General features: G+C 40.7%; 1 protein-coding gene and 1 long non-coding RNA gene across 2 annotated transcripts in view; one reads left to right on the top strand and one right to left on the bottom strand.

The window, feature by feature from the left end:
- LOC137174927 (uncharacterized) overlaps positions 1-880 on the bottom strand; it is a 6,835-nt gene extending 5,955 nt beyond the window's left edge. Inside the window, exon 1 of the long non-coding RNA XR_010925503.1 lies at positions 1-880. This exon is cut by the window's left edge and continues 518 nt beyond it. This is a non-coding gene — a long non-coding RNA (uncharacterized lncRNA).
- A 14,887-nt stretch (positions 881-15,767) lies between these two features.
- cyp26b1 (cytochrome P450, family 26, subfamily b, polypeptide 1) lies at positions 15,768-54,638 on the top strand. The gene is made up of 7 exons (XM_067579185.1): positions 15,768-17,102; positions 35,104-35,328; positions 47,019-47,137; positions 47,378-47,534; positions 47,762-47,917; positions 49,807-50,091; positions 50,743-54,638. Exons 1-7 carry the CDS (start codon positions 16,899-16,901, stop codon positions 51,133-51,135), a joined length of 1,539 nt encoding a protein of 512 aa, XP_067435286.1. The 5' UTR covers positions 15,768-16,898; the 3' UTR covers positions 51,136-54,638.
- Positions 54,639-72,089: the final 17,451 nt, after the last annotated feature.

Here is a 72,089-nt window from a genome sequence, read left to right on the forward strand (position 1 = left end):
GTGGTTATCTGGTTGATGTGCAGTAGCTGTTTGGCTGTTTTTTTTTGCCATTTAGGTATGCAAAATCATGACCAAAATTTTCCACTGAACTTAACCAAAATTCTTTATTCAAGGCTAAATAAACACTAGATTGGGTTCTGTTGGAATATCTCCACGTATTATATAACGTCCGATCTGTGACAATTCATTTGATTGATCGCACAATCAGAATGTGCTGGCGAAAGTGAGAGAAGAATAATAATAAAAATTTAAAAAAAAGTTAACATGCTAACATTTGCTAACAAGCAGCGAATACAAAGTACAGCTGAGGCTGATGTGAAGGGATGCTGGAAGGTTTGGGAGTCGTGGGCAAATTTCAAACTGATGTTGGCGCTAGATTAAAAGTTAAGGGATCAGCAAAGTTATTGCAGTTCATCCTGAGACATGGATGTCTGTACCAAATTTCACGGCAATCCATTCGATAATAGTTGAGATATTTCTCTCTGGATCAAAGCGGTCGACTGAGCGAGTGGCGGTGCCATCTCTAGAGCCGTGCCACCAGCGTGGCTAAAATCAAAACTTGATACTGTAGCACCAATTTAAGAGAGGCTAAACATTAAAAGAAGAAAAGAAAAAAAAAAGACAAATAGGAGGAAGAAAGGAAGACAGATGAGCAAAAGAGACAGAAGAAGAAATAAACCAGAGATGAAAGGAATGAGAACGAAAGAAACGGAGAGAAAGAAAGAAACCAAAAGAGATGAGTTAAGGAGAAAATAACATGTTGGGGAAAAAGGATTAAGTGCTAATTTGAAGGAATAAGAGACAAAACCATCAGTCTTCTGTTTCTCAACATGTCTCTGCCACTTATTTTTTGTCTTATTCATTTTCGTTCCTTGTTATTTGTCTGTGCCGTACAAGAGAAACCTACAGTACACGTTGAGTTTCTTCCCTTTCTCGCGTTTGGCGTCAATGTCGTCACATTTTCCCCTCCACGCCTCGTTTGTTCTCGTCGTATATCATGTTATTTTTGTCAGTAAAATATGCTCCTCTGTCTTTCCAGCATCACTTTTCTTTTTTCTCTCTCCTCGTGCATCTTCTTCATCAGAGGATTATTTGTCACAACAAAGGAGCTACGTTCATCCCGGTTTTGTTGCGTCATTGCACGTCCCCGTGACAGCTTATGAGAGTGGATTAAGGCCTGTCTGTGCCTCTCACACAAAGAGATATTCTCTTAATTTAAACCATTCTTCATTCCCACCAGTAGCGTAATGGTTCCCTGTGGAGTCTCTGACAGCCAAATGTCAAAGACTCTTGAAAGGAGGAGCAAGTTTTTGGTTAAATGACTGAGAAATCGCAACAAATGGAGCCAGTGGCTCTTCATAAATAATAATTACTTCATTTCATGTCTGTTTTCTTTCTGCATCAAGTTAGAGTTTTTATCAAAACATCCCTGTCTCCTCATCTTAAATCACAAAGTGGTGAAGCGAAAGATTCCCACGAGCTGAGACACAGATTTGCTGTGTAACACAAATTAAAGTCAGTTGTCGGGTCATGTCCTACAAACACGAAATTTTCATTTTGTCATCTGGAAACTGTGTAAGCAAATATGGGTGTGTTCACCTATGAGAGGACACTGTTTGTAAATAATCTGATGGTGACAGGTGGAGCTGAACATAAACCAGGGCTTACAGTTTTGCTGTGAATAGTAAATTTAGTCACCAAACCTGCTTCTTTTTCTGAGCTACAGCAGTAAATGTTAGGTCTGAATGTAGCACACTTTAAGATGTAAATTGCCATTTTTCACTTGGTTTAGTCATTTTGCCAGTGTGAACACACCACAGACTCACAACATAACTTCCATCAGGCTATATTATGAAGTTTTGACTTTTTAGAAAGCTTTTTTTCTTAACAGACTCATGAAAACTGTCAAGCAATCACAGCTCGAAAGTGAACAGAAAACTATAAGACTACGAAAACAACTCACACCAAAAACCTTGAAATGATTAAAAACTGAAAAAAAGGAAACTCTGAAAACACATATGGTATAAAAACAACAACAAAAAAACCTGTAAAACATAAAAAACCCACTTCAGGAACTACAGACATTTAATCTACAGACCTCCGTCCCTCCAGTGGACGTCATCAATTGTACTCTAGTGAAATCAGTTTCATCTTGCAAATTTTCTTGTGAACAAAAAGCAAAAAATGAGCGCACATGCAATACTATTCATACTGTCATCTGACTGTTGTTAAGTGTAATATAATTTCAGTCACCTTCCACAGATCTGTGCATAAAACTACACGTTTAAAATTAAAATACTGAGTTGCTACATGGCACACATTGTAAAGTAAGCTTCACCTGCACTAAGTATAAATGACAGCACAGAACAGTGCAGGTGACATTAAAATCCAACTGAAATCACATTTAATCATCCTTCTTTGCAGTCAGAAATAATGTCAACTAGTTTTTTGAATGGATTGTTAATAGTTTTATAATAGAATGAAGAAAAAAAGGTCTTTGGGGAAATCACATCAGAAACGCTCCTTTTTGTCTCATCCGGCTGCGGGCGTGTCAGTGTCTGTGTTTGATTGACGTTAGCTGGCAGGCTGCTGGTGTTACACCATACCGAACAGTGACAAAGTAAACAAACCGCTGTAGCTACAAGTCAGGAACAGTCAAAGTGTCGCTAACAGGGATTTTGAAGAGCAACAATCAAACCAGCACCGAAATGACCTTTTCAGGTATGTTTACATGCTGTTTAATGTGCTGCAGCTGAGCAGCTAATTAGCTATTTAGCCATCTAACCAACGTTAGTGATGCACTTTTCTCCAATGAATGTTTGTTTGGTGGCTCGTTCAATGAGCTAAAGTGCAGGACTTGTGTTCATGTTTATATTGTTCAGAGTCTTGAGTAGCAGGATGCAATCAGGCTCAGTGTGACCATCTGCTCTGCCGATGACAGAACGCCACTTTATCGCTCCATTCAAGATTTAATTTGCTGTATATGAATAAGGCCTACTACTTAAACAGAGTATTATATCAACATTTAACCTAGGGGGCACAGTCATGAAATTACAGAATATAAAATATAAATTTCTCCCCTTTGGCGTCTGATTTTCTTCTCAAAGGAGAACACTGGACGAGTGATTTACAGAGCAGATATGTAAGCAGTAGTAGACTCAGTTGGACACTTTAAAAAGTGTTGGGTTTTTATTGCGAATGGACAGCTGACTGACAGAACAGCAGCCTTTCCAGTGTGCTATGAGAGCAGCCAGAGAGTCTGGGCAGGGAAGTCAAAAAAAAAAAAAAAAGAGAAAAAACAAGAAGATGATGTATAAAACCTGAGTACTACAGCCTTGCTCAAGGGCATATCTGATGTTTCTCATTCACTTCCTTCCGTCAAATTCCGCGGGTTCAAACCCACAACCTTGCGGTCGACAGAAACAGCTTTTTGTTAAAAAAAAAAAAAATCCGGGCGGAGACATCTCCTCTGTCTTCCCCCTGCAGACATGCAGCCACGGCTGGAAACACACAGTTCTGATCAAGTGAAGCCTTAATTAAGTTGTCGCACACCAACCTTGAGGAGCAGCATAAAAAAACCACATCCTACTTTTACTCAGAAGTCTTCCCACAAGCCTCGATCCAGAAAATTTGTCAAGGAGGGGGGACGGCCACTTTGTACTTAATTAGTCCAAGGAATCTGTATGAAATCCTGGACCGTTTAACCACACTTAGTCACTGACCCCATATCCTTTGGGCATCAAATCCAGCACAGATAGTTCTCTTCTTCCTACTAAAATCACATCTAGAATTCGTAATCTGTTCAGTTTCAGCCTTTATCATGTTTTTTAAAGAAGTTGTTGTGCCCAAAAGTTAAAAAGCCACAGGTTTTCAATCCATAGACATTGGAAAAAAGTGGACTGCACACTGTTATTATTATTTTGTAGGATAAAAACCAGAGTGTTGACCTCCTCTGAACTCTGGAGTCTGGATCTGCCACTGTTGGCACAAAACCAGCTACGGCCTTGATTAATCTGACATTCACAAAGTGTTTATTAACACTGAGAAAAGCACATGGGGATATAGTTCGTTAGCAGCATAGTTAATTCACATTCTGGTGATCCAAAACAAAGACTGCCATGTGCAAAACTTTCCTGGTAAAATGAATCATTAGCCACATCTGTAACAACTGAGTGGCTTCAAGGTTTCAGTTCATTCAGCTAATGTTTCTGTTTCTGTTCGTTTTCTCGTCACGGTGGCTTTCCTGTTGTTCTGTTGTTGTTCTCCTCCTCAGCTCTGCCAGGTCATTGTAGTGTTTGTATGGATATTCATTACCATATGGGTCTGCAGCTGCCCAGCTGTGCTGCAGACAGCTTTTATTTTTGTTAATAAAGGTTACAAATGATGACAAAATGTGCAAAGCTAATTGATGCAGCCTGTGATTACAGGGCAAAAATGTTCACTGACCCATTTCAAATTAATATAATAAAAGCCTCTCTGATGATCGTCTTTTTCCATAGCCAGACGTCGTTCTGTGAAGCAAATCCAAATCGACGTCAATTCCAATTATTTATCTGCCTATTTAACCTTTTAAATCCTGATTTTCTCTTAGGTTCTTACTAAGTAACTAGTAGCTATAACGGTAAAATCTTATAAATGTAGTGAAGCAAAAAGTAAAATATTTCCACATGTGTACTTAATCCCTGTTTTATTGCATTTTCTGTGGATGTTCTTATAATTTTTGTTTTATTTCTCTGTTCGCTATCTCTATCATATTGCTCTATGTTGAAATTGCACCTATATTTTATGTAACTCTGGTTTTAAAAGGCGCCATAGAAATAAAGTTTAATATTATTATTATTGGCAGACATCTCTGAGATGTTATGGAGTAAATGCATAATGGCATAAAATGGAAATAATCATGTAAAGTATCTCAAAATTGTACTTAAGTATAGTGCTTAAGTGGATCCACCATTTCAAACACATGTTGCGGAGAGCCCAAACATTCCCAAGATACCAGTATGTCAGGCTGCTGGATACTGGGAAAACTGTGTAAAAAGATGCAGCAAACATGTAGAATATTTCAATTTGTAAGTTTGGAAAGGCCATTTAAACATGGCACAAAAAATAAATAAACATATATTTATATATATATATATACATATATATAGATAGATAGATAGATAGATATAGATATTGCTTAAATTTATAACATCAGGATAAACCTCTTGATATGCACCATGTGTTACACTCATAAGAATACTATGACAATATCATGCACGTGTGTTATCTGTAAATGCTTGTGTAACATTGAACCTGCAGGACAAACACTCAAATGTAGAAACAATATTTTAGTATTTAACCCAGATAACACACGGAAACGGGCAATCATGCGGCACTGCCGGTCTTCTTCTGGCCTGGACAAAATGAACATGAGCCTGAAATGGCCCACATGTAAAATAGCAAATATGGGCCAAATATCCCAAATCAAATGCGGGCTTTTTTTTGGTAAAGATGCGGTGCTCTCAGGTATGTGTATTCTGGATGTGGGCCAGTTCTGTTTTATCCGGTTTGTTCTTGGTTGACATACGGCTTGCTTGTGGCCTAGATCTGGGAAACAGGAGCGGATCGCCCAAGTGCCATCATTCCACACGGTATGTGGGCCGGATGAAAGTGCCGAAAGAGTAGGGTGTGAACCGGATCTGCGCCATGGGAATTTTGCTATCTGGGAATGGTACATTTTTCAAAGACATACCAGAACAGAAACAGAAAACAGAAAAATACGGGTATACTTATTTCACTTGAGGTACGTTATTGTACTTTTTAAGGTTCAAATGCTCTGGGTACAATAATTGTTTTGCACGAAAGGGTGCTGAGTTGCATCTGTGTGATAGGTAACTGCCAGTGCAAGTTTTTGTATCCAACGGTAGATTTCTGCTTGTGCTTCTGAGTGGTCCATGTTTTTTTCATTTCTGCAGCCTCACATTAAATGGAAATATACTCAAGATGTTTGATGCATCATTTTATATAATTCCCTTGAAAAATTCAGAAGGCTGACATACAAGTATCTTTGGACAGTTTGCACAACATATATGCATGTTGATGATGACAAATCCACTGGTCCATCTAGAGAGTAAGTACATTTAATCAAGAACAGTACTTAAGTATAATTTTGAGGTGTTTTACTTGAGTATTTACATTTTTTGCCACTTTACACCATAATATTTCTGAGACTTTTTACACCGCTAAATTCACTGTATTTTACATTTATACTATGAAAGATTTTACATACAAAACAAATTATCAGTTTATAAATATGATGTTTTGTTATAGATTAATCTACCCAACAGTATATAAATTAGTTAAAGTTAGCTCCACCTCAACCAGTTTTAACATTAAAATGCTACTTACGTGTAAAAATCAGTAAGGGATCAATTAACTTTTGCTTTTTAAAACATTTTGCAGATAATACTTTTATTTAAATAGAATTTTCAATGCAATGGAGTATCTTAAAGGATCTGAATACTTCTACCATCTCTTGTCTCTCAATTTTTAAGGGGTTACAGAGTTAGTTTAGGCTATTATCCAACATATTTTGGCAATGCATCCACCAAACTACATGCCAAACTTGTCTAAATTTCTTCTAATTCATAAATCATTTGTGGTCCTTCAATGGATAATAGCGACCCTCTGGCGTTGACCGATCGCACTGGCTGTTTCGGTAAACCTCCCCCTCCACCGCCCCCCTTAAGTTTTACCACAAATGCAAAAAAAGGGGGGCAAACAACAGGCTCATAAGACCAACTCCTCATGTTCAACAGAATAGAGATTTGTTTTCGGCTGTTTGACTCATCGGTAACCCTCAGAAGTCATCAATATGACTGCTAATCAGTGCGCTACTGTGATTCGTATGTGTGACAGATGATTCAGAAGGTCATGATGTCATAGCTCGATGACCTCATAGAACGATGAGTGCTCTAATATAATCCAGGCTGTTGGGTCACCAGGGTGCCACTAATGTGTATGTGTGTGTGCTAATGAGGTCATTATTGACTAGAAAAAGCTGTGTAATGCATTTTTGTGAGTTACTTTAATTCATATACTGTTATAATGTCGGATATCTGTGTTAAACATGGTCAGTCTTCCAAAACTTGAGGTGAATGTGTGTAAAAATGCTGCCTGCAAGTCAAAAGCCAGGGCGTCAACCCCGCTCTTAACGCTCAGTTTGCAGTGTTACCTCTACTTCCTCCTCGTGATGACATCAGATTGTTCGAGCATACCGACAAACGGCCGTCTGTTCCGTGTCCTTTGTTGCTAAAGTTTTTCCATGTGTTGTTCACGTTGTCCACTCGCATATTTGAAAAGTTTATGGTTTTTAGTAAAGAACGAGAAAAAGAAACGAAATCAAACTACTATTGTTTGTTTAAGTTTCCAGGAACCAACCAATCAGAACGGAGTGGGCTCATCAGGAGGCGGGCCTTAAAGAGACAGGAGCTAAAACGGCCTGTTTTAGACAGAGGCTGAACTGAGGGGCTGCATAAAGAGCCACTATAAGATAAATAAGGAGTTTTTTGAACTGAAAATCATGCAAACATATTCCAGTAGGGCCCCAGAATATAAATATAGACCTGGAAATATACATATGCTCCCTTTAAGCACCTGTCTGTACACAAGTGTGCAAAAATCTGTTTTTCTTGTACACTTTGTGAATATATAAAACGTCTTTGTTTGGCTTGTGTTTTGTGTATATTTTTGTAAATAAGTTATGTACATATCTTGTTTTTATGACGTTTTCATGGGAATAAAACCAATCTAACTTCTTGCTTCCTCTTTCCCTTTTTACCTCAATTTCTCTTTCGTCTCTCTCCTCTTGTGGGTGTGTTTGTGTGTGTGTGTGTGCTCGTGTTCGCTTCCTGTGTCCCACTAAGCTCTCTAAAGCCTAAGCTAAACACCTCGGCTGTGAAAGGTCGTTCCAGGGTCAGAGGAAATTGAAAATACGTTTGCTAGCAAAACTCACACGCATCATCATATGCACTCTCTCTCTCTCTCTGTCTCTCTCTCTCTCTCTCTCACACACACACACACTCTTTTCTTCCCCTGGCTGACTGTCTCCACTTGGGCTAACTGAGGTAAGCGAGTGTGTGTGTGTGTTTAGGTAAAGTGTTAAAAGCTTAAATGGACATAGCTGTGGAATGTAAAGATAAGGTGTCTTTGCTTATACAAAGGAACACACACACACACACACACACACACACACACACACACTTTCGCCGCAGCCACACGAAAGCGGTAATTATCTAACTTACACACATAACGGCGTTAACGGGCTAAGCACCCGCCAAATCTTCCCGTCTCCCATCTGGAACAGAAACACTGGAAGTCGGACACATTACACAAGAGGTCGCGACCTTGTAATGGAGTGGATGAGGTCACTTAAGAGCTCCAGTAGAGGAATTTCAAACAGCATGGTTGTGTGTTTATGTACGGGCAGGAACTATTTGAATCAGTGTTGGTTTGAACTTCTGCTGAACTCTGAAAAAAAAAAAAAAAACAAAACAAAACAGGAATTACCTCAATCTGTTCAATCAGAGTTACACCAGAATTTGTGAATCAGCTTCGAATGAAAGCTGTGTTTATCTAAATCAGCAAATCTCCAACTTTGACGTCGGTTTCCTGAACAAACTCAGACATTGACTTCTGGACATAACTCAATCAAACTAGAGCTCATTGGATTTCAACAGAATTTTATCCTTTTTTGGGGATTGTTTACAAAAAAGGGACTTTTTGACCATTTTTACTTCCCCAAAGAATGATGACTCTAATTTCTCTGCAGCAGGATGGCAGAGCTGTTTATATATCAGTAAATCATAAATCATCATAAATAGATAAATACTATAATATTTACAAACATTTATGCAGTATTTGCATTGTCTTACGGAATATACTACATTATATATTTGCAATATATTACAGGAAATACCAATTATTGGTGCATTTTATACATTGCAAGTTATATATCAGAATAAACCCTTTGAATAAACCCATCTTGTTTTCGACATGCACAAAAAAAATTAAAAATAGAACAATACAAAATACAAGACACAATAATACATAACAAAACAATGAAGAAAACAAAAACCAACTTCCTTAGAGACAAAGGGAAGTAAAAGAGGATCTGATCAGAGCGTCTGTCTGAGTAATTTGAAATATAAGGAACAAAAAAAAGTGTTTTAAGCAGTGGGGATATTTAGAATGAATGTTTGCCAATGAAACTGACGTCATGTATGTATGTAGGGAGCTTTCTGGTTGCGTCAATGCTGCATAAAAAAGGAACATCTTAGTATGAATCTGCAGAGCCTGTTATACATGACAATAATCGGGTTTTTAGAAGCATTTTCATAAACAATGTCAAGTCTCTTTCTAACATTAAATGTGAAACAACTTTTTGCTGTTTTTAAGGTATATTCTGGAATAAAAATGACAGCATTTTGGATATGTATTGTAAAATATATATGTGTGTGTGTGTGACTTCTACCATTTATTGGTGTTATCCATGACGAAGCATTTTGATGAACAATGTCAGCAAAGTCCACTGTCAGTAATGTAAGTTATGAAACAGGTCTCTTTATAACATTGAATGTAAAACAATGTCTGGAACGATACAGAACATTAAAATTGACTTTTTATTGAAACGGGATCAATGTGTGGTTTAAAAGTAAGTTCAGAGCCATTTATATGCATATATTGAGGTATATTCTGGTATAAAAGTGACAACTTTTGGATATGTATTGTAAAATATATGTGTGTGTGTGTGTGTGTGTGACTTCTACCATTTATTGAACCTTTTATGTAATTTGAATACTTCTTCTAATGCTGGTAAAGTCCTTTGTCTTGATTTTCTCCCTTGCGGGTCCATGTAGCGCTAAAGATGCAGGATAAAAAAACCAAAACTGTCCAATTAATGAGTTACCTGCTAGTTTTATCCTCTTGGTTTTTCTTATAATAAGTTGTGTGAACACAAAACACCAATAAACTTAGTGACCTGTAAGAGTAAGGAGGCCTGGAGGGGCCACAAGCTGCTCCTCAGGAGGTTGAGAACAAGCTGCTCTGCAGTAATCTTCCATTCAGCGCACATAGATTGGTAGCTGTTGTTAAAAAAGCCATGAAATATTTCAGGGGCATTTTTCTCAGTGATTATGGTTTCTTAAGTGCTGCCAACGGGCCCCTATTACATCACTTTTGTACCCATAATCACAGTAAAGAATGGCTGCGTGGGTATTAGTGATATAACGCACAATCTTAACTGCAACAAACATAAAATACAAGATAACCATGGATGGCATGTGGTCAAGTGTTGGCTTGGAGGCTCAAACAACTGATGATGATGGCAAGAAGCAAAACCTGATCTGTATTAAACCTCTCATATATTGATTTATGTGGGTTTTTTTAAGATTTAGTGTGAGTCTGTGGAGTGTTGGCTAAAGATGCCACATGACAATGAACTTAAACTGACCCTAAGGACATGGTTCAACCACTAAAATAAAACTACAGTGTCAACTAGAGGTAAAAACCCTCAAAGGAGTTACTGAGAAAACACAGAATCTGTTTATGTTGAGACGAGTTTCTCTTCTCCTTCTACGTGTCTTTATTTAGTCCTCATAAGAAGAGATAGAAATAACTCGATTCTGTGTATCTTCAGTGTTTCTGTGTGACGCTATCCATGGTGCTGACACTCCCGCCACCTCACCTCAACAGCAGCTTTATTTTAGCTCTGATTCAACGGTTTTACAGGCTGAACTGTAAAGTTAAACATGAGGCCAAATCAGGCTTTTTAGATGATGTATTTTCTTCACTTTATTGATGATTTCAACATTTATAAACATGTAAAAGCAGCAGATAAACATGCAAACAAACAAACAAACAAAACAATACAAAAAAAGGTTTTTTGTTCAGTCACATTTTTAGTCGTTTAGTCATCTATTCTCACAGTTTCATCAGCTAAATCAGTTTTCATTCATTCAACATTTAACAAGAAAATCATAATAATAATGATAAACGATTAAACAACCCAACAACACAAAACAATCAACATAGTAACATCAGCAGGAACACATCAGGGCTCTTGCACCATCATAAACCACACCCACCACATCTGTTACAAGTGTCATCTGTAAAAAACTCACTTACTCACTTAGTACTGAGTCTACTAAGTGAGTAACTTTATTTATGTAGCACTTTTCAAGAGCAGAGACGTCACAAAGTGCTTCACAGGGGAGCAAAATCATACAAACACATATAAAACACTTAAAAAGCAGAATAAACAGGAATTAGAAAAAATTACACAAAGGCAAGTCTGACTAAACAGGTCTTGTTTGGTCTCCTCTGTCTCACTTTTCCACTGAAACTTAAAATGTCAGAAATAACCGACTCAAGTGATTCAGACAACCAGTCACGCCTGATTCTTTAGAAAACCCCTCGGATCAATCGGACATCCGGGTCAGTTGAAGGCTATTTCGCCAGGTCTTGGTTTCGCTTTTAAAGGCGTCCACGGATCTTAAAACAGTTCCAAAGTTTAGGAGCTACAACCTCCAAAGCGAAGTCTCCTTTAGCTTTAGATCGAGGAGCAACCAGTAAACCCTGATCAGAAGACCTCCAGAGACCTGATGGTGCCATAAACCTGCAGTAGATCTCTAATGTATGAAGGTGTCTGACCATGCAGAGCTCTACAGGTGACCACAAGAACTTTGAATTGGATTCTGCAGTCACATGAGACCTTTTGGAGGACCTGGTTTAGCAAGCAGCAACAATTTGGACCACTTGTAAATGATCCAGGTTTTGCTGAGGCAGGTGAAAAAACAGGGGCGACATATATATAAAAGCATGAATTAACATTTCCATCTCCTCTTGAGACAATCAAAAAAACAAGAAGATTTAAAGTAAACAAGCGAAGAAGTCTCCTGGAAAGAAGTCGTCAATCTGAGTGATTTAGGCCAATTATTCCAGTCTGATGGAGCTTTAAACTTAAAAGCTCCCAAATTTCTTTAAAGGTTCTAGGCACAATAAAAAAAAGGTTATTGAGTGTGTCTGAGTGAATATGATGATCTGAATGGAACTAAAAGCTGAGGATAGTTAAAGTAAATGCATTTAAAAACAAGGGAGGAGGGAAAAAATGTCTTAAGACAGCAGCATCATGAGAAGCTTTTGACCTTTTGAGTTTTATAAACATGGATTTAAATTCAGAGTTCAGAGATTTCCCAGGCTGAACAGTTTCTATACCTTCTTTTGCGAGATTTAAATAATCTTTTGCACAGTCAGTGAAAAACAGGCTCTTCTGTGTGTGTGTGTTTGAATGTGTTGTATTGTAGCTTAAGGTTGTTTTTCTGGAGGATTTACATACATTACATACAGTGTTTTCTCTGCAGTAATCCACGGGTCACTGTACTTTTATGTATATACATAAATTATCTGCATCTTTTATTCACATTTTTGTTTTATTTTAAAAGGTATTTTGCTTTAAAGTGTAGTTTTTTTATTAGTTTTATACTTTTTATATATGTATGATTTATTTATTTATTTATTTTTTGAATTTCAGAGCTTTTTAATTATTTTTTATATCATTTTTTTGTTTGTTTTTTTCACTTTGGCTATACATACAGCTCATTAATGACTAGACAGGACATACTGTAGCGCATAAAAGTACTTAAAATTAAAAAGCGCCATAAAAAGAATTTTTAATCCGCCTCACATACTAAAAAATATACTTTCAGCATGCAAATAAATGTACGTACAAAAGTAGTGTAGTATTAAAATATTAAAACTCTAACCTTTTGTTCTTCCTGCTGCTGTTTTAAGGTCAAGAATGAACGTTCGCTCTCAACTTTTAGGTGAAAAATAAACTAGAAATCCTTAAAATTTGAACATTTGCAATTCTATGAAGTCTGGGGAACTCCATCCGGTGAAGATGATCTGATCTTCTCCAATAGTAAGGTAGTTTTTCTTCTATTAACACATGGCGTCAGATTCACCAGACAATCTCAGCTCACATCTTTTAAGGTTTGAACTCTCCGAGCTGCACATTAACGCTACGAGCTTCAACGGAGTGATGAAGCCGACGTAAAAACCTTTTAAAACCTAACCTATGTGTTCTTATCAGTTCAGAGCTTTGGGTGTCTTAAGTATCACCTCAATCATCAGGCGAAACACATGTGTGCTTAAAGGTGTCAAGTCTCAAGTAAAGCAGACAGAATTAGTGACAGATGAGACAGAAAAACAAACTTCGTGGGTCTCCGACATAAAAGCAAGTCCTCCCACACACAGAAAACCGCAAAGTTCTGACTAAGTCGGCCTAAGAAAGTGGCCAGTAAGCAGATTTTTAAGTATTGATTGACTCATTTCATCCTCTCAGATCTGTTTAAACTTTTTTTTTCTCATGTCAGCAGATCAGCGTGTGTCCAGAAAACTGTAAGTCTCTGATGTCTGATGTGTGTGTGTGAAACATATGCACCAAAAAAAAAAAAAACTTCTAATACTTTCACAAAGCTAAAGATAAAGACATATGCATGGACACGTGCATGTAGGTATAAGTATGCAGGAACAGATGTGTGAATGTTCACTATATATGAGGTCTGTATATGTATTGTGTACATGCAGGGGTGTTATTTTACTTATTTACATCCTTGTTCTTATCAGGAAGTTGCACTGTTTTGTTGTACTGCCATGCAATGACAATAAAGGCACTCTGTTTTATTCTATAGAGCCATTAACTCAAACATAAGAGAACATTTTTTTCTTTCTTTCCTATAAATCCACCTTCATCTCTCTCCTCCTTTCCTCCTCCTCCTCCTCCTCCTCTCGTCTTCCTTCTGGCCGGCTGCCATGTGATTCCTCTCCGCTAGGCGGCAGCATTGAGCCGCTGTCAAGAGAACAAGTGAAGAGAAGAGAGGGAAACAGTATGAGAGAGAGAGCAAGAACCCAAAAAAGAAGCAGTGAAATCCCTGTGAAAGTCATTGTTTCTTTGGCCTCGCGGTGAACGAGGGGAATTAAACGAGAGATGAGAGAGAGGATGGGAGAGAGATGAGATGAGGTATGAGAGGGAGATGAAGAGGAGGGAGATGGACACTTTAGATAGTGAGGAGAAGGGAAAGTTTTTGCATACCTGGAAGAGAGACACAGAAATGTAGATCGAAACAGGGGAAAGGAGGGAAACAGTGAGATGAAGAGAGAAGTAGAGGAAGAAAGAGCAGAGGAGGTTAAAGATACGTTGAAGAATGAGGAAGAATGATTTTGTTTCAGTCACACTCAGTCTGTGTGTGTTCATCCGTTACTGTATGGATGACATCTTGCCTATATTTGTGTTTGTGTGTCTGTTATGTAACAGACGGTAATATCCCTAATTACAGAGAAAGCACGTGATTGAAGCCAGTCATCTACTGTGGAAACCTTCATCTGCTCCGGATGTCCGATTGATCCGAGGGGTTTTCTAAAGAATCAGGCAGGACTGGTTGTCTGAATCACTTGAGTCGGTTATTTCTGACATTTTTTAGTTTCAGTGGAAAAGTGAGACAGAGGAGAGCGAGGAAAATGATGCGCGAAGAGTCGGAATCGAACCTGTGACTCAACCTGCTCATCAGGTAACGTAAACAAGTGAGTTATACTTCTGAAGAACATGATGCAGATGCAGGAGTTGCAAAACTAAAGATGAGCAGAGCAGAAAACAATCTGGTCTTAAACCCTCTTGCATGTGTAAAGAAAGAAAAGAGATGAAACTCTGCTGAAGTGCCCTTGAGCAAGAACCTTAATCCCTAAAGGAAAATGACCTCTGGAACACATGAGTTGTCATGACAACATTTTCACTCCTGCAGAACAGATTTGAGTCATTTAGGCACGAGGTCATTATTGGCCAGTTTCGGTCCGAGGTCAGCGGTTCGTGTCCCGTGATGCAGCGGGAGCATAAACGGGAGAGAAAGCATGAGCATATAGAACAAGTATGAACACAAATACGCATGAAACTCCGTGCGTAACGGCGCGTCTTAGTGCTTTGCCAAGCTTGTAATGAACCCGGATGAGTTCTTACAGCGGTAACTTGCTTTTTTTAGAATAATTTTGATGAAATTTGTTGTTGATTTGGAGTCTAAATACTCCCATTAGCCGGTAAAATGAGGTTATATCGGTCCCGGTGTGTGCGCAGTGCAGTTTTAGTCTGCAGGTGATTAGTTCAAGAGTGCGCACGTCCTGCACGGAGACAGAAGTCATAAAAGTAACTGCAATCCCTGTTTCTCTCTCTCGCTCTCTCCCTCTCACTGGAAGTCTGCCAGCTCCAGCACGCTCCAAGCCTCCTCTCCTCTTGCGCCGCTTGCCGCTCACTTTACACCACCCCTCCTCTTGAGAGGAGAGAGGAGGAAGAGGAGGGAGGGGGGGAAAGGAGGGGGGGAGGGGGAGGGGGAGGAGGAGGAGGAGGAGAAGGAGGAGAGGGGAAAGGGGGGGTCCTCCAGGAGCTGAAAGAGGTGGAGCAGAGGGGAGGGATGGAGGGAGGAAGGGGAGAGGAGGAGGGAAGGGGAGGGGAGTCTCTCTCTCTCTCTCTCTCCCTCTCTAGCCGACGCTGGAGTGAGGTGGGGTGGGGTTGGAGGGGGGCGACGGGAGCCCTTGGCCGACTATTCGCCTTCCAGTTGCCTCCGCACTATATAAACACTCATTGGTGCCTCTGGCTTGACATACACACACTCATTACGCACGCATCCACACACACGTACACACACACACGCACTGAGGGTGACTTGTATAGGCAGCCAGCAGGGAGAGAGAGAGAGAGAGAGAGAGAGAGAGTGAGTGAGTGAGAGAGAGAGAGAGAGAGAGAGAGAGAGGAGCGCTCTCAGAAACAGAAAGGTACACAGAGAAGAGAGTGGACGACAGAAAGTAAGAGAAGCAGTAGGAGGACGGTGGCTCCTGAGCATCTCCTGCGCACCTTTTCGTTTCTGCACTCTGCACGGATCTTAAAAAGTCTACACTTTACTTTATCTTCCTCGAGTTTGCTCCAGACAGAGATTAAAACTTTTGCAAAGAGATCTTTTACAAAAAAAAAAAAAAATCTTCTTTTTTTTTTCTTTTTTGGATTTGAGAGAGACGCGATTCCTGGAAGAGTTTTCGTTCATTTTTTCCCCCAAAACCAAGTCTTTCCATCCCTCGAGAAGTTTTAAAAAGTAAAGCCCTTGTTAGTTCCAAGGCTCGGCTCACTTTTTCCACGTGTCCCACGCGTCCCAGCTTTTGACATAAACGTGTCACCTTGAGATTTTTGGTTACCTTCAAGTTTCAGACTTTTTTTTTTTTTTGGTAAAAACAAACTTAATTTTAAGTCACTGAGCCTCAAACGAGACCAAAAATGAGATTTCAAACAGCAGGACAGTCCCCAGTCTTGTGTGATTCTTGTCCCAAATTCTTAAATCATTAAAGCTAAGTGGGTTTTAATGCTTTGATTTTTTTTTTCTCACTTTACAAGCTGAGGTGTGATACGGAAGATACGGGGAGCCTGGTTGCACAGCTCACCTGTAGCATCTCCTCCGCTCAGCCGACACTTTGATTTGCACTTTTTTAAAAAAAACAAAAAACGCACAGACACGCCACTTTGTGACTATTTTAAGATAGAGATCCAGTCTATCTGAAAGAAAAATCGCACTCCACACAGTTCATTCATTCTGAAAACACAGCCGCCTCTTGTCACCTCCAGAGGGCTTTTGGAGTGCGTAAAGGACTGCTGCGCTTTTACGCAAAAAAAACTTTAAAATCCAACTAATTCACCCTCCCGGGGATCCAATCTACCCAATTTTTTGTCACTGATACAAAGTTTGGCGACACTTCAGCGCAACTTTCACTCGTTTTTGAAAGTCTTCCAGAGCTCCAGAGAGACCGCCGGGCTCTCCATCATCATGCTGTTCGACAGTTTCGACCTCGTCTCGGCGCTGGCCACCCTGGCCGCCTGCCTGGTGTCCATGGCGCTGCTCCTCGCCGTCTCCCAGCAGCTGTGGCAGCTCAGATGGACGGCCACGCGGGATAAAAACTGCAAGCTGCCCATGCCTAAAGGATCCATGGGCTTCCCCTTCATCGGCGAGACCTGCCACTGGCTTCTGCAGGTAAGCGCGTCCTCGGGGCGGGAAAGGGGGGCTTGGTTGGAGCGCGACACGGAGTCTGGGTCAGCGCGGGTCCCGGTGACAGACTGGGACTTTATCCATGTAGGATGAAATCAGCCTTATCTGTTTTTTTAACACGATTCTTTCAGACTTTTCAACCATTTTTCATTTTTTTCAGTCTGTGTTCATTCATCATTCTTTCACACTTTTCCACTACTGTGTGCGCTCTTTCTCTGTCTGCAAGTAACTAATGAGTTAGTCTGTTAACGGGACACTGAAATCATTTTGATATGAACTAGAAGAAACCAGTCTCGCCACCAATATTGCATTTTATTCACAGATTTTGTCATATGTATCCACGTCGTTTGAGATGCTCACAAAGCAAACATCCACTAATACAAGCAACTAGAAAAACGCTCATTTGTGCCTTTTTTTCTCCTCACAAAACACTCATCTGTTTATAACTTTAATCAATTTGGCTCAACATCCCTTCATACGCAGTGTTAAATGTGGTCATTAAGTCTCATCTCATCCTGTGTAACCTCTATTTTCCGTTAAATATGTGTCTTTCTTTAGTTTAAACCGGTTCATCCTCATCCAGCGCGTCTGTGATGCACACACAGAAGGACACCAGTCCGCGCGCAGCCGCCGGCACTGTCATCAAAGACTTTCACTTCACTTTTGATTAGTTTATAACCCCTGCAATCTCTCTCCGACTCTCTTTACTGTGGCTCCATCAGGCGATCAGATCATTTTTTTTGTGTGTGTGTGTGTTTTGTTTTATTATCTCAGACAGGAGCGCGTCAGGTCAGCCAACCGCGGCGCGACTTTCTCTGCGCGGCGGGGTCGAGCTGCAGTCAGGCTGATAAGTTATCGGTCATATCTGATACAGTGGCAATTAATGTCGGCTGGTGTCTCTGTGTATATAGCGGTAAATATACTGTAGAATCGAGTACATTACCTTGACATTTCAAATCAAACTGTTTGATGAGCGAAACGAGGCGCTCTTGATGTGTTACTGAGGTTTACGTAAAGAGGAGAGAAGTTGTTGAGGTAAAAGGGTAAAGGGTTAAGGTGAGGGTAAAGTGCACAACTCGGACTCTTTCTCCCCCCCCCTCTCCTCCTCCTCCTCTTCTTCTTCCTCCTCCTCCTCCTCCTCCTCCTCCTCCTCTTCTTCTTTTCTCTCCTCCTTGCTGGTGAATCCAGACGCTGCAGCTCCGCTCCCTGCGGGCTCATCTTGGCTGGAGACGCATCCAAAAAAAGTTCCCAGCATGCTGCATGTTTCAGATATCATTCACTTAAGAGTCCTTGTCTCGCAATTTGATTGACAGACTTGTGTAAAGTTGCAGAAACACGTGACATATATGTGTCGATCAGTCTCGACTGCATCCAGAGTAACTTTTTGAAGGGATATCGATCATTTATTGGTGGATGTTTGCTTCCAAACTTGAGCAAATCATCTTCTATTCGCTCCTAATCAATCAAGAAAGTAAAGTTACAGCTTGTGTCTGTGCTTAACCTTTATGTTTAGACAGAAAGAAAGAGAAATGTGGACGAAAAAGGGACTTTTGTGAAGTGACAGAAGGAAGCTCAGGCTCCTAGTGTGACCCCACCGGACTGCACACGAGTCCCGCTAAGCAGCGGTTGTCAGCGCGAACTGATGGCTCCCAGGAGCACGCTGAGGGAAAGTGGTGGGGGGTGGAGGGAGAAAAAAACAAAGAAAGCAACAGAGAGGGAGAGAGAGAGAGAGAGGGGGGGGGGGGGGGACCTCAAAAAGAGAAGCAAACCGGAGGAGGGGGGGGGGGGGGGGGGGGGGGGGAGAAAGAAGCAAAGCGGGGGCTCGACGAGCGGAGGCACGTTGGCCGCGTGCGGGGCTTGAACTCGCGGTGCTCCTCTCCGTTACATCTGACACCGAGCAAGACGCGTTCCCGGAATGCAACTGAGGACCGCGGCCAAGTTTATGGGGGGGTGGAGAGGAGAGGGGAGGGGGGCGGGGGGGGGGGGGGGGGGGGGGTTTAGTCAGATGGAGGAATAAAAGGCTGTGTGTGTCTATACTTATGAGGACCAAATGTCCCCACAAACACAGCAAAACCTGGAAGAATCTGAAAGTTTTTGCTTCTTTCAGGACTGAATCAGCCTTCAGCTAATCTTAAAGTTAAAGAGTCAATGTTCTTGTATGTTTGGAGGGGAAATAAAGGCTGCAGACCGATCATCTCCTGCTCTGTAGGAGAGTTTGACAGACAGAGATGGAGATCTGATGGGACCTTCTTGCCCAGATGCTGTTTTTGTGTCTCAGCTACTAGTCTGCTGCTTGATGGCTCGTGTAGAGACGAGACAAGTCGTCAGGAAAAAGACACACAGCGTTTGATTCAGTCTCAAGATATTAAGTGACAGATGTCGGGTCAAGAGGGTCAGAGCAGAAGAAGCAGCATTTCGTAAAGAGATGAGAAGTTCTTGATTTGGTGTCACAGAGAACAGCAGCAAACACTGAAGAACATAACAGGATGAGATGCTACTGCAAGTCCTCCGAACACTATTTCTGAGACAAGCAATATCCCCATTATGAAAGGTTAAAGGCGGTTTTAGTTCCAGATTCAGTACATGGAAGGAAACCTTTCTTCACCAAAGAAAAAGGACAGTATTGGTTGTTGAAATCACTTCAAACAACACATGTTTACATTTTCCTGCAAGCGACCTTTTGCGGTTAAGCAAATGATGACCGTCCTCTCCAAGAAATATAACAGCATTGGTTGTCTCTGTGTCTGTGTAATACTGTAGCGGGATGTTCTTATACCTCCGCGAAAGGTCTTACAAAGCATCTGATACGTTGTTTGTTTCTTCTATTTTAGTAACTCTTGGTGACATTTAAATAGTGTTTTCGTAGCCTAAACTTGAAAGTTGTGCTGTTGCATCTTGGTCTCACCAACAGGGGCGCCATATCAGCTAAACAGATCAACATATGGGTGATTTTAGTAACACTAAACGTCAAGTATCCTCTTGGTTTTTGATATTTGATGAAAGGTAACGATCTTTATAAAGTATCAGAAGGGGATTTTTGTGTTGCAGAATGTGTGTGAACAGATTTATATGTACTAAAGCTACAGCAGGTGCTTCAAATCTCTCAAAAAAACCCACTTTTTTCTTGTATCTTGAACATGTTTCATTATTTTCTTTTTCTTTACTAACATTCTCGTTTGTTCTCTCACTCCCTCTCCTCTTCTGCCTTAACGTCTCCTCCAGACTTCCTACATAAACACACTTTTTGGCCCAAATATGTGTATATATACATACGGTATATTTTTACCTCCACACACACGGAGCAGTGGCGGCAGCGGCACATTTTTGTGACGGATCCGTTTTAAAGCGATCTGCAGTTAGAAATAGTTTTTACGGTCACTCTGCCAAAGACCTGTCTGCTCTCATTAGGAGCTGGAGTTTTCTGAAGGGACGGTGCCAAGCAGGAGCGCTACCGAGCAGGGAAACACACACACGTGCATTGAAACAGTACCTACATGGTGCAGATTGATGTATTTACAGAGATAAACACACATTAGATATATATCTTCAGATACACGCTTTTTATACAGGTGTACACACACATATAAACACAAAATATGGATGTTATCAAGACTCCGATTTGGACGTGTCCTATGAGGATTGTTGGTGCTATTTTTGTTTAATTTTAAGAAATATAACCACAAAATTGTAACTGCACTGTTTTTTATCTTCTTTTCTCTGTTTTTGGGAGCTAAATTTTGTGTAAAGTTAAGGTTACAGGTACTTTTTTGTTTGTTTGTTTTAAAAACAACTCTGGTCCACAAAGTTTGGAGTTGTTCAGATACACAGTGACAATAATATATAACATTAAAGGTGATATATACACATTTCCAGGCTTTTATTTTCAATCTTGGGACTCTACTGGAATATCTTTGCATGATTTACAGTTCAACTATTTATTTATCTTATAGTGATCCGTTATGCAGTCCCTCAGTTCAGCCTCTGTCTGAAACAGGCCGTTTTAGCTCCTGTCTCTTTAAGGCCAGCCTCCTGATGGGTCCACTCTGTTCTGATTGGCCAGCTTCCAGCTGACTTACTTCTGCTACTTGCTCTCGTTCTTTACTCGAAATGTCAACTTCTCAAATCTATCCGTAACATGTTTGAGCTGAAATCCGATCAAAAATATGAAAGTGGACAAAGCGAACGACAAATGGAAAAACCTTAGCAACAACATTAGCAACTAAGGCTAAAGAACAGGCAACCATTTATGGGCGTGCGCAACGAGTTGACGTCAGCTTGTCTGTGAGGTAGAAAAAAATGGTGCAAACGAAGCGTTCAGACTAGGTTGAAGCCCTCGTTTTTGACTTGCAGGCAGCATTTTAACATACGTTAACCTCATATTTTGGAAGTTTAACCATGTTTATCATAGATAACCGACATCTTAACAGTATAAAAATAACAGAAAACCAGAAAAAGCATTTTATGTCCCCTTTAAGATCAAAATAAACATAATACATGCTTACGATTCCTCCGATTTGAGAAATAAAACTGATACAGAAGCTTCTTCGCTCAGAGAAATGTATGAATAAAAAGGTAGAAGTGAAAGATCAAAGTGGTTTCTAAGCAACAACATGTAAATTTCATGTCAAATATATCTCTAAAATAATGTAACATTATTTCTACGTAACAAACTTTTGAAAACATATCTTACGCTGCCACTTGGGGTCGCCAAAGTGCAAAGATGTGGTTTTGAGTCTTTTTTTTTTTATAGTTAAGATGTAAGTTTTTTCTTTTTTGTTAACGAGGAGTTAACGAGTTATTAACATCATCAATAATGAAGTTCATCACGTTCACTTATCTGTCCGTCAGAATCGCCGCAGCGCTGCGTTTTCTCATTTGACAGAACCGATGTCAGACGTCCGCTGGTGCTGTTCCCAGTCAGTGAGGGAAACCTATCTAACTGTCCTCTGGATACAGTTTCTCCTGGTCGGGTCCTGATACCTCACACACATAAATACACAATACACACACACATACACACACACACACACACACTCACATGCTGCGCAGATAGGCTTGACTGAATCTGGGTCAGACCAGAGGAAATGAACACATGGCACAGAGACTCAGACTGTACAGTGTGTTTGTGTGTGATTGAAGTTTGTGAATGAGACGGAGACTGAGAACGATACACACACAAACACACACACACACACACACACAAACACACACATACTGTAGATTTCTACGCAGGAGGTGTGAGTGTTATCAGTGATCATTTCTTGCTATTATAATCAGTCAAATTTGACCTTAAGCAGTTTGGACAAACTTTGGCACCAGCTCACGTACTGTACACACACACACACACACACACACACACACACACACACACACACACATGCACACGCACACACACACTAATAGGTCGTCCTTCTGTCTGCCAGCCTGTCATCTTGTCTCTGTCTGTTTTGCAGTGTAAATGACGGTGGGCAGAGTAATAACAGTCCTGCAGACCAAACACTCTCTCATCACATACAGTGATGACAGCTCTCTCTCTCTCTTACTCCCCCCCCACCCCCCCTCCACTCTCTTCTTCTTCTTCTTCTTCTTTCTTCTTCTACACCTGCACAGTCTCCTGCACTTTCTGGTAAAACTTTTACAAACAGACTTCTTCAATACTCAGGTAACGATTTGTATTTTAGGGTCAATTTGTCATTTAATCGCTCTTCAAGTTTAGTTGTATTTATGAGAATTTGAACACCCCCCTCCTTCAAATGTGGCGTTCAAAGCTTCACAAATGGAAAGTTTCTGAAAGGTTTGTGACGTGTACATTGACGTTTTTAAAAAAAAGAGCCACAGAAAGTTACTTTTCTGTTTTTTTAAACAGTTTTTTTGTTCTTTTCTCCTTTCTACACACAGTATTTAAATGTAAAACACACAAAGTAATTCATCATTTTTGAAAAAGTAACAATGCAACATGTATTTTTGTCATCAGTCACGTAGCAACAATGTTCTCTAATCACTTAAACGCTGACCAACTAGTGTATTCGGCTTTCCACGTCAAAATAATTGAGTCACGAGTTGCGTTTGATTCCTGATCACTTAAGGAACAAATACCCACGATGCACATTGTTAATAATGTTTCGATGTTTGTTGGCAACGTCATGCAGACTCACAGCTGGTTAAACTTTTTCAACCAGTCATTTGGCACCATGCAACACATGTCCTTGCATGCTTTAACATTTATTTCTCTTTCACAACTTTGCAAACACAAACGTTACAGTGTCAAACTTAGTAAGATGTTAAACGAAAAACATGGACGTGAGTGTAAACACTGGTATCGTCTTGGAAAGGCTGAAAAACCCCCTCGAGGATTTTTAATATCTTACACGAAAGGGTGAGAATATTCAGAATTGAACGTTTTGGCAACATCACGTCTCTATGTAACCACTGCGAAAAAGTGTTTGATTCAACAGTGACAGCTTCAAATTATCCTAAACCCCCTCCTCGTTTATGGTGAGCTGCTCTGTTTCTCTACGTCTCATCACGGGTTAAAAAAAAATCAGGATTTATATCGTGCTGAAGACCGCCGAGTACTTCGGAGCTTCTCTTGGTTTACAGCGCGTGTGGGATCTTTGTTTTTTGGGGCGGACTGCGCCTTTACACGGCTCAGACAGAGCGGGGATTGTGAGACCTGGTGGCTTCATCTATATGAGGTTCCATTACTGCGGTCCAGCCCGCTGTGTGCTGCATAGCTGCGGTTACACAGTCCTGAGGCTCTCTCTCTCTCTCTCTCTCTCTTTACACACACACACACAGAGGATGGAAAGACTACAAATATACACACACAAAGTCACATATGTAGGTGTATAGCGAGCGTGCACACACACACACAAACTTAGCACACGTGCACGGAAGTGTGTGAGCTCAGAGATCATATTACAATGCTGATTGATTAACTCTTTTCTTTCTTTCTTTCTTTCTTTCTTCTGTTTGATGCTACGAGATTGGCAGCGCGCTGGCAAGCACAAGTGTGTTCGTTGGGTGAGAGATACATAGTTCATTGAGCGGGCACAAGGATGTGTGTGTGTGTGTGTGTGCGGTTTTACTGTGTTAACATTCAAGGCAGGACCCTTGAACCTCCGAGGACTCTTCTTCTCACACCCCTATAACCTTTCGTCAAGCTTCTCTCCATCTTTTCTGCTCATCTCGCTTTCAAAAATCGAACCCGGGATGAGTTTACCGCTCTTCAACCGTTGTGATGCAGATGTCGCTATGGTTACAGACACATATTCAACCTTTATCTATACTTGTACTCTTTCTCCTGGATCGCTCAGTTCCTCCTCTTTGTCATTTTGTTCTCTTTCACTTGCTTTTTCTTTCATTCCCTGATTGCGTTTTCGTGTTATCGTTTTGGCCACCCGTCCACACCCGACTTTTCCCAAAATTTCCTGTAATCTCACCTCTTCCTTCTTCATTTTTCTCCTAATTTCGCCATCTTATTCTGTCTTTCATCGCTTTTAACTGCACTCCTTTCTCTTCTTCCATCCCTTTATTCTGCCTCCAGTCTCACAACATTCATACTACTCGTAGTCGCTTGGACTGTAGCGTCATTTGCAAATGAATCCAGCGACGACAACTAAATCAAAAATATTTATTTCAATTTCGCTATTGTTTGCGCTTCATGCCCGCCTCTTCTTCTCCTCTGTTCTCCCTCCATCCATCCGTGCCCTCCTCCCCCCCCTCTTGTAGAGATTAGCAGGAGGTACTGGCAGTGGTCTCCCTTGCCCCTTCTTTCACCCCGAGAACACACTGCTCCCTCCTCTAACACTCTTGTCTCAGGCCGAGTATAGAGGCCAACGTTAGGCTTTCTCTGTCAATGAGTGTGTGCATGTGTGTGAAAGAGAGCGCGTTTCACTAATTTGTATATATGTGTACATGCAGATGAGGATGAGGCTGGCTTTTTTCTCATGAAGTCTCATAAAGAAAAAGACAAAAACTAAGTGTGTATCTCGCTGCTTTTCAAGTTCTGTACTCTGTCTATGGCGCTCAGTTGGTTCCATTGGTCACATTGGTTCCTCGTGAAGAAGAAAATCATGAACCTGTAATGTAATATTTTTAAAAAATTGACTGTGTATAATATATAAATATGGACGATGCAAAAGTGAAGGTAAAATATCTTTCCAGGAGCTGCCATCTTGCTTGTGTGACGTCATTTGGAGGCAGAGTCTGCGCGGCTGAGTCAGGCGGTGGGATGGCGGACACGTCCCCGTTTTAGAGCGGTTATCACTGCTGTCAATCACAACACCCCCATTTTATATTGTCAAACAACTAACTAAAAACAGACTTATCAGAAAAATGAGACATTAGCGTGATAAGAGCGACCTAAAATGACAGAAACCGTCTTTGTGAAGAGTTTATTTATACTTTTTAGTTTGGTTCATGTCCCATCCGCTAACATAGAGGGAGCTATGCTACAGTTAGCCACCAGGGGGCGATCGAGATATTTTGGCTTCACTGTCATGACATCCATATTTATATGCAGTCAATGTCTAAAAAAAGGCTCAGTAAGCTCCTCAAACAAGTGGTCGATGTAGTTTTTAGCAAATGTTTCTAAAACAGGACTACTTTTGACAGCGGATTAATACAGATTTGGTGCTCTTGTGAGTATAGAGCGGACACACAGACAATATTTGGTTGGTTCTGGTCAATAATAAAATATCTCCAGAAGTATGGATGTATTTTGTTGACTTAGCGTTTCACACTGGCAGTCTGTATTCACTTGTAGTTGAGTGTGTGTGTGTGAGTGTGTGTGTGTGTGTGTCAGGGTATTAGCTAGGGTCCCGGGGTGAGTGCTTAGAGAGTTTTGAACAACCATAATCTCCCTTTCTATAATGTCCCCGGGTCAGGGGCCAACCCTCTCTCTCTCCTGCTCCCTCTCTCTCTCTCTCTCTCTATTCTACTTGTTTTTTGGCTGAACTATCTGTAGCCCTTTTTCGTTAATCCGTCTTTTTTTGAAAAAACCAGCACCCTTCCCCATCTCTCTCCGCCTCCTCTGCCACGCTCTGCGCTCGCTTTCTCTCGCTCCGTTTCTGGCGTCTCTTCCCCTTCTTCACACACTCTCTCTCTTTCTTCATTCTCTTTTTTCCTTTTCTCTACCTCTTTTTTCTCTCCTCTTTCTCCCTCCTTTCCTTTCCTTCCTCTCGTCAGACTCTCTTATTCCTCCTCTTTTCTCCTTCTCTCTCTCTCTCTCTCTCTCTCTGTCTCTCTGATGCGGTGGCGTGACCGCAAAGGGACGGGGTTCATTGTCAAGTCGAGGACCTATCGCACCATTCAAACACACAATCACACACACACACACACACATAAAATCTCACACACTGGTTCCTTGGTATCTCTGGCACCGGCTGAATGATTGACAGCAGAAAAGAAAGAAGGAATTCCCTCACAGCCTTTGACCTCGTTTCCTCTCTCTCGCCTTCGCCGCCTTCGTCTCTGCTGCTGCTGCTTTTTCACTTTTCATTTTTAACCTTCATTTCAGTTGAAAAAGATTCACTTTTTCGATGAATTTCGGTGCCTTAATTCCCGCTTTGGCACCGCATTACCCACAAATCACCTGTCAGTCAAGCATAAGTTGTTCTTCCTCTGTTTATTTGACTCCAGTTATAAATTTATTTACACTATTTTCCCAAAATGAGTGCGATAACCATCTTATATAACAACATTTGACTCACCTGTTCCCTCAGAGTCGCCACACCGAGCCTGATGTGTGACCTAACGTCGCACTCGAACGAACCGCAAAGACTTCGAGCGGACGGCCGCCACGCGTTAGAAAGAAATAACCATCTGTTAATGCAGTTTTTGCACTTTTTTCACGTGTGTATTCGGGTCAAAATATGTGTGAAGGCCATCAAAGAGAAACAGTATCCCACTGCGAGAGGATTATCGGCGTGTAAAGTGTTCGTGCACAGTTATAAAGTTAAATACATAAAGAACGCTGACTCATGAAGTTTTCATGTATATGTAGAATAAATCCCGTCTATGTTAAATTCATTTAGCCGATGCTTTTGTCCAAATCAACTAACAATAAGTGCTTCAACCTCTGTATCATCCCTCCCAAACAAAGACGCGTTTGATAAATTATGTTTAAGGTGGCAAACTTTCATTCTCACATCATCACTTACTGTATCTTTCATTTTCCCTCCTGGTGGCTCTTCCTCTTTCATGCAAACTATGACAAACATGAGAAAATTGTTGTTTGTTGAGTTCCTAAGTGCTATCATTCATTTCCTGCTGCTGTTAATCCCCCTATCAGTCTCTGCTTCTTCCTCTTTTCTAGAAAAGCATTGCCTTCTCACCTTCATATTTCTGTTTTAAAATGGCTTTAAATGTATAGTTTCTCTCTCTCTCTCCACACACACACACACACACACTCTCTCGCTGTCCCCCCAGCTAGCCGGTGTGTGTGTGTGAGCCGCTGCGTTGATCTAAGTAAACATAATTAGCTGTGTTTTTTTGTCTTGCCCTAATAAAAGAGTCATTTGTTGGACATTTCCACTGCGTTACAAAGAAGACATTTATAAGCCCGAGCCCAGGTTCGCCCCCAGGCCAACCCCAACAGAACAGACGGGGGTATTTTTAGCATGGACGGCGCACTAGCTAGCTCTGCTCGGACAGTGTGTGTGTGTGTGTGAGAGTGTGAGAGTGTGTGTGAGTGTGTTTAGGGCGAGAGAGAGAGAGAGAACAAGAGAGACGGGGAGATTTTATGAGATTTTCTGTGATCGTGGTGGCATTTGTCAGAAATTTCGAGCGTTTGCGAGCGTGTAATGAAAGGTTTTGTGTGTATGTGTGTGTGTGAGAGTGTTTGGATGGCGTGTGTGGAAAATCCTCACATCGACCCCCCCCACCACCACCACCACCCTTCCCCTCCCCCCTCCTTCTCTCTCTCTCTCCCTCCTTTATTGAGGTTCTTGTAAAATATCTGATAAATCTCCGTTCAAAAAAATATAAAAGGGACTCTGTAGAAGCTGACATCGCTGGTTACAAGAACAACCCTGTCCAGACTGTAGAGCGCTGGCACACACACACACAAAGTTGAAAGAACTATACTTTAGGGACATTCGTTATTAAACGCTACTCCTAACCCTCCAGCAGTGTGTGCATAACCTTACATCTGACATAACCTTCATTATACCCTTTTTATAACCTTAACTCCTGATCTTAAACATTCACCATTACATTACCTGCAGCTCCGTTCGGTCTTTTATACCTAATAATGACGCATAGGGGTCCGGTATGAAGCCGCGTTCGCCGTTCCGTCGTCGACCGCTCGGCGCTTGTATTATTTTCACTTTAATGCGAATAGGGAATTCGGGGGGGGCGACACGGATGGAAAGTAGTCGAAAAGCAGAGAGAAACGGACAAAAGAGGAGGTGTCGTTGTGTACGTTTATAACGGGATGCAAAGGAACAAGAAATTAAAAGATTCTGTGGTAAAAAATGTAAGAAATTTGTGGCATGTCTCTTCCTCTACTGTGAAATTTCTCTAAAAGCAAACAAGCAAGAAAAAAAAAAGCATAAAAATACAAGTTAAATGGAGGAGGCAGCAGCTGTATGGAGCAAAATGTGTTTCAAAAGTTGCAGGAATTTTAAAAATTAGGATGTTTAACTACACTTGTTGAGCTGCAAAAGGTAAATAACATGTTTTAATAGAGCAGTGGTTACTTTTTGCAAAGAAAAATCATAATTTCCCATCTGTCACGTTCACCTAATGACCTCTGACGATTATTTAGGTCGATAATTTCAGCATTTTGAAGCAGCTATGTTGCAGGCATCCTTGCATCTTTAATTAACGACGAGGAAATTCCAGTTTAATACGTATTAAGCTGTGAAAGTTAAACGCTGGCTTTATATTTCCAGTAAATCCTGCATCTAAATGAATCACACCACCTGCATAATCAAGTAACAAGTGCAAAATTCATGTGTGGCTGCATTTTAACAACAACCAAAAAAAAAAAAAAAAAAAAAATGCAAAAAACAGTGAGTGCGCCTTAAACTGTTACAACTACTGACTGCGCTGTGCTGGAAAAAACTGAGTGGTGTTCCCCTTTACTCACACACACACACACACATAATGTTTTGTGCCTCCGCAGCCAGCTTGTACTTCTCTTAGTTGCTAGGTAACACGTCCACAAGAGAAGAAAAAAGCTTTAAAACTTTATGCCCGCCATCATTAAGAGAAACCTCTTTATGGTTTTCAGCTCACATCAGAGTTTGTTGCCTGTGACCTCCGCGGTAAAATCAGCCGTAATGTTGTGGTAGCAATTTTGGTTTCTGGGTTTTTTTTTGTTTTTTTTTTTTGCGAAAACTCCGAGCGAGTGTTTACAGTGACGGTTCCTTCGCTTCACTGACGTTTGGAGGGAAAGCGTTTCAGCCTGCGTAATCAGTGTGAAGCTGTGACGCCTGCGTCTCCGCGGCGACGTCTAGGACTGCTGTGTATGTATGTCTGTGTGTGTGTGTGTGTGTGTGTTGTGATCCTGTGTGCGGTTATGTACGTGTTCTCCTGCAAGAGAAGTGTGGCGTCATTACATCACGACTTTTCCATGCTTGCTCTCTCTCTCTCTCTCTGTGTGTGTGTGCGTGTGTGTGTGTTTTGCCAGATTTGGGATGGAGAGGGGGGGTGTACACTTCTCACCTTTTAAGCTAAATGTCATCCAGACCACACCCCTGGCACACACACACACACACACACACACACACACACACACACACAGTATTTTAGTGTAACTTTTTATTTTACGCACATTTTTTTTCCATTTTCTTGCAGGGACTAAGACATATGAAAACCTTCAGTATCCTGCCAAAATGTGTGTGTGTGTATGTGTGTGTGAAAAGAAAATAAAGAGAAATGGAAAGAGAAAACGTACGAGGAGATACACACACGGTGCACGAAGCTGCGCACACACACACAGTCAAAAAAAAAAAGTACACAATCGACCCAATCTGATGCTGTATCTTGGAGTGTGAAAGGGAGCCTTGTCTGGCTGCCTGAGGAACTCCCTTCAAATTGGACTGTGTGTGTGTGTGTGTGTGTGTGTGTGTGTGTGCGTGTGTGTCAGCAGGCCTGCCAGGCAGACATACTAAACCACTCTACATCCATGTGGCAGCAAAATGTAGCTTGGAAAACAACCCCACTCTAACACACACACACACCCTGAGGGCTCCAGAGGCCAGTCGGCGACCTGGTGTGGTGTGTGTGTGTGTGTGTCTTTTAATGTGTGTGTGTGTGTGTGTGTGTGTGTGTGTGTGTGTGTGTGTGCATGCCACAGTAAAAAGAGGAAGTGTACAGGAGCTGTGAAAACAGTTCAGGTCAACAGTTTGTACCCAGACACATCGACAGAGAGAGAAAAAAGAAACCAAAATCTTAAAAAGATGAAGGAATAAGGGATGAAAAGAATCAACGTTTCTTTAAAAATACACCTTTAAAAGAGAAAACTGTCCATATGTAGGTGGATATTTTGGAAGTTGGAAGTTTAATTCCCTCGAAAATCACACAGCGTTTGCTTTCTGAACTCACCGTTTTGCAACTGGAAGAAATGTATTGCAGAAGTGGTCACGTCTGCTTTCTCCGACCACAGAGAGCGGCACGTAGACCAGAACGCGACGCGGGCTATAAGACAGGATGTGTTTTATAGAAACGCTCAGAAAGAAATCTCCAACACACACACACACACACACACACACACACACGGTGTAGATAAACTAACACGTCATGAAAAAGGTCTTAACATCTGAAGTAGCTTAAGTGCAATTACAAACACAGCTACAAAGGTGGGGCGTGTTGGGCTGAATGCTAATTAATGGCATTTTTCATCTATAAAAGCAGTCTGGCAATCAGAGTTTTCAAAGCAACATGAAACAGCGAATGGAGCTGCAAAGAGGCCGAGGCATCTGTGCTCAATTTGGGTCGAGTTCACACAAGAAAAACGTTGAGATGTGAGGTGCGTCGCAATAAGGGAAGAAAGAGATGAGCTGCAAGGAATGAAACGAAAAAAGTAGGCGAGACTGCAGACTGGTTTTCTTGGACCTCTTGGACAGTATGTGTGTGTGTTTTTTTTATGCTGCATCATCTGAAAAGTTAAGAAGTATTTTTCCAACTTTTTTTTTGACTCGAGAGAAAAAACAAATCGCAAAAGCAGGGAGAAAGAAAGTGAAGAAATAAGTGTTTGTGTGGATAAAGCCTGTAAAACAAAAGGCAAGAAAATTATTTAACATGTCAAGATGTAAAATTTCTGTTGAGTCATGATACCAAACGTGGCAAAGAGGAAGAGCTGGGGAAATAAGGGGATATAATTATTTAGTCGTGCGGCTCAGACTGAATGGATCAAGTCCTGATAGTGATTCATGGGGGTTTGTGTGACGCTCAAAACAATTTATCCACCGTTTTACAGCCGCAGCATGATGTCAGCATGTCCACAGTGTTTTTGTAGTTACTCTCACCGCCAGAAGGGGGCGACAAAAGTCCCGCACTGCAGCTTTAAGTGCGTGATCGTCCAGTATGCGTGTCACTCCTGGGGGATACTGGGCCGAATGGGGATTTGACAGCTTATGACTTACATTTGCAGCAAAGTCTAGAGGAGATGCAGGAATTGGGGCTCTCCACCAATCAGTTTAATTGTCACGAGCTGAACTACTCTGACTATAAAAGTCTTCTGTGGTTTGCTTTTTGATGATGTCACAGTGAAACTTGGAGCGTTTTGTAGGCAGTTGCATAATGGGAAATGTAGGAGTTGAGTGTTTTCAGAGCTTCAACCAAACTAGGGAATAAAAGTCAGAGTATCTCGGCCTCTGCGGCTTCGATTTTGACCCTTTTCTTTTCTTAATGTGTCTCTCGTGAGTCTCTCAACTTTATTGAAGGGTTACAAACACGCTGAATGCATTTCAGATGAAGAGAATTGTAGATAATCTTCCTATTATACTTAGCTGACACTTTCATCCAGAGTGGCTTGCAGTGACTGAGCAGGTAGCAGGTTTAGTGTGTTGTTTAAACACTTACCGTCTTGGCAACTGAGGCCTTTTTTTTTTGATTTGATTGTATTAAATGTATCAAGACTTCGCTGCAGGACTCTGAGCCACAAATTACACTGTACACCAGAATCACTGTGAGGATAAATTTGTAGCTTCTAGTCAGCGGAGCGGAGAAAAATCTGAAGCTGAAGTGTTTGTGCACGTGCACACACACACACACACACACACATGCACACATGCACTGCTAACCACTGCTGTGTGAGGTGTGTCTCAAACAGGAAACAAACTACCTGCTAAAATTAGTTGCATTCACACACGTACACACGACTAAACACTAAAATTATGGTTCATACACCCAGAAGCTCGCTCTCTTTCTCTGTCACACGTATAGTTTGAGGGTTACAGTAGATCTTTACGTTAATATCACCAAAATTAGAGAGAAAATGGAAGAGAAAAGGTCTTTTTTATCTACATAATAATAAAAAAACATGAAAATGCTTAAATGAGAACAAGAAACTCGTCTCTCTTTTATTTAAATGTGAGACCAAACTGATTTACAGCACCTCATAGTACTGCTTCTTTGGTGCGTATGTTTATATATGTTACCAGTGTGTGTGTGTGTGTGTGTGTGTGTGTGTGTGTGTGTGCCTCACAGTTGTACATATCTCTTTCCCCAGGAGTACACTGGGGTCAAACCAGTTAGTGTTGTCACGGCAATTTGCAGTTAGGCCTCTGCGTGTTTGTTTGCTTTGCACGTTTTTTTTTTTTTTTTTGTGAATTTTATGAATTTGGTGTGTGTGTGTGTGTGAGAGAGAGAGTGTGTGTGTGTGTGTATCTTAACATGCATGACCACATGTATGTACTGTATCTGTTTCTCTGCACATGTGTGTGTTCACTGTATGTGTGTGTGTGTGTGTGTGCTTGCGTGTGAATGATATGTTTGTCTGTAAGAGGTGTGTATGCCCTATATGTGTGTGTGTGTGTGTGTGAGAGCGATAGAGTGTGTGTGTGTGTAACACAGTAAGCTGCCCTCGGGCTGATATATATTCTTTTCACTCAAACAGCCCATTTACAGTTCTGGGGTCGGCTCCCTCTCGCTCTGCCGTGACCCGGACCGTTTAGAGGTCAGCGTCAAAGCTGAACCCAGGTCAGCTCGCTAACTGACTCCAGCTCGGGTCCTCTGGGGGTTTACTGACAGCCGGGCTGCTCAAACTGTGGGGCAGGGGCCCCGAAATGGGCTGCGTGGCTTCTTCTGGTGGGTCACAATGTGAAAAAGGGACGTGAGATGGTTTTTTTTGGTATCCTCTGTGGCTCAGACGTTTGGGAAACTTTTTTTTATCAATGAGCATTTCTGTGGTCCAGTTCTTCTAGTTCAGCTGTAAATTTTGGCGTCTTCTTTCTTGGATTTTCTGTTTCGTTTTCTCTTCTATTCAGCCAAAGAAATGATGGCTATCACTGCATCACTTGCTAACCACCCATCTGCCTCTTTTTCTTCGGTTTTCCCCTATCAAACTGGAATTGAAAGTAGTAAAGCTTTCATGAACTGGAAATAGGTTGGATAATGGTCATATCTGGGAATATTAAAGCCAAATTTACCAATAATCTAAGGTCCTGAAAGTGTCTTTTATAGTCATTGTTGTATCTATTTGATACAACAAGTGGTTACAAGATAAACCTTGGTGGTCGCTGTATAGTTAACAGGACAGTAAATGGATAATTTGACTTCTTCAGGCCTCAAAACAAGCTGTAGACGTATGAAACAGGCGACAAAGGGGTCACAAGAAGTTACATTTGTAAGGCTCTTCAGACTCAAAAATGACTCTTACATGTTTAAAATATACCACAGCATCAGTAGTGGACACACACACATCAAAATTATTCTATTTGAAAGGATGAGCTGAGGCTGAAATTGATGAAACCCTCAAAGTCTCTTTGCATTCTGGTCCTTCTGGATGAAAATTTTCATTTACTGCATTTGGAGCTTGAGCTGAAAAATGTTTTGAGAACCTTTGACCTCAACTATTCAGAGGCTGATTGTCCTAAAGGCAATTTAAATCAGTTTTCATTGAGTTAACCTGATGTATACGGACTCCTTAAACATCTGCAGTCTGCTACCTTCAAGTTTACTTTTGCTCTGGGAGCAGAGATGATGGAAACATCAGTAACTTTTCGCATGTGGGGACTCTCCAGAAATGGTCCGTTTGGGCCCCAAAACCACAGAGAGAAAAAAAAATACTTACTCAGAGCTTTTAGAGGTGAAGATCAAAGCCGGAGTGAAGGTCAGAATCTAAAGGCTGGTTTAAATTAATAGCAAATGCAAAAATCAGTCGTAAGAAATGCTGCAGAGCTCAAAACTATCAGACTGGGAGAAGGACGTGAAGGTTTTGGTCGGTTTTCTTTTGTTAACGGTGATAGTGAGGGTGAGGAGAACGATGCGGACGTTGGGGATAATGGTGATGATGATGGGGAGAAAGATAAAGATATGGATTGAGTTGTCCACGACACGTCCGTTACGGTTTTTCTCTGAGAACTGAGCATTAAAAAAGTGGCGAACGTGACCGAGTAGCATGAAATATAATATAAAATTAGAAGTGGGAGAGGTGCGGAGATGAGGGGGATCTCCGTTTCGTTGTGAAAGGGACGGGGAAAAGCGTTTCTCTAACGTCAGTGAAGCAGGGTGGAGTGTTTGGGGATTTCCTCGACAGAAATCTCCTCTCACACCTCTACTGGTAAAGGGAAATTCCACCTTTCAGCAAGTTCACAACATTTTTGGCGACAGTCGCTCCACCTACAAATCCGTCCAATCCTCATTCTTCATCGTTTTGAGTTTTCCTACCTTCTTAAACAAACAGAAATTTGCCGTATACGTCACGGTAGACTGTTGCAGACGGATTAGCCTCTTTATGTTCAGTGGGAAAGTGAGGATTGTGTAGAGCTCTAACATTGATCTATATGTCTCCTCTCTCTCTCTCTCTCTGTAGGGTTCGGGCTTCCACGCGTCGAGGAGGCAGAAGTACGGCAACGTGTTCAAGACCCACCTGCTGGGTCGACCTCTAATCCGGGTGACGGGCGCCGAGAATGTGCGCAAGGTGCTGATGGGCGAGCACACGCTGGTGACGGTGGACTGGCCTCAGAGCACCGCCACACTGCTGGGACCCAACTCGCTGGCCAACAGCATCGGAGACATCCACCGCAAGAGGAGGAAGGTCAGTACACACATATATACATACATGCACTTGTTGGAGACCTCTTGACATGCACTTCACTCCGTAAATGTGCAGCAAACTTCTCATGTAAGCATCATGTCAAGGGTTCAAGGAGTATGCCATTGATCTCTTGATGCTCGAATACTCAAAAAATTACACTAGATGTAGCCTGCTTGGAGTCAAAGTGCTTAAAATAGATTTAAACTAAGATGCAGAGTAAAAGCGAAACATTAAACATTGAATTTTGGTGGAATATTCCTTTTATGAAAGGCTTCAGCACAAGTTAATAACATATAATATGGAAAGATATGAAACACCTGTTTTGTTTGGGCTAATTTTTTGATTAATTTTTTGCATTTAAAGGAGGCATAAGAGAAAAAAATCCAACTGTCATTGAGGTAACGATGCCTGCAATGTGCATACTTTTACATGCTGTCATAATCTTTTTTTTCTGCTAATTGCACAAATAGATTACTGTAATATTTATGTACAATTGAATTGAATGAAGTTACTTAAATGGAAAAGCTAAAGCACACCAAAGGTTAAATACACCTATAGACAGAGATGTAAATACTCTTCTTGTTTCATATTTTAAGATAATAGATCTATCCGAGGTATAAGAGAAAAAAAAAGGTATAATAATCGTCAGACAATCAGTCAAATCAGCTTAAATGTTCAAATCGCCAAGTATTTATAGAATGAAACTCAAGCAAAATGTTTTACTGTACTCGCAACACGTGCATAAATATAAGAATTAAATATTTTGGAATTTTCTTAACTGTACGAGGTGCTACAGATTGTAAATACTATGCTGCAGAATCATGTATTTCATATGTTAAATAAATGGTTAAATAAATAGGTTTGAGAATCAGAGACGAGTCTCCCTGCAAGCTGTTCACAGAGACAAACTCTTGTTCATCTGCAAAATAAGTGTTGAAATCCATCAGTGATGCAATCCCTGAGAAAACTGAGACTCTTCTTCCTTCATATCAGTATTTTCCGATTCACTGCAACTCTACAGCAGCGCTGCTGCAGTCAGAACATAAAAGGCCTTTATAGAGCTTCTTTACTGCGTACCAGATACAAAATATCTCGCTGGAGTCACGGCTCTATCGTAACAAAGCTGCCGTATTCGCTCGCCAAAAAAACAGATGCCAGAAGTGTTACGTCCACACATCCACATCCAGTTTAAGACAAACACATTCTATTAAAACACACATTCAGGTGCAAATAAATGCATGAAGTCATCAATATTTATGCCTGGAAGTGGGATAAGTAGCGGAGACAACACACACACACATTTGTCATCAGAAAGGTGGGACACACTCGTCCGTGCAAACAGACGGAGAGAGAGAGTATCTGTGTAAAGTTATCCAGTCCTCACAGTCTTATCAGCAGCGTTCTGGCTGCTGAAGCGTGAGAACGACTCCTCCGTCGCTCTCCTCCGCTCATCTACATGGAAAGAGAGAGAGAGAGAGAGAGAGAGAGAGAGAGAGGGGGGAAAAAAGAGAGACAGTGGGTAATTCCGGGTAATCCCGCCCGCCCTGGATTACTTCTTTTTTTTTGTCTTATCTTGTCTGCTTAATTTCTCTCTGACTCTGCTTAGCATCACTCTCTCTCTCTTTTCTCTCAGTCTCTTTTTTTCCACCTCTCTCTCTCTCTCTCTCTAATTTCTATGCCAGGACCATTTCAGGTAATCAGCCACTTACCTCCGCCTCTATTATCCCCTTATCCCAGGGGTGCATACCTTCCTCTCTCTCTCTCTCTCTCATACACGCACACACACACATTTGATGAACACAAAGTCATTGATAATCACACACACACACACACACACACACACACACAGGACGAGAATGAGAAGAACAAGAAGCAGAATCTGGTGTGTTTTCCTGTAAATCAGTCTCTCGTTTTACTCTCACCGGATCCTCCGTGCAGCAGGAAGGGAGGGTGATTTTTTTTTTTTTTTTTTTTTTTTCTCCTGGAGGCGGGGTCAGGTTTCGTTGCCGCGGTGCCCGGGGACGGCAAGGGGTCGGCTGGGTCTAATCTGGGCTCTGATCCCCTCTCCGCTCCCTGGAGACCCCCGCACTAACCTCATGTAATGACCCCTGATTAGGAAGGCTGCCTCCGACACAGCACAAAGAGGGGCTTTCTGTGGGGGCCCGACACACACACACACACACACACACACACACACACACACACATAACAGTACACGAAAGCATATGTGCACACACACCTGAACATTCTCAACCCTAATAGCCAGATACAGAGATGGATATAAGGTCGGTAAAGCTGATTATGGTTATAGGTTGAAGCCCGGTGTTGCTAAGCAACCACGCTGCTTAAGTGCCTTTGAGCAAGTCAAGGAAACCCACTACCTGCCTGCTGCTCTGTACATGACCTCTGACCTCCCTGAGGAGGCAAGAGGAAGGCGGGTTTCCCTACTGAGATCAAGTGATGAAGCATCATGTTACAAAGTCGCTGCTATGAATGAAATCTGAAATCTAAAAGTGATTAAACATCTTTTATTTTTAAAAAGAAAAAGTCCACGTTGCATCTAAAAGATGATTAGTGCACAAAAGAAGCTTTTCTGCTCATACGGTAGCTCTGTCAGGAGAAAAAATCAGATGTCAGACAGGAAATGATGCATTCATTTGGATAAAACAGAAGAAGAAGAAAGAAGAAGAAAATTAGCGTGATCATCATCACTGAGCATAAAACAAACGAAGAAGAAAATGCCACCCACAGAGGAGAAAAACCTCAAAAAAAAAAAAAAAAAGGAGGAGGAGGTATGATCCTGCCCACATTTATTGATCGACAAAACCTTGACGAATAATTAACTTCACTTAACGTATTGACCCGCTGCGAGTATTGATCTCACCGTCTCGTTCAAGGGCGCTACTCCAGCAGGACATGTGATCGCTTGTTTGACCTTCTGGCTGTTATGGGAAACAAATTAACATCCTTTTGATTACAGAAAGATAAAGAGACAGATAGAAGGACAGACAGTGAAGGAAATTAGAAAGCGGGCAGAGAGGTCAGCTGGCTGGGTTTCAAAGCTTATGTAGGCGTGTGTGTGTGTGTGTTTGGGGAGGTGGGGGGGGCGAGATTGGCAGCACTTCCTCCTGTTTTCTGGGTAATAAAACTAAGTCAATAGACAGAAGTGAAACAACATCAACTGCGAGGAAGAATGAACGACTGGCTTACCGTCTGACCCACTGGACCAGAACTGCTCTGTGCGTTTATATGTGTGTGTGTGTGTGTGTGTGTGTGTCTACCCCTCCTTGTGGTTTTCATACGGAAAAACAATCTTCACACAGCACATTAGCCTTCGGTGGATCAACAGAGCCAGCCAGTTTCCATATAACCCCGTGTTAAGCTAGGAAACTAACTCCCTCAAAGAGCCACAGCGGCCTGGTTTTCCACTACAGGCCAACCAGGGCCAAACGAGGCCAGCCAGGGCTTTACACATCATCCTGGTCCGAAAACAACATCAAACATACTTATTTCTGCTGTGAACAAACAGATTTTTATCGCTTTGGTTTGGTTTGTTTATGAGGTCCTTGCACAGTCTGGAGCTGGAGACCGCTGTCGCTGTTTTCGCACTTTCGCCTGAAGTTTCTATGCACAAGTTCAAAAGCTACACGTCAGCCGTCAAGTCTTATATTTGTAAAGGCAGATTGGTGCACCAGTATCAAGGAAATAACAGAGGCAGTGCAAACATCACACACCACAGGGCGTCATACAGTTTCCTAACGAACTATTCTGCATGTGAGAAATACATTTAAGTGCATTTGAGTTTAACAAATCTCTTATCAAAGCTTTATCTCCTCTCTTTCAGTTCTTATCTTTTAGCTTGAGGTTTAATTACTGAATGCAAAATGTTTTAACCTGCACACCATAAAGTCTTAATAAAAGGTGTGTAGCACAAACGTTTCTGCACCAACACAGGTGATTTTAAAGTCCTCCTACACTTAAAAATGTCTCTAGATTATTCTTACTTCACTGCCGCCTTCACATTCACCTGCCGAAAGAGGAAAGTTTCCTGAAATGTGAGTTTAAGGTGTGTACTTGTGAGCATGATTTATGACATCACAACCAGTTTGGAGCCAATCGTGGTCCAGTGTGCGACTTACACATGTATGATGCAGAAACTTGGAACCTTTTGACATGAACAATATTTGCATTTTTCGTAGATTCTGGGATTTTTAAAGGATTTTAACGAGATAATTGAACGTTTTTTGTGTTGGGACCCTGACTAAAAGCTGGGTTAATTACACCTTTATCATCCCAATTAGTACATGGAGTCTGGTGCCATCATGTTATAACAGCAAAGCTTCACACTCCTTTAACCTGACCAGAAGAAGTAGTCAGAATAACTTAAAACACCTGCACAGGACCTTTAAAATGGGATAAATCTATTTAGATTGTTTTAGATTCAGTTTTTTAGTTTTCAGCATGCAAATAAAACAAAACCAAAAGGTCAAAGCTGTAATGTTTCAAAACAAATTCAACCTTTCTGAGCTAACTATGCAATTAAGGACCTGCAACAGTATAAACTGATAAAAATAACAGTCATTGTGCAGTAATAAATGTGCTGAGATGGTCTTCAGAAAGCCCCACCTGACCTTCAGGGGAAAAACGCCCCTTTATACTGAAATAACACCAGGAGAATCCCATATACACACACATGCAACTACACACTATTGACAGTGGCAGCCAGTTCTCTATTTTCACCCCTCTGACATACCTCTGCCTTTTCTATTCCTTCACAGCTCAAATTCCCTTTTCTCTCTCTCTCTCTCTCTCTCTCTTTTCTTTCCTTCTCCTGTCGGCTCCACATTTTCCTTTCCCCCTTGTTTTTTCTCTTCTTTTTTTTTTTGGAACCATCCTTCAATCCCTAAAAATTTAGGAGTGGGAGAAATAGAGGGAAGGAAAAGAGAGGAGTGAGACAGAGAGAGAGGGGAGGTGGGGGGAGAGATTGGGAAAAAAAGACGTGGAGAGATTGAAATTGACCTCTATCTCAATTTATGTGTCACATTTAACTTGACATCTTCTTGACAAGCTGCTTGTCTTACACTGAATCCAACTTTTCTTTCTGTTTTTTTCTTGCTCTGATACTCAGAAAAATAAATGATAGGTATTATCAAAGTTGCACTTAAGTAGTTTAGAGGTGAAATCAGCATCACCTCCTTCTAACTAACAGTCTCTCACTCTCTTTTTTTGGAAGATGATGGTGGAAGATGCACTCTTATATGTGTGCTGTATATGAGGTTCGTTGTCTGTCTCCTGTGCTTCTGCTCATCACCAGTAGAGGGCACTGCCAATTCTAACTGAGTCGAGGGCCCCTGTTCTGTCTCTCTCATCTTTGCTTTTTTTTTTTTTTCTCATTTTGATGAGTGTCAGTGGTCAGTTTTTTATTGTTAATAGAAAAAGATGAACGCATTGTGAGTCACAGTAGAGATTCAACACACACACACACAACCACAAACCATGCATGATGCATCACTGTTGCCTTAAGAAAAACCGACTAGATTTTGGCCATTGATGAAAATATTAAGTGCAAAGTCAAGGTATTATACTGCATAAAGAGAAAAGTCAAGTTTTCCTTCAGTAGACAGTCAGAAAGTGTAAGATGTACAGTGTTTTTAAGAGTACTGTAGGGTAGATTAAACTACAGTAATGCCTCATATTCTGTGAGCTCATAAAACTTTATTCTGCAGAGTAACTGCAGATGTTTTTAGCTGAGTAAAAAGTTGAATATTTCTATATAAAAGTCTCACAAAATGGAAATTCTCAAATTAAGTGCCAGTACCTGAGAGCTGCACTCCAGTTATTATACTTTGTACCTCTGGGATCTTATTCAATTAAATAAAAACTGCATGTTCTTCGAGCTAAAATTTGAAGAACAGATTGAAATAGTTACAACAAATAAGTTACACTATTTCTCTGTTTCCGGTTTTGATTATTTAAACATGGTTTAGGGTTAAACAAAAGCTGATGTAATGTGATTTATCCTCCTAACTTCACCTGACTGCTCAAAACCTTCGCATCTAAAAGCGCTTCGGCTTCGCCATCCTTTCTCAGATCCAAAGTGACGACAGACGCGGGGGGAAAGACATATGGCGCGCTTGTCTCCTGCTTGACTAAAAGAGAAGAGAGAAAATTTTTAAAAAAGGATGTGATGAAGGGGCAGGGAGAGACGGGAAGAGGTGGGAGTAAAGAGAGAGAGAGAGAGAGAGAGAGAGAGAGAGAGGGAAGGAGGGGAAAGGGGAAAGGAGGGCAGAGAGAAGAATAAAGGAGTCTTTACATGTCTGTGGAACCAGCAGCTCGCAGCACTTTCACATAATTTAAGACATATGGACGTTATTAGGACGACCGTGTCTGTGTGTGTGTTGGTGACTATATCACTGTGTGTAAGAGTCTGGGAGTGTGTGTGTGTGTGTGTGTGACAGTGTGTGTGTGTGTGTGTGTCTTTAAGCCTGTGTCTTTGCGCTGCAGGCTACAGAAGACAGTCACGTTTTTGTGGTGCAGCAAAATGACTGTTGTACTGAACAATCCCTCCCCCCCCGCCGCCGCCTCCTTCACCACCCCCGTCCTGTGTGGAACTTGGAACGTCCCAGAGTGACACTGCATAAAAAACTGTGTTTGATTGGCAGCCAGGCTGTGTAGGGAGATACCATGTGTGTGTGTGTGTGTGTGTGTGTCTGACCTGTAGTTACCTTTTTGGAGACTTGGCCTCCCGTCGGCCTGCACACACACATCGACTGACTGACTCACTGGCCCTAAAGTAGCTCAACCCTGCAGCTCCGTGTCTATGTATGAGTGTGTAAGTCAAACCTGCCAACACTCCCATTTTTCCCTGGGTTTCTCCTGTATTTCGAGACCATCTCTCGCAGCGGCGCCCACCCGTTCTGTCGTTTCTCACGGGAAATTCCCGTAATTTGCACGGCTCTCAAACTTCATTATGAATAATCGTCATGCACGGATCCATAAGTTTTGTGTGTGTGTATGTTTGACGTTACCCGAGTTGCCAGATCATCTATGAAACACAATCTACACACACACACACACACAAATAGTCTACGCTCTACATACAATTTCAACCCATTTGTCACCGCAACCTGGCAACCCACAACCCCCGATTCAAAGGGTGTGTGTGCGCAGACAGGCGGGCCAGCTAACTTAGCTGTTGTCAAGATGTCAAGACAGGATGGAGGTCCACCTAAAAAATCCAAATCCAAATTTGAGATATGCAAAGGTAGCAAGCGTGTGTGTGTGTGTGTGTGTATGAACAGGCAAAGTAATCACCTAAATTGACCAATTATGCGTAATCCAGCATAGACAGGTTAAATAGCTAAATTCACAACGTTACACAACCTCTTTTAGCTTAACAAATATTTTTGCCCAATCACTTTTCAGTCTCTCTTCAGCGTGGGTTGTGGGTTGCTCTTTTAGATCCACTGAAGATTTCCTGGTGATTCTCAAACATATTTGTGTAATTCATAAATTTTGTGGCGAGTGATTAACAAATTGGCAAACAAAATCGGCTCGGTGACAGATTTAATAAATGGTTTCGGGTTAGAGTTATGCAGAAACCATCAAAGTGAACAACTGATTGATTGGTAACTGATTATATAATCAAGGAACTGAGTGACCCAGCCAATTGACCGACTGATTTACTGATAAGAAAAACCCATAAAAACGAATGAATGACTGCAGTATGTAACCAGCTAAATTTGTAACAGACTTTAAAACAACTGCGTAAAACATATTCACACGTGTAATTGACTAAATAACTAAATAAATGAGTAGTTAACCAAGTAATCAATCAAATGACAAAGGAATGACTTGGCGTAATCAACTTGACTAAATACCCTACTTAAACAAATAAGGCATAGGCATCCTTTTCTGGGCCAATCTGCAACCTTGCTTTATCCTGTTACCATAGCAACCCCCGTGGGACAATCAATATAACTTTGACAGCACTGGAAGACTTTGTGAAGTTGAATCATTCTCCCAAGTTTCATCCAAATCCGATAAACGGTCTTGGATAGCAGATGAACGGATGATGATTGATCGATCGTACGTCGACAGTTCACTAACTAACCGACTTCCTAACTAACAGAAGAAGTCGTGACAGCCTTGTGTTCCTTCTCAGACTGTTTTGAGGTCAGATAGTGTGCGTAATCCCCTGTGGTCAGGGTTGGAGAGCAGGTCATGTAAGCTGATCCGTGACCAGCGGCCCCAGGGTGCGGCAGCAGAGGAAATGTAGCGCTGCTAACGTCTTAGAGCGCTCTGTGATCTGCACTAACCACTCCCTAACACACACACACACACACACACACACACACATATATATACCCATACAGTGCATACACGTAATTCACACATGCACACTTTCATGCACACAGCACCAGCTCAGTAGACTATTGTTCATTCATTCTGAGGGCGACAGAGGGAGGGAAGCAGGGTTTGGAGGAATGAGGAGAGAAAGAGAGAGAGAGAGAGAGAGAGAGAGGGAAGAGGGCAATGGAGGAGAAAGAAAATGAAAGGAAAACGAGGTAGAGGACAAAATAAGAGCATGAGTGCCCGACTGATGGTTTGGTGGCTGAAACATGGACCTCAGGAACCACATGTACTGGCCTGGGCACAAGTCCCACTAGAAGCGCCTTTCTTCCCTCTCAGCCTCCATTCTGTCTCAATGAAAAGAAGCAGGAACACTTTGTTTTTATAACGCTGTTACTTCTGTGTGTTAACATATGGAAAATGTATTCCAAATACACATATATATGTATCGATCCAGTACCAAGTCCATTAAGTACCAATATACTATGATATATATATTGTGTGGTTGTGTTTTTTGAGGGTTCATTGTGGACAGATGCTACAAAGTGGTACCATTTTGAAACATCCTGTGATAGTGACTATAATCGTTGATTGTATAGTTTCTGCGGTGCTAAAAAGTAGAAGGAAAGTCATGAAAAGAACCCACGACCATGAAATATGTTGAGACAAACCACAGATTATATGCAATTACCAATTTGTGCAGGTTAGATAATAAAAAAGGAGTATATAAAAACATAAAAATAACTTCAAAACAAACCAAAAAAAGGAAATAGTGAATGGACTCCACTTATATAGCGTCCTTCTAGTCTTCCGACCACTCAAAGCGCTCTACACTACATGCACTTTGAGTGGCAGAGGCTGCCATGCAAGGTGCCAACCTGCTCATCAGGAGGAGTTTCTAATGTTTATTCACACACACATCAATGGCAAAGCCTTTCGGGAAGAATTTGGGGTTCAGTACGTTCCCAAGGACACGTTGCCTTGCGGCCTGGAGAAGCTGGAGATCGAACCGCTGATCTTCCGATTAGTGGACGACCTGCTCTACCTCTGAGCCACGGCCACCGCACAGTACAAAGAAACTATTGTATAGGCAAAACAAATCTGGATGCGTTTGTTCAACCCACATCTTAATTGGCATTTCCAACACAATTGCAAGGCTCTTAAAGTCAACTGAATTAGAGTATTGACCGTCCGCTGACAGAAGTATTCATCTCTAATATAAAATTTGCCTGTTCAAATGTTCCATTCCCATTTCATTGAGCAGAAAATGCAAACCACGTGTACCAGTCGCCCCAACTTGCTCGACAATGTGCTGCATTGGCTTCCTGCGATTACTGGGGACAACATTTCAGATAAAATAAAACCTGAATTTAATAAGCTGAAGGATTTCACAGCTTTTTATGGCTTGAGAAACTCTCGTGAACATTGAACTCTCGCAAACTTTTCTAAAAAAAAAACACAATTGTTCCTGTTTGTCTGTTAAAGTCGACATTTCTAAGAGTTTTAAACCCATTTAGCAGCAATATGCTTCACTCTCTTCTGGTCTCTTGTACATTTAAACCAATACATTACTGTTTTGGGAAAAGCTCTAAAGGTTAAACACACCAGAATGTTATTTATCCAAATAAACCTAAGTGTTAGTGACTGATTCATATTAATATAAAAGCCCTATTCTTAGTCCGGTCCGCTCTCTTTTCTCCTCTCCTCTCCAGTGTTCTCTACTTCTAAATCATTTCCAAAACTGTTTTAAGGGCAGTTTTGGAGGTTAAATCAGATGGAATGTTATTTGTCCAAACAACACTGACGACTGGTGACTGATTCATACTAAGAAATACTACAAGCAGCCAGGAAAGACTTAACTCTCGCCCCCCCTCCTCCTCCTCTCTTGCTCTTTCTGTCTGTCATTCTAGTTCTGCTGACTACAGGGGAAAACCTCCACAATGTATAAGTCTCTGCTGTTAAAAAGTAAAGAAGGAGAGAGTGGGGGAGAGGGAAAGAAAGAGAGAGAGAAATTGGGGATGAATAAGGAATGAGTATCGCAGAAAATGAATAAGAATGAACACATGATGGAAAGTCTTGTCTGGGTATATTTCAAGAGAGAGAGAAGGGGATTAATGGATAGAAAATTTCTAGAGATATTACTGATTGAGAAAGAGAGCAGTAGCATATAGAATAAACACAATGTTATGTTTTTAAAGTACAAAAACTACAGCAATATAAGTGTTTTTAGTGCCATCCATAGATGAAATGCCATTTTGGAGGGTTATTCATCATTGATATGTGCATTTATCATATAAATTTGGTTGCAGTTGCTCTCTAAGAGTTTGTCAAATGGACCATGCTTACAAAAATTTAGATACCAGTTGCAGGAAAATGGTATGACATCAAAAGACGTCTCTGTTTTTCAGTGTTACCCAAATATTTGTTGCACCAAATATGTGAGTGGTGAAAAAAATGAGGTTTTATGCAAACAAATCGAATTTGTGTAGCCAGGAATGTGTGCGACTTATATGGATATGCATTTATCATATAAATTTGGTTGCAATTGCTCTATTTGTCATATAAATGTGGTTGCAATTGCTCTCAGAGTTTGTTAAATGGACCATACCTACAAAAATTTAGATCCAGTTGCAGGAAAATGGTATGACATCAAAAGACGTCTCTGTTTTTCAGTGTTACCCAAATATTTGTTGCACCAAATATGTGAGTGATGAGATGAAATGAGGTTTTATGCAAACAAATCGAATGTGTGTAGGCAGGAATGTGTGCAAAAAGGTTAGATGCTTTGTAAATGGCTATATAATGGCGTTATCCAAACCAAAAACTCATCAATTCCTCCTTGGCCAATGGCTGAACTTTCCACCAAATTCCACAGAGAGTTTTGAGATGTTCTGCAAACTAACAGATACAGAAGACGAACAAACAAGACAAATAATAACCCTCCCGGGTGAAGATAATAAATGTAAATATTAAAGCAGAATAAACTTGCTCTTCCTGTCATCTACTCACACACCCTGTCAGTGAGGATTTACCACGCTCAGAGGTTTCCTAAAGACATTCTGCTTGTGTGCGTGTTTGTACTACTGTAAGACGGGTGGGGATTATAGTATACTGTATGTGTGCCTAATCAGTGCTTTTGTCCTCTGCTTTGACTTGTATCGGTTCAAACAAATGTCTCAATGCTTCCTGTCTGTGTTCCAAGTCTGATAATTTATGAGCATTTAATGAAAATCCTGGCTGATCTTTATCTGTGTCTCAATGGTTTTGTGTCATGTGTAGACAGGTGCATTCACATTCTGCATTTTTAATACAACTATGTGCTATTTCTGTCTACCCAGGTGTTTGCCAAAGTGTTCAGCCACGAGGCCTTGGAGTCCTACCTCCCCAAAATCCAGCAGGTCATCCAGGAGAGCCTCCGAGTGTGGAGCTCCAACCCTGAGCCCATCAATGTCTACAGGTACATTGGGGGTCCTAATGTAGAAATTGATTCTGAACAGGTAGAAACTTTTGATTAAAGAAGTAAAGTCATTGATTTGGGCACAAAAGGTATCATGTGCAAAATCATTGTCGGAACTGCTGGACAAGAACACAAAGAAAGGGTGTAAATGCAAGTGAAGACTCATCTTTAGTCAGGTATCACATTGCATTTTTAGACGAGGCGTGACTGATCGGATGCTGATTGGTTGTCTTTCCACAGGGAGAGCCAGAGATTGTCATTCACCATGGCGGTGAGGGTGCTGCTGGGCTTCAGGGTGTCAGAAGAGGAGATGAGGCATCTGTTCTCAACCTTCCAGGACTTTGTTAACAACCTCTTCAGCCTGCCCATAGACCTGCCATTTAGCGGCTACAGGAAGGTATGTATTGATCCTCTGTTCTGCTTTCCCGACAAACTTTCTCTCATTACTGTACAAAAGTAAACTTAACTTCTGTGTTGTCTTCTCACGGCAGGAAACACAACACATTTTGTATGTGCAGAGACATTAACCTGATTAAGAAATCTAAGCAAAGCGAGCAAAGCAAACACGAGCAACAGTTGTTGGCTACAATTGGTTAACTTTCTTCTTTCGTGTGTGTTTTGCAGGGTATCCGTGCACGAGACACACTGCAGAAAAGCATAGAGAAAGCCATCAGGGAAAAGCCGCTGTGTACCCACGGGAAGGATTACAGCGACGCACTTGATGTCCTGATGGAGAGCGCCAAAGAGAACGGCACTGAGCTCACCATGCAAGAACTGAAGGTAACACATCTATGCACAAAAGTCACCTGAGTAGGGAGGAGAAGATGTGCAAACATATGCTGGAGAGGAGCCAGACGCACACAAGAACACACACAAACACATGTTAGAGCATTAACACGGTACAGATACACACCAACTCTGGTGCACACCGTATATGTGCAAACATACTCACAGTCCGACACACATAAATAAGAACACACTCGCTGTTTACTTAGTAAAGTGCTGCCAGAGGGAACCTGCCTGGCCTGAGTGAACACACACACACACACATATCAACAATCATCATAATTAGTCTCACAAATCATCTTCATCAGAAACAACACGTGTGACCCATGATACACATCTTTATCTAGAATGTGACGACAGGGATGCTAAGCTGATGCCTGTAGACAGATTGTATCAGTGAAATTCACACACTCATACACACGCTCATGGACGGGCACACCCTCTATTTACCTATTAAAGTAATTCTGAGGAATTCTGTGGAAACTCAACTCTCTCTGCTTCGCTCTCGTTCCTGTGGTTTCTGGGTTAAGTCCAGGGCCAAAAATAAGTCAACACCCCCCCTGCTAGGGGTCTGAAAGAGGCCTCCTGTACACACACACTCACACACATATATAAATACACACACAAAGTGAACTGGGGAGCCCCTGTCGCAGAGGCCCAGGCCAAAGCACTCTCCTGCAGTTTTCTGACGCACGCATATATAACACATACACACACGTAGGTGGAGGCAGAGATGTGTTTTGACACAGATGATGGCAGATGAGGGGTTTATAATGAGTGTCGTGCAGCCCAGCCTCTGTGTTATTTATTCCACTACCTTAATAATGAACCTGGTACGGCAGGCTAAATGTTGTTATTGGATACGAACTTCATATTTCCAAACACACTACTTTTCAGGAACTAAAAACAACATACTTTTATTATGTATTGGCTTTAGACTTTTTTTTTGGCCGTACGTCGTTACGAAACAAATGGCAAGCTTGAGGTGCTGGTAGTGGATTCGTGCCCAAAGTATGGTTGAAGTCCCAGGTTGAGAGTTTTCTCACAATTTGGCTTAAAATCGTTAACCAAAAATATTTTGTATTTTAAAAAGAATAAATCAAAATACCGCTGCGGAGTTTATAACATGCAGGGTGAGAAAATATGCTTTCTACAGTAATAATTCTTGTATTTTGTATTGCCGCCACCTCAAAAACAGTAATCATGGCTTTGATTCGGCATTTGGATAATATCCACCTTCACCCTTCAGTTCACAACACTACCATCTATATTTCCACTTTCTGGACCCTTCATTCAAGTGACAAGCAATTAGCCCATCAGGAGCTGACGGAGAATCCAGTTGGCTTGCCCACAAAGTAAAGGCAAATCAACTCGTATGCCCTCACTATAGTCCTGCAGTCAGTTTGTGCTTGTGCTCATACTAGAATTATGCTTTATTTTCCGTATCAGTGACTGGCTCTCCCCTCAGCTCTGGCCTACGTAGTAAGTAGTAATAGTGATGGGTGCGGAGTCTGTGTTTGGATGTTTTTTCTTTTATCTTTGAGGAAAAGACTTTAAAAACATTCTTGCATCAGAGACGTATTGGGTTCACTGATAAAATGGTTCTCAACTTGGGACTTGGGAGCCCCCAACAGGTTGCACAACAACTCTGAGGGTTGAATCCAAAAAAACTTGTGTTACACAAACTTTTACTTATTTTTCTGTCTTTTATCATATCTTTTTATTTTGAAATATTGGAGGGTTTTACCTCTTTGGGAGTCTAGAGAATCACTCAGTTGAACTGGTCACAACCCTTAGACAAAGACATTTGTGACAAGAGGTCATAGGTAGACATTGCTCACCAGTGCACTGATATACCACTACATCTCTCTATCATCCCACAGGAGTCGACCATCGAGCTGATCTTTGCCGCCTTCGCCACCACTGCCAGCGCCAGCACCTCCCTCATCATGCAGCTCCTCCGCCACCCTGCTGTCCTGGAGCGCCTCAGGGAGGAGCTGAGAGCCAGGGGCCTCCTCCATAACGGCTGCCTCTGCCCTGAAGGAGAGTTGAGGCTGGACACCATCGTCAGCCTCAAGTACCTGGACTGTGTCATCAAGGAGGTGCTGAGACTCTTTACGCCTGTCTCAGGGGCCTACCGGACCGCCATGCAGACCTTTGAGCTTGATGTGAGTGACCTAGTAATACTTTCTTAGACACCGTAGGGATGATAATGGTTTTTATGTCTTTGTGTCTCTTGTCATGTGTAAAACAATGCTTTCCAAAGGGCACATTTAGCATCTTTGCAATTTTTGTGCTCTGATTTGAGTTTTTAGTTTGGGCAAGAAAGAGCAATGCCAGTCGAACTCAGGTTTCAACAAAAATCTGCCATTTCTGTTCTTTTCTAAAGAATGATAGTTCGGTTCATTAAGATAAAACACAATCCTATCAAACAACAGGAGGATCTGACATCTCATGTTTAAAGAATAGGTGATCAGAAGTCAGAACATAGTCTGCAAGAATTTTCTAAGAACTTACACAGAAGAAGAGCCTAGACAGTCTGATCAAACTACAGGAAACTACTTCAAGACAAGGTTTTATGGACATATTTACAACGGACGAACTGCCATCCCAACTGATAGATAGATAGATTATGCCTGAAAGTGAAGAAAAGTCCACCATGTGCAGTCAGAGATACAAGAAATGGATGTTTTGCAACTTCCAAAATCTCTGGCCTTACAAGCTGATGTGTCAAAATGCGACAATTTTCTACTTGCAGTCATGATTTTACCCTTACAAACATGCTCACTGGTTGCATTTCTCTGTCTTTCTGTCTCCAGGGAGTCCAGATTCCAAAGGGCTGGAGTGTGATGTACAGCATTCGGGACACTCACGACACCTCAGCTGTCTTCAAGGATGTGGACGCCTTCGACCCTGACCGCTTCAGCCAAGAGCGAGGTGAAGACAAAGAGGGACGCTTCCACTACCTGCCCTTTGGCGGTGGGGTCCGGTCTTGCCTGGGGAAGCAGCTCGCCACCCTCTTCCTCCGCATCCTGGCTATCGAGCTGGCAAGCACCAGCCGCTTCGAGCTGGCCACCCGGCAGTTCCCCCGTGTGGTCACAGTACCTGTGGTCCACCCGGTTGACGGGCTGAAGGTCAAGTTCTACGGCCTGGACTCCAACCAGAATGAGATCATGGCCAAGTCTGAAGAGCTGCTTGGAGCGACGGTTTGAAGGGCGGAAAGTTAACGAGTAGGGGGGGTGAGTGATTGAAGAAGATTGAAGGAAGGAAAGAAGGAATTTCAGAGTTATTTTTTCTTCTCCACCTTTGCTCTGCCAAGTTGAAGGTTCCTTTTCAGACTAAAAGAAAAGTAGAAGTCTTCGCCTCTTGTTACAACTGATGATGTTTGGGACTTTCCTCCAAGAAAGGAAGAAGCTGCCAAAAAAAAAAGTTCTTAATTATGCTCTATTCTCTGTATTTTTTTAAAGAAATATACAAACAAAATGTATGTACAAAAAAGCTATGTAATATAATTTGAAAGAGAATGTGGGTAGTGCACAATGGGAGAAAGAGAAGTATGGTGGTACTTTTGGTGAAATGAAGTGTTGACATTAGAAAAGTAAAAGTAAAGACGGTTGTGGAGGGAAGGCGAGATGGATGAAACAGGGTATAGGATGAAAGAATATGATATTTTAGCATTTTGCTTGTGCTTAATCAAAATCAATGAACCATTTCAGTTGTCTACCAGGGTAAAAGAGATGGATATATAGTTGTAAGACTGCAAGTTTTAGATTTACTGGTCCAAGCTGGTAAATCTGGGGCTAGCATTCTTCACAGTGCCACCCAGATGCAACTCATGTTTTCTGCTTATTTGAAAAAGATTTGAAAGAATGACAGAAATCAGTGGTGGCTTTTTTTTTTCAGGTGTTTTTCGTCAAAGGTTCATCAAAATTCAAATTGTTTACTAGCTTACAGATGTAGTCAAAAGGATCATAGCACAATGGGTAGCAGGTTGTGACACGAATAGATAATGCTGCTGAGCTTGTCAGATTGGCTCCGCACCATATCTTCAAGCTATCATGATGCAGTAAATACTTTGACCAGTTTAAATTTGTACTGCTAATTATGGTCAAGTATCAATTCAGGCAGTGAAGGAAAGGGCTGAAAATGAGGGATGTAGCTCTGATGGGGAAGATGTACTGGCTTGATATTTTAAAGGGAAGAACACATAACATTTTGAAGTGATGTAAATGGGCAATTTGTTTTATTTCCTACTTGACCTGCTGTTTTTTTTTTGTTTTTTTTTTCTCGTGAAGAGGCCTCTACACTTGATGATCCTCACTGATTTTCAACACAACAGTAGAATAAGCTTCAGCTCTCAAATTACCAACATTATAAGAAAACAATATAAAGGACATAACAGGTGAGAGTCACAGAGTTTTTATTCTAGCAATCTTAGTGCTTGAGTGAAAGAAGAGTGCAGTTTACATCCAGTAACTCTTCAAGATACTTCTTTAGGAGGTAAATCCTTGATGGAAGATCAGTACCATCATTATAGCTTTTTCATTATTCAAAATGACAGTCTATTCTTTTTTTTGGGTTCCAGTTTATAAACGAACTGGAAGCAATCAACAGAAACTGCACTCACAAGACAAAGAAACTGCAAAAAAACTTATTCCTAGCTTTCCTTATGATCTGTATGTCCGCTGAAAACTTTGCATCACTCTCCTCTTCGTCGAAGTTGCCCACTTGCATTGACTCAAAATGTTGCCCATATACAGCATAGCATATCCCAGTAAACTTGATGGTATGTGTAAACTCAGGTGCAGAGTAGACATTGTGGTGAATAACAAATAAGCCTTTTGCTTTTTGATATTTAACTTTGAACATAAAAAAGCTGCACATAAAAAAGACTATCACTTAACTCACTGTTGAAGTTTCAGAGCTGGACCGATTACTCTTTGAAAAGCTGTCGATTGCTCTGCTTTCTGTTCACATTAACAAAATGATATCAGGGGTTTCCAGTAGCTCTCACTTGACGTATTACCTTCTGCAACCATTTTGTATCCCCCACCCCCCCAAGGAAGCAATTTCGGTGAAATTAAACAATAAGAATTCCCAATTGGCTTCACACAAGATTAAAGAAATTAAATCCAGGTCAAACAGTAATGAGGTCCAGGTCTACTTTGTAAACTCTTTGAACCTGTGCTTTGATACATAAACTACACTTCCAAGTTGCATTGAGATTGTACCTCTACGTCAGACGGCGACTTTGTCCCGCGACGAGGATACGATAGAGAACTTGCTCTCACAAAGTGGCGCAACTTCCTGAGCTGGAGGAGGAGAAAAGACAGAGGGGATAAGGTGGAGGTGGAGAAGACCTACATAAATGCTGCTTGAGTGTTGCTTTGTCATTCTGTGTTTATTTGTGTGCTGTTTTTTTTTTTTTTGTTTTGTTTTGGGTTTTTTTTTATTTTCCCATCTCCTTGGGGCAGCCATTTTGAATTCTGTGGGGAAGGTGATGTTCTGTCTTGCTGCTCCTCCAATCAACGCTAAGAATGCAAAACAAAATAAATTCCATGGTTTAAGCAACTTTATTAGCTGAAAGAGATTTATTGTTCGAGGTGATTGCACAATCAGAACTCTCAGAGCTTTTGTGTTTAATGATCGGAGAGGAAGTGTTTTTGAAAATTTTCCATACGTGGAAAGCTTCTACAACGGAACTCTGGGACTTGCTGACGGAACTCTGGGACATTCCAGAACCCTCAAACGGAGTTCTAAGAACCGAAGCCTGAGAGAGAAGGACCAATGAGGTTTCAGGAGACCAATGAGGTTGTCCAATAGCATTCCAGATGGACTCTGCCTGTGCCAGACATTGTTCACTCTTTCTACCAACCACACCACTGATTTCTTCATGATAAAAAGATATGAAAATACATTTTTTTTGCTGCTTTTCTTGTGTACATTTTCTAATTGAGAGTTCTAGATTGCAACAATAGTTTGTATCGAGTGAGATTTGCTATTTCTTATATATATAAATATATATATAAATATTTTAATTAGCTAAATTATACATATATACATATATATGTAATTTAGCTAATTAAAATATTTGCATTGTGTGAAAGCAAAAAGAGCGTTAATAGGTTATAGTGTATATTAATTTGTACAATATTCCTTTCTTTAGCAAGCCATGGGGAAAATCAGCTATTTACGTCTACTAATAACCTAATATTAATGTTACTGTACGATTAATATTGTTGTTATAAGATATCTGAAATGCTATTTTTTATTCTATTACAGATTTAGAGTTTTTAGCCTAAATGAGAAGGTCTTTGGTAAATATTGGATGTATTTAGAATGTTATGTATTTCAGTTATATTGTAAACAGTGTTTAAAATGTTAATATTGTTGATTGATTACTGTAATAATTATTATTTGTTTTGTTATTCAGACTTATTATCACTGCATTTTATTTGATATTAATTATGGAAAACAGAAAGCACTTGCGAGGTATGTCTATTTTTTAAGTGCCATGCGACTACACTTCCCCTTCCTCTCACCTGATGGTTTCTCCAAACCTGTCTTATGTCATTCTGTACATAATATTTTTATTTCTTTTTACAGGAAAAAAATGTTCATTTAGTTTAAATATGAATGTCTTGTTCTACTTTCTTCCTTTCCTTTTTTGTTACCGTGATTGTTAAATGTACTCCTGTAATAAACTATAAAGTAAAAAAGATATCTGAATAGTGAATTGTTTTTATTCCCTTTCAGCTAGTTAGGTAAAGAGAAAACGGCTGGAGTTTTTTATGTTTTTAATGTATAAAACATTTCTAAAATCTCCACCCATCCTGCCTTTACATAACAAGGTTTTGCTAACTTTTCTTCTTTAAAAGAAAGTGAGTTTTTACGGCTGCGCATAAACCCTGGAGAAAATAAAACTGACTTTGCTACATCTGTAAAACAGCTTTACAACAGGAGATTGTTTCAAAGAGCATCAACCATTAGAAACATAGATTCTACACTCAGCATGTGTCAGATCTGTTGAGATTTTATTCTGATAAAAAATAAAAACACATAAAGGTGTCAATACTCCTCAGACAGAGAGGATCCAGATATTCAAACCGCTTCCACAACTGTTCCAACATACATAGATACAAAAGTGTGAATTCAACTTTGTGTGTGTGTGTTTTTTTTTTAAAACTACATGAAACAACAAGCACATGCACATCCAGCTTGCAAATCAAACAGATGGCAAACAGCCTGTGTGTGCTAACAAGTTTGGAAAGCACTAACATATAAATCAAAATGGTCAGAAAACCTGTTGATGTGGGAGAAGGGAGACCAGGTGTCTGATGTCTGTTTAAAGTAACTGTTAATAGCAGCAAACGCCGCAGACCCTTGCCATCCCATCTATTTTTAATAATGCACCCGTCTGCTAAGATGACTTATTTATCTGTCAGATCAGACAAGCTGTGTCTAGTGGTACAATTTTCAGTTTTATGACTGATGCATGTCAGAAGAGGAAGTCATCAAACATGTAAATATTGTGAAAGAAAGAGCAGCCTTAGCTGCAGTTAATGCCACTGGTAGAAGTTAAATCATTCCTCCACAATATCAGAAGAAAAACCAACCACACTCAAGTTGATGTCAATGTTAACATGCGGACGTTTAGCATAATGTTTACCATGTGCACCACCTTAGGTTAGCTATATGCTAACATTTGCTAACAAACACCAAACACAAAGTGCAGCTGAGGCTGGTAGCAACATCATTACATGTCTCCAAAGTATTTTGTGTAATGAGATGCCTTTTCACACCTTACTGACTTGAACTGTGTTCTGCAAAATGGTCCAATATGAACGTAATCCCAGAGAAGACTGGGCTGAAAACATAATAATGCCAAGTGTAGACGTGTAAAAGCCTCAAGCTGTGGTCCAGACACTGCCATGAATACTCAGAGCGAACTACCTCAATCCTAATTACAACAGTATTATTCCATAGCGACGGAAGAGCCACCATAATGAAGAAATAATAAAAATAATGATGAAAAGATCCTGCACCAAAACTCCCAAACCACAACATGTCCGGTCTATACAGGTTAACTAACTCATACAGAGAATGTCATCTGATTAATATCCCAGCAATGCCTGGTCAATCAACTAACAGAAACCAATAGAAATATTTTTTAAAAAATGCAAAATGACAATATGGCATTTGTACCATAAATGGAGCATAGCATTAGTTCAGGCAAAGCACTGACGTCTTGTTTGCATTAGCTGATTAGCATCAGCTTTTCATTCACTGGCTCTTTAATCTGTGGTTTGGCTACTAGCTGACTAGTAACATCCAATCACATTCATGCAGATGTACTTGGACTTTAGACAACAAATCTTCAGCAGGCTGGGTGCTTATATGAATAAATGAACCCGAACAATAAAACCACAGACTTGATTAAATCACACTCACACAATATTTCCTGAATACCAATTGCTCCACCTACAATGAAATACCACATTTATTTTGTCATGTCTTGTGTTTTGTGTTGTGAACATTCACCATTTTGGTATTGAACTCTTTTAAAGTGAGTATAACAATGGGAATGAGACTCACCATGTGGGGGGAACACACAGAAAGCGGCGGTCTGGTTCAAGCTCTCAGCGCACTGACTGACTGATGTCTCAATACCTCAATATCTGTTTTTATTTCCCAGCCAGCAGATCAGTGTGGTTTGTGAACATCAAGAAGAAACAGGCTGTGATGTTCGCCTGGAGTTTTCCTTTAGCTTGACGTAAGACAGAAACAGAGCTGGAGAGAGAAAACTATTACAATGAGCACGGATGTGAAAACACACTTCAAACAAACATTGTTTGAGAGCGCACACACACACACACACACACACACACACACACACACACATACACTGCCAAGGATAAAGAAAGACACAAACATATTCAAGACATTTTGGAAATAAATTATAACATAGACACGTGTACACACACAAGATGAATATTAAATAATGTAGAGACTGCAAGAAATGTTGACTTAACAACCATACTATGGTAACACACACACACACACACGCGCACACACACGCACACACACAGCATGTGGGAAGAACAAGGAGTTCAGCTGTTTGTTTGTAGTTTTGCCGCCAGGAGAGACTGTTTGCCACACTAAATACTCCAAGATGAACCACTTCAAGGGAACCGAATGTGTGCATTTCCCATGTCCAGTTGGTTGCGGTGTGTGCGGACATGATTTGATGGTTTTCATGAATGGATTGAAGTTCTGTGATCGCAGAGGAAGTCTACTCTTTTCAACTTTTTAACTGTTTCAATATACTTTTTTTTTGTCAGTGTGTGTTTTCTTTGTCTGTTGTCTTAAAGTGTAATGTGTATTTAAGCACAGGACTTTTTTTTTTTTTTCTCATGCTTCCAATGGTGAAATCAAAAGAAAAACTCAACATGTGAAAGATAAAACTATTTTGGCTCCATTTCCAAAACAAGAATTCTTGTCACTGTATTTTCAAAAGTTCATCAACCACAACAAGAAGGGAAACTCTTGCAGTTTCTTTTAACAAAACTTAAAGTGAAACATAATTTGAAGTTAGACTTTGAGGATAAAGTCATCTGCAAGTTTACAAGGTTGTTTGTGCTTCCAAAACGACCTACATGAGCCTTTTCTGACCTGCCACCTATAAGGGCTTAGTTATGTTTAGGCCACTAAAACCACTTTGTTAAGGTTAGGGAATGATCAAAATAAAGTCAATGCCGTCTAAGACATAACAACAACAACATAAGACCATAGGGGAAGAAATCACATGCTTTGTACATAAAATCATCCACACCAACCACCTCCCTCAGACTTTTTTTTGCGTTGCTATTAAAACATCCTGTTATTTTGCTTTGGCAGCAGTCACTTTTCACAAAACTGCAGGTCAAATGTGAGGAAAAGAGTCGTTTTTTCTGTCTGTGAACAAACTATCAATGCTGCAGCGAAGACAGTCTTGATATACTGTGTGTTTTTGGAATGAGACATTTCTGTTCTGCCTACGTAAGTAAAAAAAAACTAAGAAAAACAAGTAACAAAGAAAAACAAAAGAAGAAAAGACAAAGTGACAAGGGACTGGAGAAGGGCGAAGAAGTAGAGAATTTGAGGATGAAAGATAGAGAGCTCTCTCAGCTGTGACTCTCTTCTCTTCTGGAGGATTAAACCTCAGTTATTATCCAGCCGGCTGGATGCAGAAGCACACAGATGAACCCTACGCTGCAGGTACGAGGGATCATGAGAAACACCGAGAATAGACACAAAACCCGTCGACATGCGGACTGAGTCAACACAATCAGTCTGCTGCAGGAGCAGAAGTGTGACAGTCCATGTGAGGACAGGATGATGTGTTGGAGATAAAAGAAAGAGACAAATCAGAGGAAGAGAAACTGAATAACCATAATAATAACACCAATGTAGGATTCTGATTTAGTTGTTTTCTTCACATTAGTCAAGATTAGAAACTTTTAAAATGTAATTGACAGAGAGAAGAATACAGAAGTCAGAGAAAAACAGAAGTTGAATGTAAAGATGAAAATACATCCATCAGCTCTTAATGTTCAACTGTTTTGTTATCGTGGGAACAGATTTCACTTAGTCACTAGTAAGTATGCTGTATTTCCCCTATTTGGAGAAATGAAGGGAAACTGCTGTTGAAAGTTTACAAAGTGATCCAGATACTGTTTCCTGTAAGAAACCCTGAGTTGAGTTTCATCTGAGGGAAACGATAGTAAAAGGAAAATGTCATGCTCACATGAAATGATACAGAACAACAAATAATTATATTTCTTTTAGATATCAAAATAAAAGTATAGACGATTGGCTGTTTGGGGACAAAAATATGAGTGCCTTCTCCTTCTGCTGTAAGAAAAAAAGTCTTTCTCAAAGTGCTAAAACTACACAGAAAAAAGACCAAATGTCCCTAAATTCATGCACTGTATTTGTTTCTTTCATTGTCTGCATATGAGTTTGCCTGTGCGGACGTGTCCTTGTGCAAGTGTCAATATTTCCAGCCTGGTAGAACCGTCTGTTGGTAAACTGCCATATGCTAGCCTGTGTTTTGGTATGTACAATATGAGGTGTGATTTTCCTCTTTGCAGTAACGTGGGGTTTCCCTGCATGATGGCCTGTCAAACGTGTGTGAACTGCTCCTGATTTGTCATTTCGTTTTCAAACTCTGTAACTAGCCAACACACATACTGTACGTACTTCCTTCTGCAGTTTGTGGATGACAAACATCCAAAGAAAACATGAACAGCACTCCAATGCTGGTATTTCAAGAAACTATTTAAAAGACATGACATTCTGGTGTTGTACAAACAGAACATGTTGGTGTTCATCCCAGATTGTACCAATGGAACCGATACTCATTTCGCAATCAATATCAAAGGAAATGAGCAGAGATGGATGTTGTTTGGAAGCTTGTCCTCTCAGTCCCATCAAACAACGCAAGCAGTTCCAAGATTTTTCATGTCAAGGACTTTCGAGTTGATTCATGTAATATTTTGTTCCAGAAATTCCCAAGAGAAGGCTGCACCCTCTGTCCATCTGTCCATCCATCACTTTGCAGTCTGTGTACAGCCAAATATACAGAACTAAACACAGTTAAAAAGTGTTGCATTTCCCCAGAAATCCCCAGAAAAGCCAAAAATTCCTTCATAGCTGTCTAATGAGTAGAAATAAACAGTCCTAAAACAAAAAGCACCGTTGCCTCCATGTCAGATTTTTAAGGAACTGAAGGAAATAACCTTTTTTTTTTTTTTTGCTTAACGTGGTAACCTTCTAGTCGATGGTTTAGAAAGACAGTTGGAGAGTTTACTCATGTATGTAATCTAGTATGTAATCTTAAATCTTAAATTACTCAATTTAATCAGTCAGTAGTAACAAGGTTTTCATGTCTAGCCCACAAAAAAAGAATCTGAAAATGCCCCAAAATCACTGTTGTCTGGTGAAAAGCTCCAACATGTCAACTTTTTCAGAAATTAGAATGAATAGCTTGATAACAATATTCTGAGGTTTATTTCATCGTATTATATCTTATTAGCATTGACTGTTTGTTTTTTTTCATTCATTTGGAGTTGTGTTTCTGTCCACCTGGTAAATGTAACTCTTTTAGCTCTGTTTTTGGTCTCCACCAACTCCTGAGGGAAATATCTGGCTCTTTAGCTGCTAAATGCTCCACTATGTTCACCAGCTAGTCTACTGCTAACTGTGTCTGTTTGCTGTTGGGTGCTGAGCAGCGAGTGTACAGTGGGTTTTTATAGCTTTTTCTCTGCAAACAGCTGCCTACTGCAGCCGAAAACGACACTATGAGAGCGCTGAGAGTGAACCAAAATAGTAAAGTTGCAGCCGAACAGCTAAACAATGAGCTGAAACTTGCTATAAAGGTCTGTAAAGCCGAGAGGAGGCTAATAATGGCTAATAATTCTCTGTGGGTTCACCACTACGGGTGACGCCTCTCAAATTACACATTATAATTTGATACATTGTTAATATAAAAAATATTGATGATAGCCACTTTACATTAAAAAAGACTAAAACATGGATTTACTCCAGACATGACAAGTTCTTCCATGTCAAAGCCACTAAAAAGAGAAATTTAGAAGATTTTACAATGAAAAACAACTGTTGTCTCAAGATAGTCGATTTTATGTGTTTGTCATTTTGCTGACGACCACAGGAAGCCCTGCCAATGACCCCGAGAAGTACCAAAACTGCTAATATTCAACTGGCAACACAGATCATAAATTGGTTTTGCTTTCATTTGACCCGGGTCACATACTGAGGTTGTGTTCTGTTAAAACATCCTTGTGTTTTTTTTAACTTTCCATTACAGATATTAGTAGATGATAAAAAAAGAAAGTGGGAGAAAAGCTCTGACTCACTGAGAAATCACAGAAAGACAGTAAGGCAGGAAACTTTTGCTAAATATAATTGACTTTCACAAAAAAGAGAAACAAAACCAAAAGATGAGGACTAAGAGAAAGAAAAACATAGAAAGAGAAACTGAGAGAGTGTGTGGGAGAGAGAGAGAGAGAGACAGAGAGAGAGAGAGAGAGAGAGAGAGAGAGAGAGAGAGAGAGAGAGAGGGAATAAGAAGGAAATAATGTTTGATGACACGTTGACACAAGGAAGACAGAAAATAAATAAATGACAAAAGTGTAGGTGTTGATGGGAAGATAACATCACAGATGAGTCGTGGGAATTACCACAGTTATGTGCAGGGTCATGAACTTCAAGTGAACTTGTAATGATGTGTCTATAGCCAAGCAGGTGCAGGAGTCAAACTAAGTTCAAAGAACAAGCAGTTTTTCTACTTCTATACTTGTGAGGACCTGCAATTTATGTCTAAGCCAAATCCTTACCTTAACCCACACCTAAGTCTAACTTCAATCCTAAAACCCAGTCTTAACTGTCAAACAGCCTTTTTAAAGAAGTGAAGATTTGATCAAATGTCCCCACCTTTCAAAAAAATGTCCTCAAAAGGTCTAAAATTCAAATAGGTCCTCACAAAGACAGGCGTACAAGAACATACACACACAAACAACAGAGCACATATGCAGTACAGTAGCTTGACCGATGTATAAAAAATGTATTCACTGTGTGTGTGTGAAGTGAATCCAAGACATGCGCATCCTTTGATGTTAAACCCACATGACCTGACATAAAAGCAAACTGTGATCAGTCATCTAACTATTAGAACACTCTGGTATCTTTTATGTAACCATACTGTACATTCCCTGATTCTCCAAAAGTGCCCAACAGCGCCACCTGAGTGTACAAACAGTACAAACATGTAAACAGATTATAAAAAGGTATTTTACATGATAAGATCAATAAAATAAAATATACTGAAAGTGTGTGAGGTAGACTTTTGTCATCAACATATAACATGCAGTATGTTGATTGAAAAATAGGGAGATATGTTGATTTAATTAATAGAGAAAGAAAGATTGTTAAGCAGAATAAAACTAGTATGTTTCTGTTCATTAAGATAGAAACATGATCCGAAGAAGGCATACTGTATGTATGTTCATTTATTTGAGAGGTTTAATCCCTAAGACTTCATCAATATGAATTATTGATGAAGGTGGTAATGAGGTTAGTATCAGGTTCAGACAGTCTATGACATCACTTTATTGATCACTGGCAAAAAAATCTATGTTTTTTACTGTAATTATCTTGCATTTTTACTGTGTTCATGCCAAAAATGTACAAAGAGATTGTCCAAAGAATTTACTTATTTCCTGGTGGATGAAAAAAGCCTAAAGAACATCACTCTCCAATTTAACAATCCTAATGAAAATATTGTAGGGTTAAAGGAACATTACAATATAATGATAAATGCATGTGTTTCTTGTCATACCCAGATGAGAAGATCAAAATCAGTTTAATTAACTAGGCTTTTCAGTTAATTTATAAAAAACAACCAAAATTTAACAGGGTCAATCTCTCAGATAAAAACTGATCGTGAAAATGTTTTTTTGTTTTTTAAGTGATTTGAGTTAATAACTTTACTCATTTATCTTTACCTATGCTTGCTTTTAATTACTTTTACTACTTACTACTTATACTTACTTACACTTATTTACATACACTTCTTTGTTTACTTCTTTACTTGCTTAAACTGGCATTTATTTTTGCTCCTCCCCATTAAATTTTATGTGGATGACGTAGGGCTTTTCTACCTGGAAGTTACTGTAAACAAACATTGTGATTGGTTCTATTGAATCCACTAGGAACCTGCACTTACATGTATGTGATTGGTCAATGCAGCGCCTTGTGTTGCAGCAAAAGTTTAACCAGAAAATGAGATCATGTGAATGCCTGATGACAAAATAATGCAGCCTGCTACTGATCTAATGGCATGATGGGCTTAGAATCAATGAGGACACTTTGACATGCCAGTAATATGAAACAAGATCTCTTCATCTTAATGGCTTCTCTCATAATCTTGCTGTAACCCAAAACCATAAAGAGGGGAGTCAAATTAATCCAAAATCAATAGAGCTGATTGAAAAGGGAAGGGTTAACCTCATAATTTTACCATTTTTACCAAGGAGATGAGGGCAGCACTGATCAATGAAAGTGATATGTTGATATTTTGTACAATAATGTGAATAGGTTTTTACATTTTACATGTTTTACTTTACTTTTGTGGATCTCTTGCATAATCAAGTGCACTGCAAAGTCTGTATGGTTCAGCAGTTTCACTACAGTTCCCACATTTCTTTGTTTTAAAATCATAGGTAACTCGGGGACATGTCTTACTCACAATTTGTCTGATATTTTGCTGACCCTTGCATCCACTCCAACATCCTCCCTTTACAGACTTTTTGCTTGTATAACAATGTCAAACATACTACTACTTCTTTGCTCTTGATGCACACAAGGCATAATTCCTACAGCCACCAGAGGTAAATATGTTGTTCCAAGGCATTTGCCATAATGACTGATAATGATGTTTTTATTGGGAGGACAGTCTCCCGATGAGAGTATCAGTTATTTTATGAGCTCAACAACTGTACCAACTGTGAGTCTGGATCAGAACTCTTCTGAGATTCTCTCAAACTGCAAATCAGCCTGGAATTCCTGCAATCTGATCCCACTGAAGGGTTCAGACAAGAACAAACCACTGAAGGACGACTGCAGATATTAGCAATGTGCCAAACACCTGACTTCACATCTGTAGAATGCTTGTGATTGCTTTAATGTCTAGTGAGGCACTTTTATCCGTGTCCCACACGTTATATCTTAAATAATACTGATCAGACTCACCACTTGGTAATCACATTGTTATAATTACTTATTGGTGATCAAGAATAATGCATACACATGTAAAAAAGGTTGCTTTACTTATTCTCAGAGATCAGTTTGCTGTTTTCTTCTTCTAATTTCTACAAACACTGTATATCCCTTGTTTGTGAATGCAAAACTCCAACAAGCATGCAACTTAGTAGATGAAAAACTGTATAATTTTAGAGTTCAGTGGCCTTTGTCTGAGGGTGTTTTTAAACCTATAGTTTGTTATCCCTGGTCCGAATTAGTTGATGAGTTGGTAAACCTGTTGTGTTTTCCCCTTGGTTCGGTTTCTTTTCATACAGACAAAAATCCAAGCGAACCAAACCACAGGAAGAAGGTCCTGAAGAAGTTCCTCTGGCCAAAAACAACATACTTTGTCGTGCTACTCCAGGTTGGATCTTGATTTATTCTCCGACTAGCTGCAAGCAAGTGTTGATTGAAAAGCATGAAAAGCATTTCGGGAGCTCAAACTCGAAGAGTAGACCTAGTAGTTAGGTTGGATCGAGGTCGGATCACGTTCACACCACAAACTAACTGCTCCAGAGTTTGTTTGGGCGATCCGAACACAATTATCGTATTCGCGTGCAGACCAAACAACCATATTGAGACCCTTTAGAGGAGATGGTCTCGATATGGTTGTTTTGGTCCATGCCTGAGTATGATTATTGTGTTCAGACCTGTCCAAACAAATTGCACCAAGGGGGGAAAGCAAAGCCAGAGTCTAATTCAATGGGACTAAAAAGCACAGGTCTGAAAACGCCCTAACAAACAGGGAGAAAGAGAGGGAGGAGAAGAAGAGAAAAAAGATGAAGGAAGTGGACTGAGAAAGGAAGGGAAATGAACAGAAAGGAGGATGAAGAAAGACTGGCAGGAGACACAGTGGAGAGAAGAATCAAAGAAGGGAGGAGAGCTCAATAAAATGACTGAAAAGGACTTTATGAGGAGATAAGAGTGAGGAAGGACAGAGGAGACGGGACCTGGGAGGCAGAGGGATGGGGAGGATCATAAAGAAAAGTAGAGATGAAAAGAAGCAGAAACGAAGCAAATGGGGAAATGAAAAGAAGGCAAGGATGGGGGAAAAACAAAAGAAAGATGGAAAGAGCGAGGAAGGGAAGAGGATGATGAGAGAGAGAAAAAAGGATATAAAAGACAAGGAGATAATGGCAAGAAAAAGAAAAAGATATGGAAAAAAAAGAAAAGCAGGAGGAGGTGTGTATCAGATCTGTGTCTTGGCCCTGCCAGCTAACCTTCCCTATCAACCCATTAACATCTAAATTGTTGAGGAAAACTCTATTTCTTTATCTGTGCCATCACACATACGCACGGACTATTTTGACTACACTTGCCCTCCAGTTCTTGGGCTCTTATCTGCTTTTATGAAGGAACAATGGCTTCTTTCAGCTGTCTGCCCAACTCTCTCTTTCTCTCTCCTTCTCCCCTCTTCTTCCTCAGCCTCTCTCCATCCTTGGAATGCAGATTTCCGACCACAGGGTTTGAAGTTGGGCTGGAGGGGAGCTAATTATTATGGAAAAGAGAACAAGACACGGAGGGAGGGAGGGAAAAAGAGATAGAGAGTCAGGAGGGGGAGAAAGAGACAGACAGATGTAGAGAAGGAGATGAGGAGAAAAGCAGTACTGTTGTTCATTAGGGGAAGAAAGACAAAAAACAAAGAGAGAAGTGAAGAGTTCATTTCCCGTACTTTGCATGTCCGTTAAAAGCTGGTAGGCAAATAGGGCATATCCCAACATGCACTGGGCATCATTCTTGGATTCACCTGACTTGTACGTCTTTGTGGAAGGAAAGGACAGATATCAGGGATTGGCCCTAAAAACTGAGCTATCACACCACCTTGATTCAGCAAAAGCTTAGGCACACAAACCTACTTGATAGAAAACAATCATGGCCATGATTAAAAGAAACACTCCTTAGTTTAAAGATAGATGGCTAAAAGAAAACAATTTTGGTAGGGAATGCAGCCAAGTATCTCTGGAATTAAGTCTATATTGGAAAATTCTGCTCCCAGTAGTGGAAAGAGTACCAGAATATTTTACTCAAGTAAAAGTACTGGTAATTTAAAGAAATTTCATTCAGTCATCATTATGATCTCAGTTACTAAATCCAAGCCCTCTAATAAGTGTGCTGGTGGTCACTTTGGAAATTATTGCTCTATTATAAAGATTTGAAGACTTATATTAGATAATAGTATAGTACAGTTTGCTCCCTGGCTCCAGGACTCGCACTGAGTTGGACTATTGTCCTAATATTTTGGTAAGTTTAATGTTACTTGATTATGATACCAATTTAGTGCTAATGTTAGCCTAAGTGTGCACTGCTTGGTGTTCACAATAAACTAGCATACGTTTCAATCTGGTAGGTAAGCAGGGCGTGTTTCCTGAGTGTGAAATGCAACACTCCAACCGTATTTGGAAGGTTCTGGCTCCAAATGGAAAAGATGGCGCCAACCATGAGCAGCAACTCTGGGTTTCAAACCGACTCCAATGCAAACCAAAATTTTTAAGCAGTGACAGGGATTACTGTCAAAAAACAGCACGAAGTTTGTGCACATCTAATGGAAGATAGAAGCTCCTACTTGAACGAAGGAGGATCCACCATGAGCATTTTAGCCAAAGCCAGCAGGCACCCGTTTCATGGAACATTGTGGGTGTGATAGATTTTGGTCACATACCACGCTAAGTGATTGGAGATTTGGATTATGTTACCCTTAAATGTTACCCTTTCACAGTCACTTTGGAATCAGATATCACTTTTTAACAAGTGGATATGTTATTATTGGATAAAACTCAGCAAAACGAAAAGAGAAAAGACATGAGACTGAGAAGATGAAGATGATGACAGTGTGGGAATGCTTTCTGTCTTTGTATCAACTCTGATTGATTCAGTCACATCAGGATTGTGACATTTTGATAAAGGTACACGATGTACTCACACAACTCATACAAAAGTAATCCCTCTCAATCATCACTTATAACCCACTAACATTGTGTGGCTGTATGTATCTACAGAGACCCTGCCCTCTGCCTGTATTTTCTTATTATTTTGCTGTGTTTGTTACGCTTCTGTGTGTCAACTTTGGGGCCGTGGGTGTGAGGTTGGGACTTGTGATGTAGCGACCAGGTTACATGCTGTCTCCGTGTCTCTCCTCTGCTCCGCTCTGCTCTCTGTCTCTGTGTTATGGATGTATAAAGAGCTGCAGGTCTGTGTGTCTGCTTGACTGAGGGCGGGGCTGAGCTACACACACACACACAGAGCAGAGAGGCCACAGCGGACAGAAAATCCGGCAATGTGACACCTTCCCACAGCGTTGGGAGGAGGTGTGGGTGTGTTTATTTGTGCTTTAGAACGTAACCACTGTGAAACAATCAGAAAATAATGTTTAATTTATCTGATTCACAGCTTTGCTCTCGCTAGCGCCACCCACTCTCTTCATTCACTCTGAAGCTCGCTTGACCACCGCTGCTCTCTCTCTCTCTCTCTCTCACTCTGGTGTCAAGACAACACCAACTAACAAATCCTGCGTAGTATACCTTTAAGAAACACTGGACAAAATAAATGTTCATTGACTGTCGTCACAACTTTTGCCTGTCCAATAAACTACGTCAGAATATTCCTCCATCATCTATATCTGACCTTGAGACAAAACGAACCCCAGCTTTAGAAAATATGAGTTTGTCATGTGCTGACATTTGAAGAGTTCATTTGCAAAACCAGCATTTCCCATACAGTGCTAATATCCAGGCGGCCTGCCCAGGTAAATAAACAGAAGCCAAGTACGTTTTTTTTTTTAATATATTTTGCGCTCTTTGATGCATGAAGCTGGTGATTCTCATCAATGTAGATTTCAAGCATTCAAGATCTTAACACTGCCAAGTGCTGAAAGCTTGTCATTGAGCTACATGTTCATAATTCACTTCACTGCATCTGTGCTGCTTGGAGTGTCTGAGCCAACACAAACTGAATAGAGAGACAGTTTGAATTGTAGCCTCAGTAATGAGAAGGAAGTAGTTAGCTAATGTTGTTGCACTGCCATTAGCTAATACAGTACTACTATAGTATGGCTGAAAGTCATAAGTGGCTAAAACACCACTTTCTAATAGTGTGTAAAAATGATTTTAATAACAGTGATTGTTTTCTCATTCTGTTGAGTTGTAAAGTCTCAAAGGAAAAAACAGCGCTGATTTCATTTCTTTTCATTCAGGGGTTCATTTCATGGTCACACCAACAGTGACAACAGCTTCTTGAACTGATTAACAGTTACTTTAAGGACCAGTGTGTGGGATTTAGTGGCATCTAGCGGTGAGGTTGCATATTGCAACTCACTGAATACCCATCCCCCTTCCCTTCCAAGCATGTAGGAGAACCTACGGTGGAAAATTGCCAAAAATATGAAAGGCTCTCTCTAGAGCCAGTGTTTGGTTTGTCCGTTCTGGGCTACTGTAGAGACATGGCGGTGCAACATGTCGTGCTCAGTGGAAGAGGACCCGCTCCCTATGTAGATATAATGCTATGTAGATTATACACTAACTAAAACATACTTGTGAATATCATATTCCATTTATGCAAAGTCAGTTCGTCCAGATGCCACTAAATTCTACACACTGCACCTTTAAAATAAATTCCATACAAATGGGCAGTAAGTCATTCCACTTTAGGTCATATGTGACCTTGTGGTTTGCTCCAATATATGGACCAGTCCTCTTTTCATTATTTGAGTTCTTGTACAGTTCATTGAAAATGAATTGCATCTGAAAATCTTGATTATTAATTAGTTCTGGCTAAGATACTGCTGGTCCCACCACTAAATTTCTCGTACCTCACAGTTCTTGAGTATCAGGTTTTGGCACACTTTATAGGTCTCAGGGTTGCAAGGCATACTAACTGGTTGTGCTAGTACTAAGTGGACATGTAGTAATTTACACTTCATCTTTCTCCCAAAATATTAAATTGAAGGCTAAAGTTGATAAATTATGAAATTATAGAGTGTTTTACTTTACTTACTGTTATAACTGTGTTGATTCTACTTGTGTTGCAGAATCAGCAGCAAATAAATAAGTCAGACTGAGACTAATGAAAACAAATTTAACAAAAATTTAAAAAAGGGTGGGGGGTGGTGGGGGGGGAACACAGAAAAATGAAGGACTGGGCCGAGAATCTACCCAGTATTATTTTCAAAATGCCACGTAACAACTGAGCTTCAGCAAAATCTCTGCCAACTTGGTAAATCTCATGGATTCTTATTCCTACTGTCACTAAATCCCAGAATCCCTGCCCCCATTAAAATCTAAAATCCTAGATCCTCTCCATGTATTGCTGGAGAGGAAAGCAATGGGGTAAAATATTATTGTTGTCATATTGTTGGCCGCGGAGCAGAGTGGGTATGATGTTCTTTAATGTAGCAGCTGGGATGTTGGTTTGTGTCCCAGACCTCTGCTGAAGTTCATGTGATGCCACAAGAGACTGGAGGGGGGCTTAAGACGCTGGAAAGCTGGCGGACGATGAACACACACACACACACACACACACACACACACACACACACACACACACACACACACAAACTGTATGTCAAACATCCACTTGACTTACTTGACTAAAGCCCTTTGCTCCTCTAGGCAGCATAGGCCATTGACAAATGTCCTCCACCTCACTCGTTTGTTGGCGGTTCTTTCTCCCCAGTTGAGTCCACTCCCAGAAATTTCTGCCTGGACACGTCAAACATCCACATATATGACTAAATACATGGAAACTCAGAGTAGCACTCGCCGACACATGTGATATGTGTACTCAGTTGCATGGGCACACACTTAAAACACAAAGACCAAAAAAAAAAAAGAAACAAAAACCCACAAAGACATACATTATGCATGCACACAGACACACACAAACACATATAGATACATGTACATTACATGGAAGTGCACAAATTAGGGCAATACGACCAACACACACATGCATGTAAAGTAAATGTGCACAGACACGTGTTCACCCAAAAGTCATCCCCCTTTCTGCAGGCTGAGCAGTTATGCAATTTGCGGTGTGGAAGGGAGAGAAGCTACTTTGTGATTGGTCCATTAGTTAAGCTGGAGTCCTAATGATGACTCACCATAACAGAGAGAGAGAGACAGAGAGAGAGAGAGATAAAGTAAAAGAAAGAAGAGGAAGAATATAGGGTCAAAAAGGAAAAACGCAGAAATAAAGGAAATATCAGAAAGTGAGAAAATGAACCAAAGTAACGACACATTGGGGAAAATAGCAGAAAAAGGAAGAAGAAGAAGAGAAAGGCAACCAGTGGAGGAGAGAGAAGAAAAACAAAATCTATGTGTTAAACATAGAGAAAGACAAGAGATAAATGGAGAAAGAGAAAAAAAAATAATTGAAGAAAGAGTGAAGAGAGAAAAAGATGGTGAAAGACAGAAAGAAAAAAAACAACAAGAGATGAAATGGAGAAGACATCTGACCATTCAGCCACAAGTAAATTCAGGTTTCACAGGAACCAATTACTGCCATTCATGTAGACACATTTTCTGCCTTGGGGCTCGGTCACGGCAGCGTTTATAGTTTTCAAATTGTAGACTGAAGTCAGATAATTACAGCAGAATCATTACAATAAATGGAGTTCAACATTGGTGAACTTTGACACAAATTCACACAATTAAACCGATTGAAAACTGAACCAACAAGTCCAAAATGAGGGAAGAATCACTGCATCACCAACCATCCAGCACCATGTATTTTATAAGAACGTGCAAATGATTTACGCAATGCCACTTAACCTGACCTCCCCCATAGAAAATGCAGTGAATGAGAGGATTATTTGGATAAAGAGAGTAAAAGAAGAGGATAGAGTCAAAGAAAGAGAGTGAAGGAGAGAGAGCAAATGAGAAATTTGACGGATTAAAAACACAAAAAGAGACAGAAGTTCTGAAATAAAGAGAGGAAGGGGAAAAAAAAGACAAATAAGGAAAGGAAAGACAAAAAGTGAGAGAGACAGCGACCATAATGAGCCAAACAGGGATTCCAGGCTCAGCTGTGCTTTGGTTTCTGCTGTTGGCAAATACATCAACGTGACCAAAACCGAGCGATCCTCCTACTACCCCCCCACCCCCCCACCACCTCTCAACACACACACACACACACACACACACACACACACACACACACACACACACACACACACACACACACACCACCCCTAAATACATCCTCTCCCTCCCATTGAGCTCCGAGGGGGAGATATTTGCGGGGAGCGCCTGGTTTGAAAACAATGTACGTTCCAGTTTGCTCCCCCATCCCTGCACAGAGACAAACAAGACTGTGGTCCCTTCCCCAGGGACTAGTGTGTGTGTGTGTGTGACCTCTCAAAAGTTTTCCACAACAATCAAAGATGCAATCAAAGATGGAATGAGAAGCAAAGACAGAGACAGAAAGAGAAAAGCTGAGTTTCAGACATTTGAACTGATCAGTTCAAATGTGTCTTTAAACAATATTAATGGTGGAGGTTCAGCTTTCTATGGGCAACAATTTGCATCAAGGTCAAATGAAGGCAACAGTAGCTTCATTTGAACTTTCAAATATATATAAAAAGCAAAAGAATTTACTTCTTAAAGCTGAATTAACTGAATTTTTGGCCACTTGGGGGCAGTAGAACAAGCTAAAAGCTGTTAGCAAACACATGCTTATAGCAGAAATGGAGAATTACAACTGTTTTGTTCATCTGATAAATGTTGGTCCAATAAAAAGACTCTTTCCAAATAGCTGAGTACAATGATATGGACAGCGAATGGGAATTTATTTAAAACAAGCTCTTCTATTGACACGTGCGCACTTTAGTTGTTTTTAGTTGTTACCACGGTTACTCTCCTTCTCATTAGCAAAGTCAATTAGCGGGATAGCACGTCCCATCCATCTGTCAGAAAGTTGAGGTTCACTGCATGGGTCTGGGTGGGTTAAAGGGGTTTCAGAGTATTACTTATCACTCTCTTCTTGTCGACTAACCCACGGTATCGAATCGGCAGCCTTTGCTTTGCTTTGTGCCGTGAAGGTGCGCTGATTTTTTTAGGATACAGAATCGCTCATGCAAGGTCATCCATATCTGCGGGTTTGGTTTCCTGATGGAAATATCTGGCTCTCTAGCTTTTTGGATGTGTTTACCAGCTACTCGTTAACTTTGTGAGTCAGCTGTTTGGTGCAGGGGAGGTGGTGCGGTGGGATTATCAGAGGTTTTTTTGCTGAATAAGTTCCTGCTACAATCGGAGGTGGGACTTCTGACGGTGGATTTGCAGACCAGAAAACCAAAAACTTGATCCAAAATATA

The sequence above is a fragment of the Thunnus thynnus genome, chromosome 22 (assembly GCF_963924715.1).
Source record: "Thunnus thynnus chromosome 22, fThuThy2.1, whole genome shotgun sequence".
NCBI lineage: Eukaryota > Metazoa > Chordata > Actinopteri > Scombriformes > Scombridae > Thunnus > Thunnus thynnus.

Bases quoted from the DNA above. Each gene is read 5' to 3' on its own strand.
- cyp26b1 (XM_067579185.1), top strand. From the start codon at position 16,899: ATGCTGTTCGACAGTTTCGACCTCGTCTCGGCGCTGGCCACCCTGGCC. The intron at 35,329-47,018 runs GTCAGTACACAC...CTGTCTACCCAG, and splicing joins TCCACCGCAAGAGGAGGAAG to GTGTTTGCCAAAGTGTTCAG. The intron at 50,092-50,742 runs GTGAGTGACCTA...TTCTGTCTCCAG, and splicing joins TGCAGACCTTTGAGCTTGAT to GGAGTCCAGATTCCAAAGGG.